A 72,089-nucleotide genomic window follows, 5' to 3' on the forward strand; every position below is an offset into this window, starting at 1 on the left:
TCCCGCGCTGGGCTGCAATTTCCAGTCGGCAGAGTACACCGACTGCTCCGCAAAGGAAACTACGCGCAGCGTGTTGGAGCAGGGGCACCCGTGTACCTCGCTGCAGTTCTGGAATATTTGAGCGCTGAAGTTCTCGAGTTGGCAGGCAATGCTGCCCGTGACAACAAGAAAAGCAGGATCATTCCTCGCCATCTGCAATTGGCTATTAGGAACGACGAAGAACTGAACAAGCTACTGGGCGGAGTCACAATCGCCCAAGGTGGTGTGTTACCCAACATCCAGGCCGTGCTTTTGCCAAAAAAGACGTCGAAGAGTTCTTAAGTCGGATCGCCACATTAAATCACATAAACGGCACTTTTCAGTGCCACCAACTCAAACACTGTCGAGTTTAATGTTTTGTCACAGCCGAGTCGAACATATTAGGTTGGTTCGCGCATCTATCCATCTGCCTTTGTATGTGACGGTCGGCAGTTGGTTCGTGAACCGTATGCGAACTTATCACTTTTATATTTCACGATAGTATTATGTAGAGAATTATGAAATTAACAGAAGAGTACACGTCCATTCAATTCTGCGAGTCGGATCATTCAGGCTTTACAAGAATTTGAAAGCCGGGTCGACAAAATTCTACTTGGAGGCGTAACAGCTCTCATGTTCATGGTATCGCAAAGCACGCAAACTCAAGAGATATTATTTTGAAGTCTTAGATATTTGATTGGTGGGCTGCCAAAAATATTATTCATCAGCAAACTTGAACCCATTTCTGCCATCGGGATGGTCAAAGTCGAGTTATTTATCTACTTTCCTTCAGATCCTCAACGTGTTTTCGGCCCGAACCCCGTTTCTAGTGTAAAGCAATGACGTGGCAAATTGTACCTCGGCTTTTTGTAAAACTCTTCGCCGATGATACATATAAAAAAACTCAATACCTTCTGATGTACTTACTCAACTTTTCCAGCAAAGATATACGTAATTTCCAAAATACCAGAGAAAGAATGAAATCCTACAAATTACCGACAAATCCAGAAAAATTCTCACACTATGATATTTAATTATCACCGTGATAACAAAAACAAATATTCACCCACCATCAATTTAACAATGAATGGCCCCAAATTGAAGAAGATTTATGACTTTGCAAAATATTTTGCGTTATCGATACTAAACTGGAATGTGATAACCGCCTTGAATTACATGTTTTTACTTGTGCACTTTCACTTGTTGCATTCCCAGATATGCAAATTTTTAGAATAATATGTATCTGCATGCTAACCATTTGGTCCCGAACTTTTCTATGATCTGCATAATTGTATGCAATACAAATACAGAAAGTGAATGAATTAGATAGCATAACTCAGAATAGCACCTTTCACCATGAAACAGTAATTTCAAATATCCCAAATTGAAAAAAAAGAAGAAACCAGACAAGATATGATATATATATAATGAACGAACAAGAGTGGATGTGTTGATGGAATTGGTACTGAGCCGGTTTTATATTTTATACCTCATTTGATTGGGTTGGGTGGCAACATACTCCAATGACCCAAAAAGTTCGCATCGTCGCCACTCAGTAATATACCGAAGGTATTTGTGTGTCTTGATTATATATATAAACTTTGTTTTATTGGTTTGGCGAATGAATGGCGAAAATTTTAATTGGAACCTATGTGACTCGCGTGTGTTCCCATTTTTGCTTTCTTGTACGTGGCATCGTGGAAATTCCAGGTATTCGATTGAATTTCTCTGCCGAGCTTTGTGAATGTTGCCATATGATAAAGTGCGGAAAAACTTTCTGCAATGGTTGCGCTTCTGGCAACAAACGCTGCCAAAAATATCATTGTTTTGTTATTTTAGCCTTTCTGATGTCACGAAAAACCATTAGTTTGTTAATCTTCTGGCTTAGTTAAATAACACTCGTACTTGAAATCTTCACGAGCATGCCAAATACTTACAACTGTTCTCTCTCTATATATGTATATATGTAGAGCGGATAAAAAGTCAGGAACCTATAACCGATATTCGATTTGGGGAAAGCTACCGAAGAAATTGTATAAAAAAATGCGTCAGTTTTTTTTCCCGCGAAGTAGATGTCTGATAAAAGCTCTTGCTTTCGTGAATTTGCGTCCATGGAATGCCCCAATAATGTTGTTGTCATGTATCTTTCAGTTGCCAACAATATATTTAATAGTTGAAGCGATATCGCCAGGTAATAGTACAAAATCCGTCTTGTTGTATGTACAATTGCCAAAAACGAGGAAATCGAAGATGTGTCGTAATTCACTTTATTTAGCGGTTATCACGTTTGTGACGCTTTCCGAATTCGAGAAACAAGTGCTGGATAAAGCGTATATATGCGTTCTTTACTCCATCACCATTGTATTGCTGGAAAACATCGAGCTTCGATCTCAAAACTACTTTTGGTGCGAGTAGACAAGCACAAATTTGTTCAAAAGTTACGCTATTCGGTGACGCGACGTTGCATAGCGTTTCGAGCGCGTCCGCTCTTGGACTCGCGAGGTCCTTAAACATAGAGCGTCTGGTGGCGACGAGTTACATTTTAATCGACATAACCTGGTCAGAACAATCGTATCGCAACATGTCTACTGCCGCAAAGAAAACCGTTCAGAAGCGGGCGCCTGCAGCGCATCCATCCTACAAGGAAATGGCAATGGCCGCCGTGAAAGCTACTCACACTAAAAATGGATCCTCGCGAGCCGCCATAAAGAAATACGTCGAAGCAAATTACAGCGTGAAATCAGATCAGGCGAAAATCCACCTTAAGAGGGCCCTCAAAAGTCTGGTCGACGAAGGCGCGCTTAAAACGGATTTGCCAAAAGCACCCAGAAGCTACAGACTTACCAAAAAGGAACCGCCAAAGAAAAATAAGACTGCGTCGGCACAGAAGAAAAAGCCAGCAGCCAAGAAGCCGAAGACTGCACCCGTGAAGAAGGCAGCCGCAAAGAAGCCCAAGGCTAAGAAAACCGCTACGGGAACCAAAAAGGCCACCGTAAAGAAGGTTGCGAAGAAGCCCGCCGCAAAGAAGGCGACAAAAAAGACTCCCAAAAAGTCGGCCCCCAAAAAGAAGACTGTGAAAAAGACCGCCGCCAAAAAGAAGTAGTCAGACATAGGTGGGATCGCCAGAGATATAAAACGGCTCTTTTTAGAGCCACCCGAACATCATACACAAAGAGTTCGTCACTCGAAACCTCTGATCTTTTACGAGATTCAATTGGCTAACTACACGCCCTCGATCCCTTTGCCACGTGCTTTAACAAAATGGCGGGAAATATATTTCGCGCGGACCGATTGACGAACGAACAATAAATGAGTCGAAGGGCGGGAAAAATGTGAGCGGACGCTCTCGAAGCGATAGCAAGGCGAAAAATTGCCCCGGTCCACGATAAAGAAATGTGAGCGGACGCTCTCGAAGCGATAGCAAGCAAGGCGTCAAAATGCCTCTAGTCCACGAGCAAGAAAACGCCTGTTACGAAAGAGCGGGAAATGTGGGGCGGACGCTTTCGAAGCGATAGCAAGCAAGGCGTAAAATTGCCTGAGTCCACGAGCAAGTCGACGATATATATCTAAATATAATGGTCAAGTGTGAAACTTCAAAATTAATGAAACAACCCCAGTTCTGACAATGGCATGGGTGGCTCTAAAAAGAGCCGTTGTTGAAACGTTCGTTGGATGAGCTATCTAACCGCCGAACCCGTAGAGAGTTCGTCCTTGTCTTTTCAGAGCGTACACGACGTCCAAGGCTGTAACAGTCTTTCTTTTGGCATGCTCGGTGTATGTCACGGCGTCACGGATAACATTTTCCAAGAATACTTTGAGAACTCCTCTAGTTTCCTCGTAGATGAGTCCCGATATACGTTTGACACCTCCTCTGCGTGCCAAACGTCTGATTGCGGGCTTTGTGATTCCCTGGATGTTGTCACGCAACACTTTGCGATGACGCTTTGCTCCCCCCTTTCCCAAACCTTTTCCTCCTTTACCTCGTCCAGACATTGTTTACGGGTTTGCGTTTTTTGACAATGATAATTGCCAAACGCGCTATCGAGCTATAACCTCTCGCGGGGCGGCCGTCGTCGAAAAGGAGAGAAAAAATGGCGCGCAAAAGATGTCTAGCCAATTAGAAGACGTTACCCGGTCGGTACATATAGTCGCTTGAGGCTCGAGCTCTAAATCAGTTACGCGAGAGTATCTATCGTTGAACAAAAAAAAAATGGCCAGAACCAAGCAGACCGCACGAAAGAGCACCGGGGGTAAGGCTCCCCGCAAGCAGCTTGCCACAAAGGCTGCGAGAAAGAGCGCACCTGCGACCGGCGGCGTCAAGAAGCCTCACCGATACAGGCCAGGCACAGTCGCTTTGAGAGAAATTCGCCGATACCAGAAATCGACCGAGTTGCTCATACGTAAGCTTCCTTTCCAGAGATTGGTTCGGGAAATTGCTCAGGACTTCAAAACGGACTTGCGCTTCCAAAGCAGCTCCGTAATGGCGCTGCAAGAGGCGAGCGAAGCTTACTTGGTCGGTCTCTTCGAAGACACTAACCTGTGCGCAATCCACGCAAAGCGTGTCACCATCATGCCCAAGGACATTCAACTGGCACGACGCATCAGAGGCGAACGTGCTTAGGCGTCATCGACTAATTACCAAACGGCTCTTTTCAGAGCCACCACATTATTGAACTAATTTGAGTTAAGACGAAGATATGAGTCGTTGCCTCGAAACTGCGACGCATCAGGGGCGTGTTGCTGACAGCGGTTCTTTTTAGAGCCACCACGTTTTTTTGGAAGTTTGAGTTTGTACTCGCGCTAATACCAACAGATAATAATAGTGAGTTTGCGTTTCCAATACTGACTACTTGTTGGTTGGCTACTGTGTCGACTCGAAATTACTTCTTCTTTCCACAAGAAACGCCGCCGTTCGCGACGTCTTTCTCCCGGAAGACTGTGAAACGCGTACCGGTCTCAAAAGTCCCGATGTCTGTCGTATGCGAACATACTTCGTTCGCATTGGGGTGAAAATTTGCGACGCAATATTTATATTATATAACTCTCGTACAATATAGTGTGGGTGGTCCTGATAAGGACCGTTTTTTGTTTCGTTAGCCGCGAAAACGACTTACTTGGAGCTGGTGTATTTGGTGACGGCTTTTGTTCCCTCGGAAACAGCGTGTTTCGCGAGTTCGCCTGGCAGAAGCAAACGGACAGCAGTCTGGATTTCCCTACTGCTGATGGTTGAGCGTTTGTTGTAGTGTGCCAATCGAGACGATTCGCTGGCAATTCTTTCGAATACATCGTTGACGAACGAGTTCATGATGCTCATTGCCTTGCTGGAAATTCCAGTGTCGGGGTGTACCTGCTTCAGTACTTTGTAAATGTAGATGCTGAAGCTTTCTTTTCTCTTCGCTCTGCGCTTCTTTTTGTCGCCCTTCGGCGTCTGTTTCTTGCTTGACATTTTCTTGCTACCTTTAGTGGCCGGCATGTTGCTTTTTTGTCGGAATGAGGTGATCGAGTCTCACAAAATTATATATACAAGCGCGTATGTAAATGAGGCTGCGAGAGAGTCGCGTTTCGAGAAGAAGATCGATGTTAGTTTGTTTTTTGTTCACCGCTGAACCGTTGTCGAGGTATAAATATCGCTTGGAGCGCGATCTCTCGTCATTCAATACCGTACGCACAAAAAACGAAAGACATGTCTGGAAGAGGTAAAGGCGGCAAATCGAAGGCGAAGTCTAAGACCCGGTCGTCCCGCGCTGGGCTGCAATTTCCAGTCGGCAGAGTACACCGACTGCTCCGCAAAGGAAACTACGCGCAGCGTGTTGGAGCAGGGGCACCCGTGTACCTCGCTGCAGTTCTGGAATATTTGAGCGCTGAAGTTCTCGAGTTGGCAGGCAATGCTGCCCGTGACAACAAGAAAAGCAGGATCATTCCTCGCCATCTGCAATTGGCTATTAGGAACGACGAAGAACTGAACAAGCTACTGGGCGGAGTCACAATCGCCCAAGGTGGTGTGTTACCCAACATCCAGGCCGTGCTTTTGCCAAAAAAGACGTCGAAGAGTTCTTAAGTCGGATCGCCACATTAAATCACATAAACGGCACTTTTCAGTGCCACCAACTCAAACACTGTCGAGTTTAATGTTTTGTCACAGCCGAGTCGAACATATTAGGTTGGTTCGCGCATCTATCCATCTGCCTTTGTATGTGACGGTCGGCAGTTGGTTCGTGAACCGTATGCGAACTTATCACTTTTATATTTCACGATAGTATTATGTAGAGAATTATGAAATTAACAGAAGAGTACACGTCCATTCAATTCTGCGAGTCGGATCATTCAGGCTTTACAAGAATTTGAAAGCCGGGTCGACAAAATTCTACTTGGAGGCGTAACAGCTCTCATGTTCATGGTATCGCAAAGCACGCAAACTCAAGAGATATTATTTTGAAGTCTTAGATATTTGATTGGTGGGCTGCCAAAAATATTATTCATCAGCAAACTTGAACCCATTTCTGCCATCGGGATGGTCAAAGTCGAGTTATTTATCTACTTTCCTTCAGATCCTCAACGTGTTTTCGGCCCGAACCCCGTTTCTAGTGTAAAGCAATGACGTGGCAAATTGTACCTCGGCTTTTTGTAAAACTCTTCGCCGATGATACATATAAAAAAACTCAATACCTTCTGATGTACTTACTCAACTTTTCCAGCAAAGATATACGTAATTTCCAAAATACCAGAGAAAGAATGAAATCCTACAAATTACCGACAAATCCAGAAAAATTCTCACACTATGATATTTAATTATCACCGTGATAACAAAAACAAATATTCACCCACCATCAATTTAACAATGAATGGCCCCAAATTGAAGAAGATTTATGACTTTGCAAAATATTTTGCGTTATCGATACTAAACTGGAATGTGATAACCGCCTTGAATTACATGTTTTTACTTGTGCACTTTCACTTGTTGCATTCCCAGATATGCAAATTTTTAGAATAATATGTATCTGCATGCTAACCATTTGGTCCCGAACTTTTCTATGATCTGCATAATTGTATGCAATACAAATACAGAAAGTGAATGAATTAGATAGCATAACTCAGAATAGCACCTTTCACCATGAAACAGTAATTTCAAATATCCCAAATTGAAAAAAAAGAAGAAACCAGACAAGATATGATATATATATAATGAACGAACAAGAGTGGATGTGTTGATGGAATTGGTACTGAGCCGGTTTTATATTTTATACCTCATTTGATTGGGTTGGGTGGCAACATACTCCAATGACCCAAAAAGTTCGCATCGTCGCCACTCAGTAATATACCGAAGGTATTTGTGTGTCTTGATTATATATATAAACTTTGTTTTATTGGTTTGGCGAATGAATGGCGAAAATTTTAATTGGAACCTATGTGACTCGCGTGTGTTCCCATTTTTGCTTTCTTGTACGTGGCATCGTGGAAATTCCAGGTATTCGATTGAATTTCTCTGCCGAGCTTTGTGAATGTTGCCATATGATAAAGTGCGGAAAAACTTTCTGCAATGGTTGCGCTTCTGGCAACAAACGCTGCCAAAAATATCATTGTTTTGTTATTTTAGCCTTTCTGATGTCACGAAAAACCATTAGTTTGTTAATCTTCTGGCTTAGTTAAATAACACTCGTACTTGAAATCTTCACGAGCATGCCAAATACTTACAACTGTTCTCTCTCTATATATGTATATATGTAGAGCGGATAAAAAGTCAGGAACCTATAACCGATATTCGATTTGGGGAAAGCTACCGAAGAAATTGTATAAAAAAATGCGTCAGTTTTTTTTCCCGCGAAGTAGATGTCTGTTAAAAGCTCTTGCTTTCGTGAATTTGCGTCCATGGAATGCCCCAATAATGTTGTTGTCATGTATCTTTCAGTTGCCAACAATATATTTAATAGTTGAAGCGATATCGCCAGGTAATAGTACAAAATCCGTCTTGTTGTATGTACAATTGCCAAAAACGAGGAAATCGAAGATGTGTCGTAATTCACTTTATTTAGCGGTTATCACGTTTGTGACGCTTTCCGAATTCGAGAAACAAGTGCTGGATAAAGCGTATATATGCGTTCTTTACTCCATCACCATTGTATTGCTGGAAAACATCGAGCTTCGATCTCAAAACTACTTTTGGTGCGAGTAGACAAGCACAAATTTGTTCAAAAGTTACGCTATTCGGTGACGCGACGTTGCATAGCGTTTCGAGCGCGTCCGCTCTTGGACTCGCGAGGTCCTTAAACATAGAGCGTCTGGTGGCGACGAGTTACATTTTAATCGACATAACCTGGTCAGAACAATCGTATCGCAACATGTCTACTGCCGCAAAGAAAACCGTTCAGAAGCGGGCGCCTGCAGCGCATCCATCCTACAAGGAAATGGCAATGGCCGCCGTGAAAGCTACTCACACTAAAAATGGATCCTCGCGAGCCGCCATAAAGAAATACGTCGAAGCAAATTACAGCGTGAAATCAGATCAGGCGAAAATCCACCTTAAGAGGGCCCTCAAAAGTCTGGTCGACGAAGGCGCGCTTAAAACGGATTTGCCAAAAGCACCCAGAAGCTACAGACTTACCAAAAAGGAACCGCCAAAGAAAAATAAGACTGCGTCGGCACAGAAGAAAAAGCCAGCAGCCAAGAAGCCGAAGACTGCACCCGTGAAGAAGGCAGCCGCAAAGAAGCCCAAGGCTAAGAAAACCGCTACGGGAACCAAAAAGGCCACCGTAAAGAAGGTTGCGAAGAAGCCCGCCGCAAAGAAGGCGACAAAAAAGACTCCCAAAAAGTCGGCCCCCAAAAAGAAGACTGTGAAAAAGACCGCCGCCAAAAAGAAGTAGTCAGACATAGGTGGGATCGCCAGAGATATAAAACGGCTCTTTTTAGAGCCACCCGAACATCATACACAAAGAGTTCGTCACTCGAAACCTCTGATCTTTTACGAGATTCAATTGGCTAACTACACGCCCTCGATCCCTTTGCCACGTGCTTTAACAAAATGGCGGGAAATATATTTCGCGCGGACCGATTGACGAACGAACAATAAATGAGTCGAAGGGCGGGAAAAATGTGAGCGGACGCTCTCGAAGCGATAGCAAGGCGAAAAATTGCCCCGGTCCACGATAAAGAAATGTGAGCGGACGCTCTCGAAGCGATAGCAAGCAAGGCGTCAAAATGCCTCTAGTCCACGAGCAAGAAAACGCCTGTTACGAAAGAGCGGGAAATGTGGGGCGGACGCTTTCGAAGCGATAGCAAGCAAGGCGTAAAATTGCCTGAGTCCACGAGCAAGTCGACGATATATATCTAAATATAATGGTCAAGTGTGAAACTTCAAAATTAATGAAACAACCCCAGTTCTGACAATGGCATGGGTGGCTCTAAAAAGAGCCGTTGTTGAAACGTTCGTTGGATGAGCTATCTAACCGCCGAACCCGTAGAGAGTTCGTCCTTGTCTTTTCAGAGCGTACACGACGTCCAAGGCTGTAACAGTCTTTCTTTTGGCATGCTCGGTGTATGTCACGGCGTCACGGATAACATTTTCCAAGAATACTTTGAGAACTCCTCTAGTTTCCTCGTAGATGAGTCCCGATATACGTTTGACACCTCCTCTGCGTGCCAAACGTCTGATTGCGGGCTTTGTGATTCCCCCTGGATGTTGTCACGCAACACTTTGCGATGACGCTTTGCTCCCCCCTTTCCCAAACCTTTTCCTCCTTTACCTCGTCCAGACATTGTTTACGGGTTTGCGTTTTTTGACAATGATAATTGCCAAACGCGCTATCGAGCTATAACCTCTCGCGGGGCGGCCGTCGTCGAAAAGGAGAGAAAAAATGGCGCGCAAAAGATGTCTAGCCAATTAGAAGACGTTACCCGGTCGGTACATATAGTCGCTTGAGGCTCGAGCTCTAAATCAGTTACGCGAGAGTATCTATCGTTGAACAAAAAAAAAATGGCCAGAACCAAGCAGACCGGTCGGCTTGGTTCTGGCCATTTTTTTTTTGTTCAACGATAGATACTCTCGCGTAACTGATTTAGAGCTCGAGCCTCAAGCGACTATATGTACCGACCGGGTAACGTCTTCTAATTGGCTAGACATCTTTTGCGCGCCATTTTTTCTCTCCTTTTCGACGACGGCCGCCCCGCGAGAGGTTATAGCTCGATAGCGCGTTTGGCAATTATCATTGTCAAAAAACGCAAACCCGTAAACAATGTCTGGACGAGGTAAAGGAGGAAAAGGTTTGGGAAAGGGGGGAGCAAAGCGTCATCGCAAAGTGTTGCGTGACAACATCCAGGGAATCACAAAGCCCGCAATCAGACGTTTGGCACGCAGAGGAGGTGTCAAACGTATATCGGGACTCATCTACGAGGAAACTAGAGGAGTTCTCAAAGTATTCTTGGAAAATGTTATCCGTGACGCCGTGACATACACCGAGCATGCCAAAAGAAAGACTGTTACAGCCTTGGACGTCGTGTACGCTCTGAAAAGACAAGGACGAACTCTCTACGGGTTCGGCGGTTAGATAGCTCATCCAACGAACGTTTCAACAACGGCTCTTTTTAGAGCCACCCATGCCATTGTCAGAACTGGGGTTGTTTCATTAATTTTGAAGTTTCACACTTGACCATTATATTTAGATATATATCGTCGACTTGCTCGTGGACTCAGGCAATTTTACGCCTTGCTTGCTATCGCTTCGAAAGCGTCCGCCCCACATTTCCCGCTCTTTCGTAACAGGCGTTTTCTTGCTCGTGGACTAGAGGCATTTTGACGCCTTGCTTGCTATCGCTTCGAGAGCGTCCGCTCACATTTCTTTATCGTGGACCGGGGCAATTTTTCGCCTTGCTATCGCTTCGAGAGCGTCCGCTCACATTTTTCCCGCCCTTCGACTCATTTATTGTTCGTTCGTCAATCGGTCCGCGCGAAATATATTTCCCGCCATTTTGTTAAAGCACGTGGCAAAGGGATCGAGGGCGTGTAGTTAGCCAATTGAATCTCGTAAAAGATCAGAGGTTTCGAGTGACGAACTCTTTGTGTATGATGTTCGGGTGGCTCTAAAAAGAGCCGTTTTATATCTCTGGCGATCCCACCTATGTCTGACTACTTCTTTTTGGCGGCGGTCTTTTTCACAGTCTTCTTTTTGGGGGCCGACTTTTTGGGAGTCTTTTTTGTCGCCTTCTTTGCGGCGGGCTTCTTCGCAACCTTCTTTACGGTGGCCTTTTTGGTTCCCGTAGCGGTTTTCTTAGCCTTGGGCTTCTTTGCGGCTGCCTTCTTCACGGGTGCAGTCTTCGGCTTCTTGGCTGCTGGCTTTTTCTTCTGTGCCGACGCAGTCTTATTTTTCTTTGGCGGTTCCTTTTTGGTAAGTCTGTAGCTTCTGGGTGCTTTTGGCAAATCCGTTTTAAGCGCGCCTTCGTCGACCAGACTTTTGAGGGCCCTCTTAAGGTGGATTTTCGCCTGATCTGATTTCACGCTGTAATTTGCTTCGACGTATTTCTTTATGGCGGCTCGCGAGGATCCATTTTTAGTGTGAGTAGCTTTCACGGCGGCCATTGCCATTTCCTTGTAGGATGGATGCGCTGCAGGCGCCCGCTTCTGAACGGTTTTCTTTGCGGCAGTAGACATGTTGCGATACGATTGTTCTGACCAGGTTATGTCGATTAAAATGTAACTCGTCGCCACCAGACGCTCTATGTTTAAGGACCTCGCGAGTCCAAGAGCGGACGCGCTCGAAACGCTATGCAACGTCGCGTCACCGAATAGCGTAACTTTTGAACAAATTTGTGCTTGTCTACTCGCACCAAAAGTAGTTTTGAGATCGAAGCTCGATGTTTTCCAGCAATACAATGGTGATGGAGTAAAGAACGCATATATACGCTTTATCCAGCACTTGTTTCTCGAATTCGGAAAGCGTCACAAACGTGATAACCGCTAAATAAAGTGAATTACGACACATCTTCGATTTCCTCGTTTTTGGCAATTGTACATACAACAAGACGGATTTTGTACTATTACCTGGCGATATCGCTTCAACTATTAAATATATTGTTGGCAACTGAAAGATACATGACAACAACATTATTGGGGCATTCCATGGACGCAAATTCACGAAAGCAAGAGCTTTTATCAGACATCTACTTCGCGGGAAAAAAAACTGACGCATTTTTTTATACAATTTCTTCGGTAGCTTTCCCCAAATCGAATATCGGTTATAGGTTCCTGACTTTTTATCCGCTCTACATATATACATATATAGAGAGAGAACAGTTGTAAGTATTTGGCATGCTCGTGAAGATTTCAAGTACGAGTGTTATTTAACTAAGCCAGAAGATTAACAAACTAATGGTTTTTCGTGACATCAGAAAGGCTAAAATAACAAAACAATGATATTTTTGGCAGCGTTTGTTGCCAGAAGCGCAACCATTGCAGAAAGTTTTTCCGCACTTTATCATATGGCAACATTCACAAAGCTCGGCAGAGAAATTCAATCGAATACCTGGAATTTCCACGATGCCACGTACAAGAAAGCAAAAATGGGAACACACGCGAGTCACATAGGTTCCAATTAAAATTTTCGCCATTCATTCGCCAAACCAATAAAACAAAGTTTATATATATAATCAAGACACACAAATACCTTCGGTATATTACTGAGTGGCGACGATGCGAACTTTTTGGGTCATTGGAGTATGTTGCCACCCAACCCAATCAAATGAGGTATAAAATATAAAACCGGCTCAGTACCAATTCCATCAACACATCCACTCTTGTTCGTTCATTATATATATATCATATCTTGTCTGGTTTCTTCTTTTTTTTCAATTTGGGATATTTGAAATTACTGTTTCATGGTGAAAGGTGCTATTCTGAGTTATGCTATCTAATTCATTCACTTTCTGTATTTGTATTGCATACAATTATGCAGATCATAGAAAAGTTCGGGACCAAATGGTTAGCATGCAGATACATATTATTCTAAAAATTTGCATATCTGGGAATGCAACAAGTGAAAGTGCACAAGTAAAAACATGTAATTCAAGGCGGTTATCACATTCCAGTTTAGTATCGATAACGCAAAATATTTTGCAAAGTCATAAATCTTCTTCAATTTGGGGCCATTCATTGTTAAATTGATGGTGGGTGAATATTTGTTTTTGTTATCACGGTGATAATTAAATATCATAGTGTGAGAATTTTTCTGGATTTGTCGGTAATTTGTAGGATTTCATTCTTTCTCTGGTATTTTGGAAATTACGTATATCTTTGCTGGAAAAGTTGAGTAAGTACATCAGAAGGTATTGAGTTTTTTTATATGTATCATCGGCGAAGAGTTTTACAAAAAGCCGAGGTACAATTTGCCACGTCATTGCTTTACACTAGAAACGGGGTTCGGGCCGAAAACACGTTGAGGATCTGAAGGAAAGTAGATAAATAACTCGACTTTGACCATCCCGATGGCAGAAATGGGTTCAAGTTTGCTGATGAATAATATTTTTGGCAGCCCACCAATCAAATATCTAAGACTTCAAAATAATATCTCTTGAGTTTGCGTGCTTTGCGATACCATGAACATGAGAGCTGTTACGCCTCCAAGTAGAATTTTGTCGACCCGGCTTTCAAATTCTTGTAAAGCCTGAATGATCCGACTCGCAGAATTGAATGGACGTGTACTCTTCTGTTAATTTCATAATTCTCTACATAATACTATCGTGAAATATAAAAGTGATAAGTTCGCATACGGTTCACGAACCAACTGCCGACCGTCACATACAAAGGCAGATGGATAGATGCGCGAACCAACCTAATATGTTCGACTCGGCTGTGACAAAACATTAAACTCGACAGTGTTTGAGTTGGTGGCACTGAAAAGTGCCGTTTATGTGATTTAATGTGGCGATCCGACTTAAGAACTCTTCGACGTCTTTTTTGGCAAAAGCACGGCCTGGATGTTGGGTAACACACCACCTTGGGCGATTGTGACTCCGCCCAGTAGCTTGTTCAGTTCTTCGTCGTTCCTAATAGCCAATTGCAGATGGCGAGGAATGATCCTGCTTTTCTTGTTGTCACGGGCAGCATTGCCTGCCAACTCGAGAACTTCAGCGCTCAAATATTCCAGAACTGCAGCGAGGTACACGGGTGCCCCTGCTCCAACACGCTGCGCGTAGTTTCCTTTGCGGAGCAGTCGGTGTACTCTGCCGACTGGAAATTGCAGCCCAGCGCGGGACGACCGGGTCTTAGACTTCGCCTTCGATTTGCCGCCTTTACCTCTTCCAGACATGTCTTTCGTTTTTTGTGCGTACGGTATTGAATGACGAGAGATCGCGCTCCAAGCGATATTTATACCTCGACAACGGTTCAGCGGTGAACAAAAAACAAACTAACATCGATCTTCTTCTCGAAACGCGACTCTCTCGCAGCCTCATTTACATACGCGCTTGTATATATAATTTTGTGAGACTCGATCACCTCATTCCGACAAAAAAGCAACATGCCGGCCACTAAAGGTAGCAAGAAAATGTCAAGCAAGAAACAGACGCCGAAGGGCGACAAAAAGAAGCGCAGAGCGAAGAGAAAAGAAAGCTTCAGCATCTACATTTACAAAGTACTGAAGCAGGTACACCCCGACACTGGAATTTCCAGCAAGGCAATGAGCATCATGAACTCGTTCGTCAACGATGTATTCGAAAGAATTGCCAGCGAATCGTCTCGATTGGCACACTACAACAAACGCTCAACCATCAGCAGTAGGGAAATCCAGACTGCTGTCCGTTTGCTTCTGCCAGGCGAACTCGCGAAACACGCTGTTTCCGAGGGAACAAAAGCCGTCACCAAATACACCAGCTCCAAGTAAGTCGTTTTCGCGGCTAACGAAACAAAAAACGGTCCTTATCAGGACCACCCACACTATATTGTACGAGAGTTATATAATATAAATATTGCGTCGCAAATTTTCACCCCAATGCGAACGAAGTATGTTCGCATACGACAGACATCGGGACTTTTGAGACCGGTACGCGTTTCACAGTCTTCCGGGAGAAAGACGTCGCGAACGGCGGCGTTTCTTGTGGAAAGAAGAAGTAATTTCGAGTCGACACAGTAGCCAACCAACAAGTAGTCAGTATTGGAAACGCAAACTCACTATTATTATCTGTTGGTATTAGCGCGAGTACAAACTCAAACTTCCAAAAAAACGTGGTGGCTCTAAAAAGAACCGCTGTCAGCAACACGCCCCTGATGCGTCGCAGTTTCGAGGCAACGACTCATATCTTCGTCTTAACTCAAATTAGTTCAATAATGTGGTGGCTCTGAAAAGAGCCGTTTGGTAATTAGTCGATGACGCCTAAGCACGTTCGCCTCTGATGCGTCGTGCCAGTTGAATGTCCTTGGGCATGATGGTGACACGCTTTGCGTGGATTGCGCACAGGTTAGTGTCTTCGAAGAGACCGACCAAGTAAGCTTCGCTCGCCTCTTGCAGCGCCATTACGGAGCTGCTTTGGAAGCGCAAGTCCGTTTTGAAGTCCTGAGCAATTTCCCGAACCAATCTCTGGAAAGGAAGCTTACGTATGAGCAACTCGGTCGATTTCTGGTATCGGCGAATTTCTCTCAAAGCGACTGTGCCTGGCCTGTATCGGTGAGGCTTCTTGACGCCGCCGGTCGCAGGTGCGCTCTTTCTCGCAGCCTTTGTGGCAAGCTGCTTGCGGGGAGCCTTACCCCCGGTGCTCTTTCGTGCGGTCTGCTTGGTTCTGGCCATTTTTTTTTTGTTCAACGATAGATACTCTCGCGTAACTGATTTAGAGCTCGAGCCTCAAGCGACTATATGTACCGACCGGGTAACGTCTTCTAATTGGCTAGACATCTTTTGCGCGCCATTTTTTCTCTCCTTTTCGACGACGGCCGCCCCGCGAGAGGTTATAGCTCGATAGCGCGTTTGGCAATTATCATTGTCAAAAAACGCAAACCCGTAAACAATGTCTGGACGAGGTAAAGGAGGAAAAGGTTTGGGAAAGGGGGGAGCAAAGCGTCATCGCAAAGTGTTGCGTGACAACATCCAGGGAATCACAAAGCCCGCAATCAGACGTTTGGCACGCAGAGGAGGTGTCAAACGTATATCGGGACTCATCTACGAGGAAACTAGAGGAGTTCTCAAAGTATTCTTGGAAAATGTTATCCGTGACGCCGTGACATACACCGAGCATGCCAAAAGAAAGACTGTTACAGCCTTGGACGTCGTGTACGCTCTGAAAAGACAAGGACGAACTCTCTACGGGTTCGGCGGTTAGATAGCTCATCCAACGAACGTTTCAACAACGGCTCTTTTTAGAGCCACCCATGCCATTGTCAGAACTGGGGTTGTTTCATTAATTTTGAAGTTTCACACTTGACCATTATATTTAGATATATATCGTCGACTTGCTCGTGGACTCAGGCAATTTTACGCCTTGCTTGCTATCGCTTCGAAAGCGTCCGCCCCACATTTCCCGCTCTTTCGTAACAGGCGTTTTCTTGCTCGTGGACTAGAGGCATTTTGACGCCTTGCTTGCTATCGCTTCGAGAGCGTCCGCTCACATTTCTTTATCGTGGACCGGGGCAATTTTTCGCCTTGCTATCGCTTCGAGAGCGTCCGCTCACATTTTTCCCGCCCTTCGACTCATTTATTGTTCGTTCGTCAATCGGTCCGCGCGAAATATATTTCCCGCCATTTTGTTAAAGCACGTGGCAAAGGGATCGAGGGCGTGTAGTTAGCCAATTGAATCTCGTAAAAGATCAGAGGTTTCGAGTGACGAACTCTTTGTGTATGATGTTCGGGTGGCTCTAAAAAGAGCCGTTTTATATCTCTGGCGATCCCACCTATGTCTGACTACTTCTTTTTGGCGGCGGTCTTTTTCACAGTCTTCTTTTTGGGGGCCGACTTTTTGGGAGTCTTTTTTGTCGCCTTCTTTGCGGCGGGCTTCTTCGCAACCTTCTTTACGGTGGCCTTTTTGGTTCCCGTAGCGGTTTTCTTAGCCTTGGGCTTCTTTGCGGCTGCCTTCTTCACGGGTGCAGTCTTCGGCTTCTTGGCTGCTGGCTTTTTCTTCTGTGCCGACGCAGTCTTATTTTTCTTTGGCGGTTCCTTTTTGGTAAGTCTGTAGCTTCTGGGTGCTTTTGGCAAATCCGTTTTAAGCGCGCCTTCGTCGACCAGACTTTTGAGGGCCCTCTTAAGGTGGATTTTCGCCTGATCTGATTTCACGCTGTAATTTGCTTCGACGTATTTCTTTATGGCGGCTCGCGAGGATCCATTTTTAGTGTGAGTAGCTTTCACGGCGGCCATTGCCATTTCCTTGTAGGATGGATGCGCTGCAGGCGCCCGCTTCTGAACGGTTTTCTTTGCGGCAGTAGACATGTTGCGATACGATTGTTCTGACCAGGTTATGTCGATTAAAATGTAACTCGTCGCCACCAGACGCTCTATGTTTAAGGACCTCGCGAGTCCAAGAGCGGACGCGCTCGAAACGCTATGCAACGTCGCGTCACCGAATAGCGTAACTTTTGAACAAATTTGTGCTTGTCTACTCGCACCAAAAGTAGTTTTGAGATCGAAGCTCGATGTTTTCCAGCAATACAATGGTGATGGAGTAAAGAACGCATATATACGCTTTATCCAGCACTTGTTTCTCGAATTCGGAAAGCGTCACAAACGTGATAACCGCTAAATAAAGTGAATTACGACACATCTTCGATTTCCTCGTTTTTGGCAATTGTACATACAACAAGACGGATTTTGTACTATTACCTGGCGATATCGCTTCAACTATTAAATATATTGTTGGCAACTGAAAGATACATGACAACAACATTATTGGGGCATTCCATGGACGCAAATTCACGAAAGCAAGAGCTTTTATCAGACATCTACTTCGCGGGAAAAAAAACTGACGCATTTTTTTATACAATTTCTTCGGTAGCTTTCCCCAAATCGAATATCGGTTATAGGTTCCTGACTTTTTATCCGCTCTACATATATACATATATAGAGAGAGAACAGTTGTAAGTATTTGGCATGCTCGTGAAGATTTCAAGTACGAGTGTTATTTAACTAAGCCAGAAGATTAACAAACTAATGGTTTTTCGTGACATCAGAAAGGCTAAAATAACAAAACAATGATATTTTTGGCAGCGTTTGTTGCCAGAAGCGCAACCATTGCAGAAAGTTTTTCCGCACTTTATCATATGGCAACATTCACAAAGCTCGGCAGAGAAATTCAATCGAATACCTGGAATTTCCACGATGCCACGTACAAGAAAGCAAAAATGGGAACACACGCGAGTCACATAGGTTCCAATTAAAATTTTCGCCATTCATTCGCCAAACCAATAAAACAAAGTTTATATATATAATCAAGACACACAAATACCTTCGGTATATTACTGAGTGGCGACGATGCGAACTTTTTGGGTCATTGGAGTATGTTGCCACCCAACCCAATCAAATGAGGTATAAAATATAAAACCGGCTCAGTACCAATTCCATCAACACATCCACTCTTGTTCGTTCATTATATATATATCATATCTTGTCTGGTTTCTTCTTTTTTTTCAATTTGGGATATTTGAAATTACTGTTTCATGGTGAAAGGTGCTATTCTGAGTTATGCTATCTAATTCATTCACTTTCTGTATTTGTATTGCATACAATTATGCAGATCATAGAAAAGTTCGGGACCAAATGGTTAGCATGCAGATACATATTATTCTAAAAATTTGCATATCTGGGAATGCAACAAGTGAAAGTGCACAAGTAAAAACATGTAATTCAAGGCGGTTATCACATTCCAGTTTAGTATCGATAACGCAAAATATTTTGCAAAGTCATAAATCTTCTTCAATTTGGGGCCATTCATTGTTAAATTGATGGTGGGTGAATATTTGTTTTTGTTATCACGGTGATAATTAAATATCATAGTGTGAGAATTTTTCTGGATTTGTCGGTAATTTGTAGGATTTCATTCTTTCTCTGGTATTTTGGAAATTACGTATATCTTTGCTGGAAAAGTTGAGTAAGTACATCAGAAGGTATTGAGTTTTTTTATATGTATCATCGGCGAAGAGTTTTACAAAAAGCCGAGGTACAATTTGCCACGTCATTGCTTTACACTAGAAACGGGGTTCGGGCCGAAAACACGTTGAGGATCTGAAGGAAAGTAGATAAATAACTCGACTTTGACCATCCCGATGGCAGAAATGGGTTCAAGTTTGCTGATGAATAATATTTTTGGCAGCCCACCAATCAAATATCTAAGACTTCAAAATAATATCTCTTGAGTTTGCGTGCTTTGCGATACCATGAACATGAGAGCTGTTACGCCTCCAAGTAGAATTTTGTCGACCCGGCTTTCAAATTCTTGTAAAGCCTGAATGATCCGACTCGCAGAATTGAATGGACGTGTACTCTTCTGTTAATTTCATAATTCTCTACATAATACTATCGTGAAATATAAAAGTGATAAGTTCGCATACGGTTCACGAACCAACTGCCGACCGTCACATACAAAGGCAGATGGATAGATGCGCGAACCAACCTAATATGTTCGACTCGGCTGTGACAAAACATTAAACTCGACAGTGTTTGAGTTGGTGGCACTGAAAAGTGCCGTTTATGTGATTTAATGTGGCGATCCGACTTAAGAACTCTTCGACGTCTTTTTTGGCAAAAGCACGGCCTGGATGTTGGGTAACACACCACCTTGGGCGATTGTGACTCCGCCCAGTAGCTTGTTCAGTTCTTCGTCGTTCCTAATAGCCAATTGCAGATGGCGAGGAATGATCCTGCTTTTCTTGTTGTCACGGGCAGCATTGCCTGCCAACTCGAGAACTTCAGCGCTCAAATATTCCAGAACTGCAGCGAGGTACACGGGTGCCCCTGCTCCAACACGCTGCGCGTAGTTTCCTTTGCGGAGCAGTCGGTGTACTCTGCCGACTGGAAATTGCAGCCCAGCGCGGGACGACCGGGTCTTAGACTTCGCCTTCGATTTGCCGCCTTTACCTCTTCCAGACATGTCTTTCGTTTTTTGTGCGTACGGTATTGAATGACGAGAGATCGCGCTCCAAGCGATATTTATACCTCGACAACGGTTCAGCGGTGAACAAAAAACAAACTAACATCGATCTTCTTCTCGAAACGCGACTCTCTCGCAGCCTCATTTACATACGCGCTTGTATATATAATTTTGTGAGACTCGATCACCTCATTCCGACAAAAAAGCAACATGCCGGCCACTAAAGGTAGCAAGAAAATGTCAAGCAAGACGTTTGCTGCGTAGTGGTCTGTAGCTGCTGTGTGTACAATGGCTGGAGAGGGATTGCGATATGCCGATGTTGCGGCACAAAACGTCCCACAGGATATATCATGGATTGATAGGTCTTGTGACCTCAGCTTTAAAATGCAAAGGCAAATCAAGAGGGATGAGTTTTGGAAGTTTTTAGAGGACCTGGGAATAAAGATAGAGGAAGTAGATGGCATAGTTCAGTACCCAAATGGGACAACTGAGGTAAGTTTTACGAACAGGCTTAAAGCGCTCCAAATGGACCGCATGCTGTGGAAACTGAAGCAAGAGGGCAAGCGCCTACCGGCTCATAGGCTCATTGTACCAGACAAATTACCACTGTACGTGAATTGGGTGCCAACTAAAATGAATGATAACTTAATAATGAACTACATAACAGAAAACCATGGAAAACCAGACTCGATTGCACAACTAAAAGACAATAAAGGAGTTAAAAACGGATCAAGGCGAATAATCATTAATAGGGAACATTTGGTTTCTAATCCGATTAAAAGTTATATAAACATAAGCGGGTTTAAATTATTTGTGAAACATCCTGGTCAATTGGAAACATGCAGTTATTGCAACGAGCCGGGGCACATGAGGTTTCAATGCCCTGAAAAACAAAAACGAAATCCAGAAATAATCTTGCGAAAACAAATTGAAAACCAAAAATTAGATCCAAAACAAACCAGCAACACGGAAAATCCGTTACCAGAAAAAGAATTATCTAGCCAAACCAGTTGGGCGGAAAGCGTAGAAATAGAGGAAATAAGCAACAAGGGATTATCATTGGAGTCGGAGAGAACAAGAGTGACACTGGAGAATACAATGAAAAGTAACGAGAATGAAATTTGCCATGCGGATAATATAATAACAGGCAAAGAGGCAATTCACGACAAAATAGAATCTGGAAACCCCACGGGAGAAATTGATAGACCAGAACGGGCGACGCCCGATGAAACAATATCACGTCATCACGACGACAACAAAAAGCATGACCATATAAGGAAATCGTCGTGTGAAGACGAAGAGACCTCGTGCGCATCAGACAGGAACGATCAAAACAAGGTGGGGTCCAGGTCGACGGAGTTATGCGACAGTACTACGGATCATGAAGTCTTTTCTGACAGCTTGAACCTTACAGAAGAAGAAGGAAGGAACATCAAAAGGAAATGGGAAAGCTACAGTAGCGGTGAGTACCAATTTCGTAAAGCTATAAGTTTATCATCCCCGGAGGCCACGACTAGGTGCCCAAATTGTAAAAAACACTTGGGATTGATAAGCGACCAAAAACAGGCCTGTTGCTTCAACTGTAAGCATGAATTCGAAGTCTTCCGCACATGTTGCAGAGATGATAGGATCATGATAGCCCCAAAAAGCTCGATCGATTTTCACCAGCCAACTGTTTGCCTAAATTGCGAAGAAATAGCAATTCCAGTGGATTGCTGTCATACGCTCATACCGTTAAACAGATACCAAAATAAGGGAAAGTGCCCAAGATGCCGAGAGGAATATAAAATTTCATAGTAATGGACAGAATAAAGGCAATAACACTGAATGTGAACGGCTTAAGAGGACATATCAAGAGGTCTGCCCTTTTTGAATATTTTAAGTCACAACAATATGACATAATGTTTTTACAAGAAACACATAGCCAAGTTAAGGACGAAACGAAGTGGTCTGAAGAATTGGAATGGGGTCACGCTATTTGGAATTCTTACAATAGTCAATCGGCAGGGGTGGGAATCATAATAAATACGTCCAAAAACAATGTAAAATTCCTAGGGACAAAGTATGACAATAAAGGCAGAATCCTAGCGGTTAATTTGGAAATTATGGAAACTAGATTTACCCTGGTTAATATATATGCCTATACCTCCTCCCCGAGAGTTAAGAATAGCCAAAGAGTCAATTTTTTTGTTGAAATGTGTAAATATTTGGTAACATCATACAACTTAATTTTAGCAGGAGATTTCAACATAACCATAGATCCGAATAATGATAAGCGGCCTTCCAATTCCAAGCACCCTTTCCTGCAAAACACACTCAAGAAGATAGTCCAAAATTTTCATTTAGAGGACACCTTTCGAGCCACCAATCCAAAAGTCAAAGAATTCACCTTTCACCACGCTCTTGGAGCGGCACGGCTAGACAGGATATATATCAGTAACTTAACAATAGTAGATAAAGCCTACCACCTTTCAATTTCGTGGGCAGACCACGACGCAGCTGTATTGGAAATAAATTTAAAGAGTATAGAAAAAAGAGGCCCAGGTATGTGGAGAAATAACACAGGTCATTATAATGATAAAATATTTTTGCAGGAATTTGAAGACCACTGGAGAAAATGGATCACCTTAAAAGAATATATGAATTGCAATTGGATCGAATGGTGGATTAACATCAAGACAAGAATCAAAAAGCTCCTCATTAAATTTGGAGCAAGAGTCAGAAGGAGAAAGAAAGAAGAAAAAGAAAGGCTGGAAATACAACTAGATGAAACAAGGATAAGATTGAACAGAGGAGAAAAGGTACTGTCTCAAATAATACAAATAAAATCAAAGATAATTAAAGAACAATCAATCAATTTTGAAAGTATCAGAATGAAATCTAAAATAGACAATCTCACCCCCTCCTCAAAAAACCTACAATTCTTCTTTTCCAAAATCAAAAAGAGACATAAATTAACAGAAATCAAGTCCCTAAGAGACAGTAAAAGCATTGTTCAATCAAAAATTAAGGAAAAATTGGATATAGTAGAACGTTTTTATAGCTCTCTATACAAGAGAAAGGATACATGCCCAAAAACTCAGGAATTCTTTATATCATATATCAAACGAGTCTTGACAGAACAACAGAAAGACCAATTGAAAGAAGACCTCTCCATACCAGAAATAAAAAAGGTGATATCGGAAATAAAACCCAACAAGTCTCCTGGACCCGATGGTATAAGTATTGAATTCTATAAATCTTGTTATCATATCATTGAAAAGCAGCTACAAATGATTCTAAACGAAATGTATTCAACACCTGACCAGACAGAAACTGCTAACGGAGTCATCCACCTCATTTTTAAAAGGGGCGATAATACTGATACTAACAATTATAGACCTATAACACTTCTAAATTATGACCTAAAAATTCTGAATAAAATCCTTTCTAACAGGACAAAGAACATTCTCCCGGATATAACGCACCCCCACCAATTTTCAAAACTTCCGAACAAAATCATCGACTTGAACCTTCTTCTGAGAGAAATAACTGCAGACACCAGAAACCAGAAACTAGGATCATTAATTTCCCTGGATTTCCAGAAGGCCTTCGATTCCATAGATCATGGTTTTATGTTCGCTACTCTACACAAGTATGGTATGCCAATCAAATTTATTAGCTATATTAAAGCCATCTACTCCGGACCAAAATCTAAAATACTAGTAAACGGACATCTTTCTAAAAACATTACACTCCGAAGAGGCGTAAGGCAAGGGGATCCCTTATCAAATGTACTCTTTACACTAACAACGGACTCACTATTACAGGCTATTAACGAAGACCGAAATATCCACGGAATTAGACTCCAAGGTATAAAAGAGGAAATCAAAACTCCAGCATTTGCGGATGACACCGCTATCACCACCCGAGACGAATTGTCCGCAAAACGAGCCATTGATATGGTAAAGCTCTATGGGAACGCATCTGGTATGGTTTTAAACTTATCCAAAAGCAAAGGTCTGTGTTTTGCACGTAACCAATATGACCTACAAATAAACTGGGTCAACTCAGTGCAGATCGTCGGAATTCGGTATGGGAATGTAGTGAATGGGAAAGCATGGAATGACAAAATTAATGAATGTAAGGAAATCTTACATAATATTGGACATAGATCGTATAACTTAGAGGAACGGAAAACAATAATTAAATCTATCATACTCCCCAAAATGCTGTATCTAGCTCAAACTGAACCACTCGGACCAAAACACAAATATCAAATTCGCAAAATAACCCAGAATTTCCTATTGCCAAACAGAGAAGACATCGATTTCAACATACTAACCCTGGCAAAAAGTGAAGGAGGCATCGACCTACCCAATATACCCTTGATTTTAGACCTTCAACTTGGTAAAATTATTTTACAGCATCTACAGAAACTCCATGGCGACATCGAACAAGACAAATCTATCTACTCCAGAATCGACCAGCAAATTGGACTATCAATGAGAAACTACATCGGCGACAAATTCAATAATTCAAAACCGCACACCATAACCCCGCTTATGCATTGGAAAAAAACCCTCGACATAATAAAGAAATATGAGATCGATATAAATGAAATCCGCACAACTCCTATACGAGCAATTTACGATCGTATTATCCATGACCAGAAGCCGAAATACGCCGGGAAACTAATGACGACGAAATGGGAAAACGTGACAAACAAACTACTAAGTCAACAAGAGATGATCCTTAATTGGAAATGCGCGCACTCCATTTTGCCTACTCGAGCAAAATATCGAGTCAGGATGGCTTCCGGGACAGACCTCTGCCCATGGTGCCACAATAGAACTGAAACCGAAAGACACCTGTTCAATGAATGCAAAGAACCAGCCAAACTAATGGCAACTGCGATCTGGATCTGGGCAGAATCAAACGAGACGACTGCACCACCAGTCACCACCAAAATAACAATAGAATACAATTTTGGAGATCTTATTGAAAATAAGAAACGAAACAACCTGTGTATTCTTCTATCGAAAATGAAACAATGCATTTGGAATGAAAGAAACCTGATAACCTTTAACAAAATGATACCAAACTCGAGAAGAGTGTTCAACAAGTTTAAGAAAGAAATAATATGGCGCCACAAAATAGAAAAAGCTAAAGAAAAGAGTTTCGATATCAATCTACAAGAAGAAATAAAGACCATCGAACTGCTGAACGAGAGAGTTCTGAGAGATCTCGGCATCACTTGAGCACAAGGACATCAACGAAGGCGACAGCCATTGTCCCTGACAACAGCCAAGATACAATATTATATAGAAACTGAACTGCATCAACAGTTCTGAAAACACCACAGCTGAAACGCCTCTCTAAATCGAAATGACCTGTGAGTCAAATGCCTTAACAATCAATAGAGATAAAGATTTTTCATCACCCGACGATCGTGGAAAAACTCAATGAGCGTTTCTAACAGTAAATTCGCAATGGGGTAATATTATCGTGTTGCAGATATGCACGAGCGTGTATGTGTGTGCATACAGATACCCTGATTTGCAGACTGTTATATGGCACCCCTACTCAAGGACATCCGACACCGACAAGCCCAACCCAGATTCAGTAACACGTATACTCGAACATCCATTCTGGGTCAGTGTTTTGTATTGCATAACACTTCCACGTTAGCCTTTATAATATTTGCATCTTTACCCTTTTTTCATCTTTGTTTTAGTGCGTGATTAACATATATATGTATGAAACCTGGACCCGAAAACTTAGCCCCCCCCCGTGCCTCAGACATGTAGATTCCAAAACTAAAACTACCAAGAGAACTTCATCCTAAATTGCAGACGAACCAAACTACTGAAATTACGTGATTCACCACAAACGGTAGAATACTATAACTAGCTGGTATATAAGTCAAAAAGGAACAGATCACTTTCGAGTAGCTCATGAGAATAATTCGGCTCATATACACAATAGAAAAAGTTAGGAAATGTAATAAACAATCTATACTCAAACATAACCTCTGATATGAGGAGTGAATGAATAATAACCGTGTACGACCTCTATACAATAAATATTTATCTGTCCCTAGCCTAAAATTATCCCATGAATCCTCATACAGTAAATACTTACCTGACCCTGGTCTAAAATTATCCCTTGCATACAATAGCCAGGCGTGTATACTCAAACATAACCTCTGATATGAGGAGTGAATAAATAATACCCGTGTACGACCTCATACAGTAAATACTTACCTGTTCCTAGTCCAATCCTCATACAGTAAATACTTACCTGACCCTGGTCTAGAATTATCCCCGGCATAAAATAGCCAGGTGTGAACCCATATAGTAAAATACTTAACTTACCCCATAAAGTAAGTATATGTCCGAACAGCATATAACTTACCTGACCCTGGTTTCAAATTATCCCGTGCATATATAATACTTTCGTTAACCTTACCTGTGCAGTGATACTATTTAGTGTATATACTCATGCTAGTGCTTATTTTTTACTTGTGTGCGTTGTGCTCTTCATATTTTCTGCATATGTTTCGAAACGTGAGTGCAGGGAAGGGTTGGGTAGCAGCCTATAAGCCGTGAACCCAGAGATGTAATGCCCTGGAGCTGAAGGATAGTGGCGCTATAGATGTAATATATGTAACTCAATAGTTGTAGGGCAATTGGGGTTAAGTTAAAATTGATACTCAATTAAGCCAACTTCATGGAATCCGCCTTGATCCCAAACGCATATGCCGGAATCGATAGACTTTGAAAATTACCACAAGCGTTAGAATGCAACAATTCCGCTAGTATATAAGCGGAAAACCTATAAACAATTATCGAGAAGACCCAAGTTAATTCATGGACGAGACGTTTACCTCTCTTTCAGACCGTGATCCTTCAAGCCTCACTCCTGTAAAACACCGTCTTTAAAGCCCCCTAGTCGTATTTCAAAACCGTGAAAGACTCTAAATACGAACGGCGACCGTGTATGTAAGGAAATCCTACCCCTGATATAAATTTGCCAATGTACTTATAGGGAGACTTGCACCCTGTATGACAAAACCGTAAGCCGACTATACCCACCGACGCCCAACGTGCAAACACAAAACCCCGTATGTGCCAAACTCTAATGTAGAGTGAATTGTACATAAACCTGTTTTAAAATGCTTATATATATTTTTTTCTTTGTGTACGTACATTTTTTTCTGGTCAAATAAATTAAATATTAAGAAAATGTCAAGCAAGAAACAGACGCCGAAGGGCGACAAAAAGAAGCGCAGAGCGAAGAGAAAAGAAAGCTTCAGCATCTACATTTACAAAGTACTGAAGCAGGTACACCCCGACACTGGAATTTCCAGCAAGGCAATGAGCATCATGAACTCGTTCGTCAACGATGTATTCGAAAGAATTGCCAGCGAATCGTCTCGATTGGCACACTACAACAAACGCTCAACCATCAGCAGTAGGGAAATCCAGACTGCTGTCCGTTTGCTTCTGCCAGGCGAACTCGCGAAACACGCTGTTTCCGAGGGAACAAAAGCCGTCACCAAATACACCAGCTCCAAGTAAGTCGTTTTCGCGGCTAACGAAACAAAAAACGGTCCTTATCAGGACCACCCACACTATATTGTACGAGAGTTATATAATATAAATATTGCGTCGCAAATTTTCACCCCAATGCGAACGAAGTATGTTCGCATACGACAGACATCGGGACTTTTGAGACCGGTACGCGTTTCACAGTCTTCCGGGAGAAAGACGTCGCGAACGGCGGCGTTTCTTGTGGAAAGAAGAAGTAATTTCGAGTCGACACAGTAGCCAACCAACAAGTAGTCAGTATTGGAAACGCAAACTCACTATTATTATCTGTTGGTATTAGCGCGAGTACAAACTCAAACTTCCAAAAAAACGTGGTGGCTCTAAAAAGAACCGCTGTCAGCAACACGCCCCTGATGCGTCGCAGTTTCGAGGCAACGACTCATATCTTCGTCTTAACTCAAATTAGTTCAATAATGTGGTGGCTCTGAAAAGAGCCGTTTGGTAATTAGTCGATGACGCCTAAGCACGTTCGCCTCTGATGCGTCGTGCCAGTTGAATGTCCTTGGGCATGATGGTGACACGCTTTGCGTGGATTGCGCACAGGTTAGTGTCTTCGAAGAGACCGACCAAGTAAGCTTCGCTCGCCTCTTGCAGCGCCATTACGGAGCTGCTTTGGAAGCGCAAGTCCGTTTTGAAGTCCTGAGCAATTTCCCGAACCAATCTCTGGAAAGGAAGCTTACGTATGAGCAACTCGGTCGATTTCTGGTATCGGCGAATTTCTCTCAAAGCGACTGTGCCTGGCCTGTATCGGTGAGGCTTCTTGACGCCGCCGGTCGCAGGTGCGCTCTTTCTCGCAGCCTTTGTGGCAAGCTGCTTGCGGGGAGCCTTACCCCCGGTGCTCTTTCGTGCGGTCTGCTTGGTTCTGGCCATTTTTTTTTTGTTCAACGATAGATACTCTCGCGTAACTGATTTAGAGCTCGAGCCTCAAGCGACTATATGTACCGACCGGGTAACGTCTTCTAATTGGCTAGACATCTTTTGCGCGCCATTTTTTCTCTCCTTTTCGACGACGGCCGCCCCGCGAGAGGTTATAGCTCGATAGCGCGTTTGGCAATTATCATTGTCAAAAAACGCAAACCCGTAAACAATGTCTGGACGAGGTAAAGGAGGAAAAGGTTTGGGAAAGGGGGGAGCAAAGCGTCATCGCAAAGTGTTGCGTGACAACATCCAGGGAATCACAAAGCCCGCAATCAGACGTTTGGCACGCAGAGGAGGTGTCAAACGTATATCGGGACTCATCTACGAGGAAACTAGAGGAGTTCTCAAAGTATTCTTGGAAAATGTTATCCGTGACGCCGTGACATACACCGAGCATGCCAAAAGAAAGACTGTTACAGCCTTGGACGTCGTGTACGCTCTGAAAAGACAAGGACGAACTCTCTACGGGTTCGGCGGTTAGATAGCTCATCCAACGAACGTTTCAACAACGGCTCTTTTTAGAGCCACCCATGCCATTGTCAGAACTGGGGTTGTTTCATTAATTTTGAAGTTTCACACTTGACCATTATATTTAGATATATATCGTCGACTTGCTCGTGGACTCAGGCAATTTTACGCCTTGCTTGCTATCGCTTCGAAAGCGTCCGCCCCACATTTCCCGCTCTTTCGTAACAGGCGTTTTCTTGCTCGTGGACTAGAGGCATTTTGACGCCTTGCTTGCTATCGCTTCGAGAGCGTCCGCTCACATTTCTTTATCGTGGACCGGGGCAATTTTTCGCCTTGCTATCGCTTCGAGAGCGTCCGCTCACATTTTTCCCGCCCTTCGACTCATTTATTGTTCGTTCGTCAATCGGTCCGCGCGAAATATATTTCCCGCCATTTTGTTAAAGCACGTGGCAAAGGGATCGAGGGCGTGTAGTTAGCCAATTGAATCTCGTAAAAGATCAGAGGTTTCGAGTGACGAACTCTTTGTGTATGATGTTCGGGTGGCTCTAAAAAGAGCCGTTTTATATCTCTGGCGATCCCACCTATGTCTGACTACTTCTTTTTGGCGGCGGTCTTTTTCACAGTCTTCTTTTTGGGGGCCGACTTTTTGGGAGTCTTTTTTGTCGCCTTCTTTGCGGCGGGCTTCTTCGCAACCTTCTTTACGGTGGCCTTTTTGGTTCCCGTAGCGGTTTTCTTAGCCTTGGGCTTCTTTGCGGCTGCCTTCTTCACGGGTGCAGTCTTCGGCTTCTTGGCTGCTGGCTTTTTCTTCTGTGCCGACGCAGTCTTATTTTTCTTTGGCGGTTCCTTTTTGGTAAGTCTGTAGCTTCTGGGTGCTTTTGGCAAATCCGTTTTAAGCGCGCCTTCGTCGACCAGACTTTTGAGGGCCCTCTTAAGGTGGATTTTCGCCTGATCTGATTTCACGCTGTAATTTGCTTCGACGTATTTCTTTATGGCGGCTCGCGAGGATCCATTTTTAGTGTGAGTAGCTTTCACGGCGGCCATTGCCATTTCCTTGTAGGATGGATGCGCTGCAGGCGCCCGCTTCTGAACGGTTTTCTTTGCGGCAGTAGACATGTTGCGATACGATTGTTCTGACCAGGTTATGTCGATTAAAATGTAACTCGTCGCCACCAGACGCTCTATGTTTAAGGACCTCGCGAGTCCAAGAGCGGACGCGCTCGAAACGCTATGCAACGTCGCGTCACCGAATAGCGTAACTTTTGAACAAATTTGTGCTTGTCTACTCGCACCAAAAGTAGTTTTGAGATCGAAGCTCGATGTTTTCCAGCAATACAATGGTGATGGAGTAAAGAACGCATATATACGCTTTATCCAGCACTTGTTTCTCGAATTCGGAAAGCGTCACAAACGTGATAACCGCTAAATAAAGTGAATTACGACACATCTTCGATTTCCTCGTTTTTGGCAATTGTACATACAACAAGACGGATTTTGTACTATTACCTGGCGATATCGCTTCAACTATTAAATATATTGTTGGCAACTGAAAGATACATGACAACAACATTATTGGGGCATTCCATGGACGCAAATTCACGAAAGCAAGAGCTTTTATCAGACATCTACTTCGCGGGAAAAAAAACTGACGCATTTTTTTATACAATTTCTTCGGTAGCTTTCCCCAAATCGAATATCGGTTATAGGTTCCTGACTTTTTATCCGCTCTACATATATACATATATAGAGAGAGAACAGTTGTAAGTATTTGGCATGCTCGTGAAGATTTCAAGTACGAGTGTTATTTAACTAAGCCAGAAGATTAACAAACTAATGGTTTTTCGTGACATCAGAAAGGCTAAAATAACAAAACAATGATATTTTTGGCAGCGTTTGTTGCCAGAAGCGCAACCATTGCAGAAAGTTTTTCCGCACTTTATCATATGGCAACATTCACAAAGCTCGGCAGAGAAATTCAATCGAATACCTGGAATTTCCACGATGCCACGTACAAGAAAGCAAAAATGGGAACACACGCGAGTCACATAGGTTCCAATTAAAATTTTCGCCATTCATTCGCCAAACCAATAAAACAAAGTTTATATATATAATCAAGACACACAAATACCTTCGGTATATTACTGAGTGGCGACGATGCGAACTTTTTGGGTCATTGGAGTATGTTGCCACCCAACCCAATCAAATGAGGTATAAAATATAAAACCGGCTCAGTACCAATTCCATCAACACATCCACTCTTGTTCGTTCATTATATATATATCATATCTTGTCTGGTTTCTTCTTTTTTTTCAATTTGGGATATTTGAAATTACTGTTTCATGGTGAAAGGTGCTATTCTGAGTTATGCTATCTAATTCATTCACTTTCTGTATTTGTATTGCATACAATTATGCAGATCATAGAAAAGTTCGGGACCAAATGGTTAGCATGCAGATACATATTATTCTAAAAATTTGCATATCTGGGAATGCAACAAGTGAAAGTGCACAAGTAAAAACATGTAATTCAAGGCGGTTATCACATTCCAGTTTAGTATCGATAACGCAAAATATTTTGCAAAGTCATAAATCTTCTTCAATTTGGGGCCATTCATTGTTAAATTGATGGTGGGTGAATATTTGTTTTTGTTATCACGGTGATAATTAAATATCATAGTGTGAGAATTTTTCTGGATTTGTCGGTAATTTGTAGGATTTCATTCTTTCTCTGGTATTTTGGAAATTACGTATATCTTTGCTGGAAAAGTTGAGTAAGTACATCAGAAGGTATTGAGTTTTTTTATATGTATCATCGGCGAAGAGTTTTACAAAAAGCCGAGGTACAATTTGCCACGTCATTGCTTTACACTAGAAACGGGGTTCGGGCCGAAAACACGTTGAGGATCTGAAGGAAAGTAGATAAATAACTCGACTTTGACCATCCCGATGGCAGAAATGGGTTCAAGTTTGCTGATGAATAATATTTTTGGCAGCCCACCAATCAAATATCTAAGACTTCAAAATAATATCTCTTGAGTTTGCGTGCTTTGCGATACCATGAACATGAGAGCTGTTACGCCTCCAAGTAGAATTTTGTCGACCCGGCTTTCAAATTCTTGTAAAGCCTGAATGATCCGACTCGCAGAATTGAATGGACGTGTACTCTTCTGTTAATTTCATAATTCTCTACATAATACTATCGTGAAATATAAAAGTGATAAGTTCGCATACGGTTCACGAACCAACTGCCGACCGTCACATACAAAGGCAGATGGATAGATGCGCGAACCAACCTAATATGTTCGACTCGGCTGTGACAAAACATTAAACTCGACAGTGTTTGAGTTGGTGGCACTGAAAAGTGCCGTTTATGTGATTTAATGTGGCGATCCGACTTAAGAACTCTTCGACGTCTTTTTTGGCAAAAGCACGGCCTGGATGTTGGGTAACACACCACCTTGGGCGATTGTGACTCCGCCCAGTAGCTTGTTCAGTTCTTCGTCGTTCCTAATAGCCAATTGCAGATGGCGAGGAATGATCCTGCTTTTCTTGTTGTCACGGGCAGCATTGCCTGCCAACTCGAGAACTTCAGCGCTCAAATATTCCAGAACTGCAGCGAGGTACACGGGTGCCCCTGCTCCAACACGCTGCGCGTAGTTTCCTTTGCGGAGCAGTCGGTGTACTCTGCCGACTGGAAATTGCAGCCCAGCGCGGGACGACCGGGTCTTAGACTTCGCCTTCGATTTGCCGCCTTTACCTCTTCCAGACATGTCTTTCGTTTTTTGTGCGTACGGTATTGAATGACGAGAGATCGCGCTCCAAGCGATATTTATACCTCGACAACGGTTCAGCGGTGAACAAAAAACAAACTAACATCGATCTTCTTCTCGAAACGCGACTCTCTCGCAGCCTCATTTACATACGCGCTTGTATATATAATTTTGTGAGACTCGATCACCTCATTCCGACAAAAAAGCAACATGCCGGCCACTAAAGGTAGCAAGAAAATGTCAAGCAAGAAACAGACGCCGAAGGGCGACAAAAAGAAGCGCAGAGCGAAGAGAAAAGAAAGCTTCAGCATCTACATTTACAAAGTACTGAAGCAGGTACACCCCGACACTGGAATTTCCAGCAAGGCAATGAGCATCATGAACTCGTTCGTCAACGATGTATTCGAAAGAATTGCCAGCGAATCGTCTCGATTGGCACACTACAACAAACGCTCAACCATCAGCAGTAGGGAAATCCAGACTGCTGTCCGTTTGCTTCTGCCAGGCGAACTCGCGAAACACGCTGTTTCCGAGGGAACAAAAGCCGTCACCAAATACACCAGCTCCAAGTAAGTCGTTTTCGCGGCTAACGAAACAAAAAACGGTCCTTATCAGGACCACCCACACTATATTGTACGAGAGTTATATAATATAAATATTGCGTCGCAAATTTTCACCCCAATGCGAACGAAGTATGTTCGCATACGACAGACATCGGGACTTTTGAGACCGGTACGCGTTTCACAGTCTTCCGGGAGAAAGACGTCGCGAACGGCGGCGTTTCTTGTGGAAAGAAGAAGTAATTTCGAGTCGACACAGTAGCCAACCAACAAGTAGTCAGTATTGGAAACGCAAACTCACTATTATTATCTGTTGGTATTAGCGCGAGTACAAACTCAAACTTCCAAAAAAACGTGGTGGCTCTAAAAAGAACCGCTGTCAGCAACACGCCCCTGATGCGTCGCAGTTTCGAGGCAACGACTCATATCTTCGTCTTAACTCAAATTAGTTCAATAATGTGGTGGCTCTGAAAAGAGCCGTTTGGTAATTAGTCGATGACGCCTAAGCACGTTCGCCTCTGATGCGTCGTGCCAGTTGAATGTCCTTGGGCATGATGGTGACACGCTTTGCGTGGATTGCGCACAGGTTAGTGTCTTCGAAGAGACCGACCAAGTAAGCTTCGCTCGCCTCTTGCAGCGCCATTACGGAGCTGCTTTGGAAGCGCAAGTCCGTTTTGAAGTCCTGAGCAATTTCCCGAACCAATCTCTGGAAAGGAAGCTTACGTATGAGCAACTCGGTCGATTTCTGGTATCGGCGAATTTCTCTCAAAGCGACTGTGCCTGGCCTGTATCGGTGAGGCTTCTTGACGCCGCCGGTCGCAGGTGCGCTCTTTCTCGCAGCCTTTGTGGCAAGCTGCTTGCGGGGAGCCTTACCCCCGGTGCTCTTTCGTGCGGTCTGCTTGGTTCTGGCCATTTTTTTTTTGTTCAACGATAGATACTCTCGCGTAACTGATTTAGAGCTCGAGCCTCAAGCGACTATATGTACCGACCGGGTAACGTCTTCTAATTGGCTAGACATCTTTTGCGCGCCATTTTTTCTCTCCTTTTCGACGACGGCCGCCCCGCGAGAGGTTATAGCTCGATAGCGCGTTTGGCAATTATCATTGTCAAAAAACGCAAACCCGTAAACAATGTCTGGACGAGGTAAAGGAGGAAAAGGTTTGGGAAAGGGGGGAGCAAAGCGTCATCGCAAAGTGTTGCGTGACAACATCCAGGGAATCACAAAGCCCGCAATCAGACGTTTGGCACGCAGAGGAGGTGTCAAACGTATATCGGGACTCATCTACGAGGAAACTAGAGGAGTTCTCAAAGTATTCTTGGAAAATGTTATCCGTGACGCCGTGACATACACCGAGCATGCCAAAAGAAAGACTGTTACAGCCTTGGACGTCGTGTACGCTCTGAAAAGACAAGGACGAACTCTCTACGGGTTCGGCGGTTAGATAGCTCATCCAACGAACGTTTCAACAACGGCTCTTTTTAGAGCCACCCATGCCATTGTCAGAACTGGGGTTGTTTCATTAATTTTGAAGTTTCACACTTGACCATTATATTTAGATATATATCGTCGACTTGCTCGTGGACTCAGGCAATTTTACGCCTTGCTTGCTATCGCTTCGAAAGCGTCCGCCCCACATTTCCCGCTCTTTCGTAACAGGCGTTTTCTTGCTCGTGGACTAGAGGCATTTTGACGCCTTGCTTGCTATCGCTTCGAGAGCGTCCGCTCACATTTCTTTATCGTGGACCGGGGCAATTTTTCGCCTTGCTATCGCTTCGAGAGCGTCCGCTCACATTTTTCCCGCCCTTCGACTCATTTATTGTTCGTTCGTCAATCGGTCCGCGCGAAATATATTTCCCGCCATTTTGTTAAAGCACGTGGCAAAGGGATCGAGGGCGTGTAGTTAGCCAATTGAATCTCGTAAAAGATCAGAGGTTTCGAGTGACGAACTCTTTGTGTATGATGTTCGGGTGGCTCTAAAAAGAGCCGTTTTATATCTCTGGCGATCCCACCTATGTCTGACTACTTCTTTTTGGCGGCGGTCTTTTTCACAGTCTTCTTTTTGGGGGCCGACTTTTTGGGAGTCTTTTTTGTCGCCTTCTTTGCGGCGGGCTTCTTCGCAACCTTCTTTACGGTGGCCTTTTTGGTTCCCGTAGCGGTTTTCTTAGCCTTGGGCTTCTTTGCGGCTGCCTTCTTCACGGGTGCAGTCTTCGGCTTCTTGGCTGCTGGCTTTTTCTTCTGTGCCGACGCAGTCTTATTTTTCTTTGGCGGTTCCTTTTTGGTAAGTCTGTAGCTTCTGGGTGCTTTTGGCAAATCCGTTTTAAGCGCGCCTTCGTCGACCAGACTTTTGAGGGCCCTCTTAAGGTGGATTTTCGCCTGATCTGATTTCACGCTGTAATTTGCTTCGACGTATTTCTTTATGGCGGCTCGCGAGGATCCATTTTTAGTGTGAGTAGCTTTCACGGCGGCCATTGCCATTTCCTTGTAGGATGGATGCGCTGCAGGCGCCCGCTTCTGAACGGTTTTCTTTGCGGCAGTAGACATGTTGCGATACGATTGTTCTGACCAGGTTATGTCGATTAAAATGTAACTCGTCGCCACCAGACGCTCTATGTTTAAGGACCTCGCGAGTCCAAGAGCGGACGCGCTCGAAACGCTATGCAACGTCGCGTCACCGAATAGCGTAACTTTTGAACAAATTTGTGCTTGTCTACTCGCACCAAAAGTAGTTTTGAGATCGAAGCTCGATGTTTTCCAGCAATACAATGGTGATGGAGTAAAGAACGCATATATACGCTTTATCCAGCACTTGTTTCTCGAATTCGGAAAGCGTCACAAACGTGATAACCGCTAAATAAAGTGAATTACGACACATCTTCGATTTCCTCGTTTTTGGCAATTGTACATACAACAAGACGGATTTTGTACTATTACCTGGCGATATCGCTTCAACTATTAAATATATTGTTGGCAACTGAAAGATACATGACAACAACATTATTGGGGCATTCCATGGACGCAAATTCACGAAAGCAAGAGCTTTTATCAGACATCTACTTCGCGGGAAAAAAAACTGACGCATTTTTTTATACAATTTCTTCGGTAGCTTTCCCCAAATCGAATATCGGTTATAGGTTCCTGACTTTTTATCCGCTCTACATATATACATATATAGAGAGAGAACAGTTGTAAGTATTTGGCATGCTCGTGAAGATTTCAAGTACGAGTGTTATTTAACTAAGCCAGAAGATTAACAAACTAATGGTTTTTCGTGACATCAGAAAGGCTAAAATAACAAAACAATGATATTTTTGGCAGCGTTTGTTGCCAGAAGCGCAACCATTGCAGAAAGTTTTTCCGCACTTTATCATATGGCAACATTCACAAAGCTCGGCAGAGAAATTCAATCGAATACCTGGAATTTCCACGATGCCACGTACAAGAAAGCAAAAATGGGAACACACGCGAGTCACATAGGTTCCAATTAAAATTTTCGCCATTCATTCGCCAAACCAATAAAACAAAGTTTATATATATAATCAAGACACACAAATACCTTCGGTATATTACTGAGTGGCGACGATGCGAACTTTTTGGGTCATTGGAGTATGTTGCCACCCAACCCAATCAAATGAGGTATAAAATATAAAACCGGCTCAGTACCAATTCCATCAACACATCCACTCTTGTTCGTTCATTATATATATATCATATCTTGTCTGGTTTCTTCTTTTTTTTCAATTTGGGATATTTGAAATTACTGTTTCATGGTGAAAGGTGCTATTCTGAGTTATGCTATCTAATTCATTCACTTTCTGTATTTGTATTGCATACAATTATGCAGATCATAGAAAAGTTCGGGACCAAATGGTTAGCATGCAGATACATATTATTCTAAAAATTTGCATATCTGGGAATGCAACAAGTGAAAGTGCACAAGTAAAAACATGTAATTCAAGGCGGTTATCACATTCCAGTTTAGTATCGATAACGCAAAATATTTTGCAAAGTCATAAATCTTCTTCAATTTGGGGCCATTCATTGTTAAATTGATGGTGGGTGAATATTTGTTTTTGTTATCACGGTGATAATTAAATATCATAGTGTGAGAATTTTTCTGGATTTGTCGGTAATTTGTAGGATTTCATTCTTTCTCTGGTATTTTGGAAATTACGTATATCTTTGCTGGAAAAGTTGAGTAAGTACATCAGAAGGTATTGAGTTTTTTTATATGTATCATCGGCGAAGAGTTTTACAAAAAGCCGAGGTACAATTTGCCACGTCATTGCTTTACACTAGAAACGGGGTTCGGGCCGAAAACACGTTGAGGATCTGAAGGAAAGTAGATAAATAACTCGACTTTGACCATCCCGATGGCAGAAATGGGTTCAAGTTTGCTGATGAATAATATTTTTGGCAGCCCACCAATCAAATATCTAAGACTTCAAAATAATATCTCTTGAGTTTGCGTGCTTTGCGATACCATGAACATGAGAGCTGTTACGCCTCCAAGTAGAATTTTGTCGACCCGGCTTTCAAATTCTTGTAAAGCCTGAATGATCCGACTCGCAGAATTGAATGGACGTGTACTCTTCTGTTAATTTCATAATTCTCTACATAATACTATCGTGAAATATAAAAGTGATAAGTTCGCATACGGTTCACGAACCAACTGCCGACCGTCACATACAAAGGCAGATGGATAGATGCGCGAACCAACCTAATATGTTCGACTCGGCTGTGACAAAACATTAAACTCGACAGTGTTTGAGTTGGTGGCACTGAAAAGTGCCGTTTATGTGATTTAATGTGGCGATCCGACTTAAGAACTCTTCGACGTCTTTTTTGGCAAAAGCACGGCCTGGATGTTGGGTAACACACCACCTTGGGCGATTGTGACTCCGCCCAGTAGCTTGTTCAGTTCTTCGTCGTTCCTAATAGCCAATTGCAGATGGCGAGGAATGATCCTGCTTTTCTTGTTGTCACGGGCAGCATTGCCTGCCAACTCGAGAACTTCAGCGCTCAAATATTCCAGAACTGCAGCGAGGTACACGGGTGCCCCTGCTCCAACACGCTGCGCGTAGTTTCCTTTGCGGAGCAGTCGGTGTACTCTGCCGACTGGAAATTGCAGCCCAGCGCGGGACGACCGGGTCTTAGACTTCGCCTTCGATTTGCCGCCTTTACCTCTTCCAGACATGTCTTTCGTTTTTTGTGCGTACGGTATTGAATGACGAGAGATCGCGCTCCAAGCGATATTTATACCTCGACAACGGTTCAGCGGTGAACAAAAAACAAACTAACATCGATCTTCTTCTCGAAACGCGACTCTCTCGCAGCCTCATTTACATACGCGCTTGTATATATAATTTTGTGAGACTCGATCACCTCATTCCGACAAAAAAGCAACATGCCGGCCACTAAAGGTAGCAAGAAAATGTCAAGCAAGAAACAGACGCCGAAGGGCGACAAAAAGAAGCGCAGAGCGAAGAGAAAAGAAAGCTTCAGCATCTACATTTACAAAGTACTGAAGCAGGTACACCCCGACACTGGAATTTCCAGCAAGGCAATGAGCATCATGAACTCGTTCGTCAACGATGTATTCGAAAGAATTGCCAGCGAATCGTCTCGATTGGCACACTACAACAAACGCTCAACCATCAGCAGTAGGGAAATCCAGACTGCTGTCCGTTTGCTTCTGCCAGGCGAACTCGCGAAACACGCTGTTTCCGAGGGAACAAAAGCCGTCACCAAATACACCAGCTCCAAGTAAGTCGTTTTCGCGGCTAACGAAACAAAAAACGGTCCTTATCAGGACCACCCACACTATATTGTACGAGAGTTATATAATATAAATATTGCGTCGCAAATTTTCACCCCAATGCGAACGAAGTATGTTCGCATACGACAGACATCGGGACTTTTGAGACCGGTACGCGTTTCACAGTCTTCCGGGAGAAAGACGTCGCGAACGGCGGCGTTTCTTGTGGAAAGAAGAAGTAATTTCGAGTCGACACAGTAGCCAACCAACAAGTAGTCAGTATTGGAAACGCAAACTCACTATTATTATCTGTTGGTATTAGCGCGAGTACAAACTCAAACTTCCAAAAAAACGTGGTGGCTCTAAAAAGAACCGCTGTCAGCAACACGCCCCTGATGCGTCGCAGTTTCGAGGCAACGACTCATATCTTCGTCTTAACTCAAATTAGTTCAATAATGTGGTGGCTCTGAAAAGAGCCGTTTGGTAATTAGTCGATGACGCCTAAGCACGTTCGCCTCTGATGCGTCGTGCCAGTTGAATGTCCTTGGGCATGATGGTGACACGCTTTGCGTGGATTGCGCACAGGTTAGTGTCTTCGAAGAGACCGACCAAGTAAGCTTCGCTCGCCTCTTGCAGCGCCATTACGGAGCTGCTTTGGAAGCGCAAGTCCGTTTTGAAGTCCTGAGCAATTTCCCGAACCAATCTCTGGAAAGGAAGCTTACGTATGAGCAACTCGGTCGATTTCTGGTATCGGCGAATTTCTCTCAAAGCGACTGTGCCTGGCCTGTATCGGTGAGGCTTCTTGACGCCGCCGGTCGCAGGTGCGCTCTTTCTCGCAGCCTTTGTGGCAAGCTGCTTGCGGGGAGCCTTACCCCCGGTGCTCTTTCGTGCGGTCTGCTTGGTTCTGGCCATTTTTTTTTTGTTCAACGATAGATACTCTCGCGTAACTGATTTAGAGCTCGAGCCTCAAGCGACTATATGTACCGACCGGGTAACGTCTTCTAATTGGCTAGACATCTTTTGCGCGCCATTTTTTCTCTCCTTTTCGACGACGGCCGCCCCGCGAGAGGTTATAGCTCGATAGCGCGTTTGGCAATTATCATTGTCAAAAAACGCAAACCCGTAAACAATGTCTGGACGAGGTAAAGGAGGAAAAGGTTTGGGAAAGGGGGGAGCAAAGCGTCATCGCAAAGTGTTGCGTGACAACATCCAGGGAATCACAAAGCCCGCAATCAGACGTTTGGCACGCAGAGGAGGTGTCAAACGTATATCGGGACTCATCTACGAGGAAACTAGAGGAGTTCTCAAAGTATTCTTGGAAAATGTTATCCGTGACGCCGTGACATACACCGAGCATGCCAAAAGAAAGACTGTTACAGCCTTGGACGTCGTGTACGCTCTGAAAAGACAAGGACGAACTCTCTACGGGTTCGGCGGTTAGATAGCTCATCCAACGAACGTTTCAACAACGGCTCTTTTTAGAGCCACCCATGCCATTGTCAGAACTGGGGTTGTTTCATTAATTTTGAAGTTTCACACTTGACCATTATATTTAGATATATATCGTCGACTTGCTCGTGGACTCAGGCAATTTTACGCCTTGCTTGCTATCGCTTCGAAAGCGTCCGCCCCACATTTCCCGCTCTTTCGTAACAGGCGTTTTCTTGCTCGTGGACTAGAGGCATTTTGACGCCTTGCTTGCTATCGCTTCGAGAGCGTCCGCTCACATTTCTTTATCGTGGACCGGGGCAATTTTTCGCCTTGCTATCGCTTCGAGAGCGTCCGCTCACATTTTTCCCGCCCTTCGACTCATTTATTGTTCGTTCGTCAATCGGTCCGCGCGAAATATATTTCCCGCCATTTTGTTAAAGCACGTGGCAAAGGGATCGAGGGCGTGTAGTTAGCCAATTGAATCTCGTAAAAGATCAGAGGTTTCGAGTGACGAACTCTTTGTGTATGATGTTCGGGTGGCTCTAAAAAGAGCCGTTTTATATCTCTGGCGATCCCACCTATGTCTGACTACTTCTTTTTGGCGGCGGTCTTTTTCACAGTCTTCTTTTTGGGGGCCGACTTTTTGGGAGTCTTTTTTGTCGCCTTCTTTGCGGCGGGCTTCTTCGCAACCTTCTTTACGGTGGCCTTTTTGGTTCCCGTAGCGGTTTTCTTAGCCTTGGGCTTCTTTGCGGCTGCCTTCTTCACGGGTGCAGTCTTCGGCTTCTTGGCTGCTGGCTTTTTCTTCTGTGCCGACGCAGTCTTATTTTTCTTTGGCGGTTCCTTTTTGGTAAGTCTGTAGCTTCTGGGTGCTTTTGGCAAATCCGTTTTAAGCGCGCCTTCGTCGACCAGACTTTTGAGGGCCCTCTTAAGGTGGATTTTCGCCTGATCTGATTTCACGCTGTAATTTGCTTCGACGTATTTCTTTATGGCGGCTCGCGAGGATCCATTTTTAGTGTGAGTAGCTTTCACGGCGGCCATTGCCATTTCCTTGTAGGATGGATGCGCTGCAGGCGCCCGCTTCTGAACGGTTTTCTTTGCGGCAGTAGACATGTTGCGATACGATTGTTCTGACCAGGTTATGTCGATTAAAATGTAACTCGTCGCCACCAGACGCTCTATGTTTAAGGACCTCGCGAGTCCAAGAGCGGACGCGCTCGAAACGCTATGCAACGTCGCGTCACCGAATAGCGTAACTTTTGAACAAATTTGTGCTTGTCTACTCGCACCAAAAGTAGTTTTGAGATCGAAGCTCGATGTTTTCCAGCAATACAATGGTGATGGAGTAAAGAACGCATATATACGCTTTATCCAGCACTTGTTTCTCGAATTCGGAAAGCGTCACAAACGTGATAACCGCTAAATAAAGTGAATTACGACACATCTTCGATTTCCTCGTTTTTGGCAATTGTACATACAACAAGACGGATTTTGTACTATTACCTGGCGATATCGCTTCAACTATTAAATATATTGTTGGCAACTGAAAGATACATGACAACAACATTATTGGGGCATTCCATGGACGCAAATTCACGAAAGCAAGAGCTTTTATCAGACATCTACTTCGCGGGAAAAAAAACTGACGCATTTTTTTATACAATTTCTTCGGTAGCTTTCCCCAAATCGAATATCGGTTATAGGTTCCTGACTTTTTATCCGCTCTACATATATACATATATAGAGAGAGAACAGTTGTAAGTATTTGGCATGCTCGTGAAGATTTCAAGTACGAGTGTTATTTAACTAAGCCAGAAGATTAACAAACTAATGGTTTTTCGTGACATCAGAAAGGCTAAAATAACAAAACAATGATATTTTTGGCAGCGTTTGTTGCCAGAAGCGCAACCATTGCAGAAAGTTTTTCCGCACTTTATCATATGGCAACATTCACAAAGCTCGGCAGAGAAATTCAATCGAATACCTGGAATTTCCACGATGCCACGTACAAGAAAGCAAAAATGGGAACACACGCGAGTCACATAGGTTCCAATTAAAATTTTCGCCATTCATTCGCCAAACCAATAAAACAAAGTTTATATATATAATCAAGACACACAAATACCTTCGGTATATTACTGAGTGGCGACGATGCGAACTTTTTGGGTCATTGGAGTATGTTGCCACCCAACCCAATCAAATGAGGTATAAAATATAAAACCGGCTCAGTACCAATTCCATCAACACATCCACTCTTGTTCGTTCATTATATATATATCATATCTTGTCTGGTTTCTTCTTTTTTTTCAATTTGGGATATTTGAAATTACTGTTTCATGGTGAAAGGTGCTATTCTGAGTTATGCTATCTAATTCATTCACTTTCTGTATTTGTATTGCATACAATTATGCAGATCATAGAAAAGTTCGGGACCAAATGGTTAGCATGCAGATACATATTATTCTAAAAATTTGCATATCTGGGAATGCAACAAGTGAAAGTGCACAAGTAAAAACATGTAATTCAAGGCGGTTATCACATTCCAGTTTAGTATCGATAACGCAAAATATTTTGCAAAGTCATAAATCTTCTTCAATTTGGGGCCATTCATTGTTAAATTGATGGTGGGTGAATATTTGTTTTTGTTATCACGGTGATAATTAAATATCATAGTGTGAGAATTTTTCTGGATTTGTCGGTAATTTGTAGGATTTCATTCTTTCTCTGGTATTTTGGAAATTACGTATATCTTTGCTGGAAAAGTTGAGTAAGTACATCAGAAGGTATTGAGTTTTTTTATATGTATCATCGGCGAAGAGTTTTACAAAAAGCCGAGGTACAATTTGCCACGTCATTGCTTTACACTAGAAACGGGGTTCGGGCCGAAAACACGTTGAGGATCTGAAGGAAAGTAGATAAATAACTCGACTTTGACCATCCCGATGGCAGAAATGGGTTCAAGTTTGCTGATGAATAATATTTTTGGCAGCCCACCAATCAAATATCTAAGACTTCAAAATAATATCTCTTGAGTTTGCGTGCTTTGCGATACCATGAACATGAGAGCTGTTACGCCTCCAAGTAGAATTTTGTCGACCCGGCTTTCAAATTCTTGTAAAGCCTGAATGATCCGACTCGCAGAATTGAATGGACGTGTACTCTTCTGTTAATTTCATAATTCTCTACATAATACTATCGTGAAATATAAAAGTGATAAGTTCGCATACGGTTCACGAACCAACTGCCGACCGTCACATACAAAGGCAGATGGATAGATGCGCGAACCAACCTAATATGTTCGACTCGGCTGTGACAAAACATTAAACTCGACAGTGTTTGAGTTGGTGGCACTGAAAAGTGCCGTTTATGTGATTTAATGTGGCGATCCGACTTAAGAACTCTTCGACGTCTTTTTTGGCAAAAGCACGGCCTGGATGTTGGGTAACACACCACCTTGGGCGATTGTGACTCCGCCCAGTAGCTTGTTCAGTTCTTCGTCGTTCCTAATAGCCAATTGCAGATGGCGAGGAATGATCCTGCTTTTCTTGTTGTCACGGGCAGCATTGCCTGCCAACTCGAGAACTTCAGCGCTCAAATATTCCAGAACTGCAGCGAGGTACACGGGTGCCCCTGCTCCAACACGCTGCGCGTAGTTTCCTTTGCGGAGCAGTCGGTGTACTCTGCCGACTGGAAATTGCAGCCCAGCGCGGGACGACCGGGTCTTAGACTTCGCCTTCGATTTGCCGCCTTTACCTCTTCCAGACATGTCTTTCGTTTTTTGTGCGTACGGTATTGAATGACGAGAGATCGCGCTCCAAGCGATATTTATACCTCGACAACGGTTCAGCGGTGAACAAAAAACAAACTAACATCGATCTTCTTCTCGAAACGCGACTCTCTCGCAGCCTCATTTACATACGCGCTTGTATATATAATTTTGTGAGACTCGATCACCTCATTCCGACAAAAAAGCAACATGCCGGCCACTAAAGGTAGCAAGAAAATGTCAAGCAAGAAACAGACGCCGAAGGGCGACAAAAAGAAGCGCAGAGCGAAGAGAAAAGAAAGCTTCAGCATCTACATTTACAAAGTACTGAAGCAGGTACACCCCGACACTGGAATTTCCAGCAAGGCAATGAGCATCATGAACTCGTTCGTCAACGATGTATTCGAAAGAATTGCCAGCGAATCGTCTCGATTGGCACACTACAACAAACGCTCAACCATCAGCAGTAGGGAAATCCAGACTGCTGTCCGTTTGCTTCTGCCAGGCGAACTCGCGAAACACGCTGTTTCCGAGGGAACAAAAGCCGTCACCAAATACACCAGCTCCAAGTAAGTCGTTTTCGCGGCTAACGAAACAAAAAACGGTCCTTATCAGGACCACCCACACTATATTGTACGAGAGTTATATAATATAAATATTGCGTCGCAAATTTTCACCCCAATGCGAACGAAGTATGTTCGCATACGACAGACATCGGGACTTTTGAGACCGGTACGCGTTTCACAGTCTTCCGGGAGAAAGACGTCGCGAACGGCGGCGTTTCTTGTGGAAAGAAGAAGTAATTTCGAGTCGACACAGTAGCCAACCAACAAGTAGTCAGTATTGGAAACGCAAACTCACTATTATTATCTGTTGGTATTAGCGCGAGTACAAACTCAAACTTCCAAAAAAACGTGGTGGCTCTAAAAAGAACCGCTGTCAGCAACACGCCCCTGATGCGTCGCAGTTTCGAGGCAACGACTCATATCTTCGTCTTAACTCAAATTAGTTCAATAATGTGGTGGCTCTGAAAAGAGCCGTTTGGTAATTAGTCGATGACGCCTAAGCACGTTCGCCTCTGATGCGTCGTGCCAGTTGAATGTCCTTGGGCATGATGGTGACACGCTTTGCGTGGATTGCGCACAGGTTAGTGTCTTCGAAGAGACCGACCAAGTAAGCTTCGCTCGCCTCTTGCAGCGCCATTACGGAGCTGCTTTGGAAGCGCAAGTCCGTTTTGAAGTCCTGAGCAATTTCCCGAACCAATCTCTGGAAAGGAAGCTTACGTATGAGCAACTCGGTCGATTTCTGGTATCGGCGAATTTCTCTCAAAGCGACTGTGCCTGGCCTGTATCGGTGAGGCTTCTTGACGCCGCCGGTCGCAGGTGCGCTCTTTCTCGCAGCCTTTGTGGCAAGCTGCTTGCGGGGAGCCTTACCCCCGGTGCTCTTTCGTGCGGTCTGCTTGGTTCTGGATATTTATTGGTTTTACAAACAGAGTATATACATGAAAAAAAGCAAAGAAAAAGAACATATACTTTTAAATGATTTACACAGAGTATTACTCTACGTTAGAGTGTGTTTCTTAACTGGGTTCGTCGAACATCTCAGAGGTCGTATTTGTCTTGGGTGTATATTCTGGAGCCTGGTTGCAAGTCATATAACCAGATGTTATGGTAACAACTGTAGGCCTTCGCTTTTTGTGTATCAGTGGTGTATTCGTGTTAACAGTAATACGCAGTAACTATCTGCTCTTTTAGACAGTCTGAGATTCTGGTTACATAGTACATTTCAGCATTTTTAGGCATTTATGGTTAATTCGGGACAGTTTTCAGCATTTAAGCTTCAGGGATTAATATGTATGAATCGATTACGGGTTGCAATACTTCGGGGCGGGGTTGATGTTTATAATATTCATCAATGGTTATGTCAGGGTTGAGGATAGCTTTTACTATTTCTACTACATGATTCTTTGGTTACTTATATGAGCCGAATTATATCCACGATCTATTCGAGGTAGTATTATGTCATTTGGACTTATATACCAGCGCGTTTTTCTATTCTACCGTTTGTGGTATATTTCGAAATCTCATGTGATTTTCGCACATGTATAAGGAAGGACATGGGATTCTCTTTTGGTTCTGGGGTTTGATTCATGCACTCATATATCCATACAATATACAATATATACGTATCTACACGGGAGGCCTACATAGAGAAAGGAGAAAAAAAACATATATAAAATACTAGACCAAAAACAGTTGGGATTTCGGTTGTCGACATTGCATGGGGCATCATTTTCAAATTACAGTTTAGATCCACTCACACATGTCTCTATGCTAACCACAATGTATACGTATCTATACTCCGAGCCTAGTTATAGCTCGGTAATACTACGGTATGGGAAAAATTATTATATACGATATCGGTGTGCAGACTACGTTATGTTGTTTGAATGGGGTGCTTGCGAGTTTGTTTACAGTACGTGAAAACGTTTAAATACAATTCTACAAGTTACATCGTCGTCTGCTATGACTAGCAAAGTTTCTGCAATTCTACAGTATGAGAAAAGTATCGATTCATGGGGAATACGTCACGTTGATTAACAGTAACATATTTTAGTTCACTTTGGTAACTTTTACGTTTTTTTTTACATTTTTGACATACGTATTTTCAAATCGAATTCGGGCTTTTAATACATCTTGTGCGGTATCGTCTCCGTTACGTTATTCCCAAGTCTCGTAGTTGTTTTTCCCCGAGTAGTTCAATTGTCCTCATTATTCTTTCGAGCTTGAGGTCATTACCCCCCTTTCGCCTCTGTTGTTCAACTTTATATCGCCATATTATCTGTCTTTTAAAGCTGTTGAATGTTTGCTTGGAGCTTAATTTGTGGTTGCCGAATATTTTCCTGTTTCTTGCTTGCCATATAGCTTGTTTCATTGTTGTCAATGAAAAGATTAATATGTTCGCTTCGTCCTTTTCTATACTTTGTCCAAATCTATAATTTATTGTTATATCTTTTGTAGCAGGTAGTGTTTTATTTGGGCTTTTGTGTGACCATGTCCAGATTGCTGTTGCCATTAATTTATTTGTTATATCGCATTCAGCAAATAGGTGTACCTCGGTCTCAGGCTTGTTGAGGCACCACGGACAAGCATCGTCTCGTGCTGCATTATTTACTCGATGTTTTGATTTTGTTGGAAGAATCTGGTGGGCGCACCTCCAATTAAATATTTGGTCGCGTGGGTGTAGGATGTTTCGTGTTAAATTCCCCCAATCTCTTGATAGTAGTATCTTTGCTTGTCGTGGTTTCCGTGCTCCAATCACTTTTGTGTAAAGTTCTTGTAGCGTATTTGTTCTGATTTTGGTTTGGTCGAAATTATATTCCTTTATAATATCCATCGCGTTTTTCCAGTGTTTGAGAGGATCTGTTGTGTGAGGTCGGCTGTTATTTATCGGTGTTCCCATAAGGTCTTTCATCTGTAGGCTCAATTGTTGGTCGATTCTTGGGAATATGATGTTGTCTTGGTCCGAATCACCGTGGTGCTTCCGTAGAAACTGCAAAATTATTTTACAGAATTGTAAGTTTAAGACTACCGGGATATTAATTAATCCAATTCCCCCCTCGTCCCTTGGTTGGGTTAGAATGTCAAAGTCTATGTCCTCCGTTTTATAAAGTATAAATTTTTTGCACATTTTTCGAATTAATTTATTTTGATCATCGTTTATAGGTTGTGTTTGGGCCAGATACAGCATTTTAGGTAATATGACTGTCTTGACTATTTTTGCTCTTTCCAGTATATTGTAGCGTGTAGGGCCAATTTCCTCTAATTTTTCTCTGCATTGTTTTACTTTGTTATTCCATAGTCTTCTATTGTCTGTCTTTCCATACGTATTCCCAATTACCACTAATGCTTCAACCCAGGTTATATCCAAGTTATATTTTTGTTTATCGAAACATATCCCTTTAGTTTTAGAATAATTTAAAGTCATACCGGATGCCTTGCCAAAGAAATTTACTGTTTCGATTGCTACTTTTGCTGAAATTTCGTTTTTCGCTATTATTGTGATGTCGTCCGCGTAGGCTGGGGTCTTTATTTCTTGCTTGATGCCTTGGATCTTTATTCCAGATATGTTTGATTCTCTTTTGATGGTTCGTAGGAGTGGGTCCGTTACTAAAACAAAAATTATGCCTGATAACGGGTCGCCTTGTCTAACTCCTCTTCGGAGCGTTATCGTTTCGGATAAATGGCCATTTATGAGGACCTTAGATTTGGGTTCGTCATACATTTTTTCTAAATACCTGGTTAGTGTGTTTGGCATACCATATTCCTTTAGCACCGCAAACATAAAGCTGTGGTCGATGGAATCAAACGCCTTCAGAAAATCCAATGATATCAGTGCACCTTGGTTCCGTATTTGACATTCCGTAACGACTTCTCTGATTAAAAAATTTAGGTCCATTATTTTGTTCGGCGGTTTAGCAAATTGGTGGTTATCTGTAATGTCCGGCAAAATCAATTTGATTCGGTTAGCTAGTATTTTGTTGAGAATTTTCACATCATTATTCAGTAATGTTATTGGCCTATAATTATGTAACTCTTCTTTATCTCCTTTCTTATGTATCAGGTGGATTATGCCAACATTATTTTCATTTTTCTCTATTGCCCCTATGTACATTTCGTTCATGATTTCCAATAGCTCATATTTTATTAAATAGAAGAATTTTTTATAGAATTCACCAGTCAGTCCATCTTCCCCGGGAGATTTTTTTATCTTTATTTCTTTTATTGCCTTTTCTAATTCACTCATCGTAATTTTGGTTTCCAGACTATCATTTTGGCTTGCAGTGGTCTTGTGCCCAATTTTGGATAAAAATAAATTCTGTGCAGCCTGGCTAGTCTGCCGTTTACTATATAGATTAGTGAAAAAATTTTCTACTATTTTTAATTTATCTTTCAATTTGTAGCTACGTTCTCCTTTTGGATTCTTTACCGGGCCGATTTCAGTTTTCTGGTGCTGTCTTTTAATTTTATTAAAAAACAAATGGAGGTTGTGACTATTTGGTGAAATTTCCTCAATTTTGGATCGTAGGATTAGGCTTTCAAATTCAATTTTTTGTTGGACAAATAGTGCCTTTTTTGCTTGTTTAAAGTACGATAGCACATTTTTTCCTTTATTAAGTTCGGATCTATAAAATTCTACTTGCGTTTGGAGTTTTTCCGTTTCTTCTTTCTTAATTCTCCTTTCTTTGGCTCCGAAGGTGATCAGAAGTTGTTTTATTCTTGTTTTTGTCGTTTTCCACCACTGTATCCAGTTGTGGTTGTTATAGTCTTTCAAGGTTTTCCACTTTTTCCATTTGTCTTCCAGTATTTGCTTAAATTGAATTCTGTCATAGTGAGAGGCGTTATTTCTCCAGAGTCCCGGTCCTCTTTGTTCCTGTAGGTTTATCTGAATTTGGATTACGGCTGCGTCGTGATCTGTTCCTGGAATCGAAATGTGATATAAAGAATGGATTATTTTGCTATCATTTGTATAAATTCTGTCGAGTCTTGAGTTTCCATTTTGGTGGTGATATGTAAATTCCCTTTTGTTCGGGGCATAGTGCCGAAACGCATCAATTAAATGGAAGTTGTTTAATAGTTTTTTAAGGTGCTTTTGTAGAACCGCTTGAGAATAGTGATTGTCGGATGGCTGTTTGTCATTCATCGGATCTACTACTACATTAAAGTCGCCTCCCAATACCACTTTAGTTGTTGTACATAAATGTTCGCTGACGTCACTGAAAAATTTCATCCTTTTATCCAAATTAGTCCCGTGTGTTTGGGCATATGCATAAATATTAACTAGCTTAATTTTTATTTTTTGGATAACAATATTTAGCACTAAAATTCGGCCCTTATTATCAAAATTTTGATCTAAAAAAATAGGACTTATCGTTTTCTTGAATAAAATTCCAACTCCTGATGATTTTGTATTGTTCGAGTTCCAAAATGCTCCTTTTTCTCCCCATTCCTGAGTCCATTTGTTTTCTTCTTTGGCTCTTGAGTGTGTTTCCTGTAGGTAGACTATATCCCATGGTTGGGTTCTTAGAAAATTAAAAATTGTTTGTCTTTTACTTTTATTTTGCAGTCCATTTACATTAATAGTCGCTACTTTTAGTTTAAAATCCATTATTCGTGTGGTATGTTCTTTACGTCTGATCTGAATTTCGTTTACACAATTGATTATTGCGTAAGTAAGTTAGGGTATCTCTCCCTGCATCTAGGGCACTTGTCGTGCTCTCTGTATGCGTGCAAAGGTACTAAGGTGTGGCAACATTGGAGGGGCACAGCTAGCTCAAGACAGTTTATACAAGTAGTGGGATATTCAAACTGGTGATCCTCTTGGGGAGTTATCATTAATAGATTTACGTCACAACATGTCCGGAATATGTTATATTCTTCCGTGCAGTTAAAGCAACACACACTCTTTTGGTCGCTTAAAAGCGATATTATCTTACTACAGTTAGGACATTCTACAGCCGTTTCTGGGGCTGATAGACTAATGGCTTTTCTATTACGGTACTCACCGCTACTGCCAGATGTGTCGTATTTCCTTTTGTTATTTCCCATTTCTTCCAATGTGTGTAAGCTGTCTTCCTCTATATCCTCTGACTCGCTGTCCTCGGCGCTCCCTATTGTGCGTCGATCGCCATCTTTGTTTTGACGGTCGTGCTTGGGTGCGCTTTGGGTTGTTCTTTCCGATGGATTTTCATTCCTTATATGGTCACGCGCATTTACTTCTTGTTCTAGTCTGGTGATTGTCTTGGGCGTTCCCCGTTCTGCTTGGCTTAATTTGACCTCAATTTGTTTTGAATTTACGTTTTTATCCTCAATGGTTTTGCCAATATTTTTGATTTCCGTTATGTTATTTGTGTTTACCTTATTTTCCAGATTTTGTATTTCTGTTATGTTAACGCTGTCATCCGAGGTAATATTGCTCTCATTCTCCTTCTCCTCTTTTTCAACACTCTCGGCCCAGCTGGAATGTTGCGCTTGGTCTTCTTCCAAAATCGGGACATCCCGATTTGGTTCGTTAAGCTCATTTGTTTGGTCCTCGGTCCTACTGCCTATATTCGCCTTGTTCATTGTCTTTTTGTTTGCTCTTTCTTGTTTTGCGGGGCACTCGAATCTCATGTGTCCCGCTTCGTTGCAGTAACTGCACGTCCCAATTTGGCCCGGGTATTTAACAAAAAGTTTGCATCCTCGAATAAATATGTAGCTTTTTATCGGTTTGTTTGCCAAATCCTCTCTCTTCATTATAATTCGCCTGGCGCCATTTCTAATTCCTCTCCTGTCTTTCAGGTGTGCAATCGATTCCGGTTTTCCATGGTTTTTCTCAATATAATCCAAAATTATGTTATCCGTCATCCTGATGGGTGTCCAATTGATGTATAATGGAATTTTGTCCGGTATCATTAATTTGTGCGCTGGGAGATGTTTTCCTTCTTGTTTCATTTGCCATATCTTTCGATCCATTTGTAATGCTACTAGTCTATTACTAAAGCTAATTTCAGTTACGCCATTAGGGTATTGCACCACACCATCTATTTTATCAAAATTTGCTCCAATTTCCTCCAAAAATTTCCACATTTCCTCTCTTTTTATCTGCCTTTGGAATTTAAACCTAATATCGCATGACCTATCCAGCCAAGGTGCCTCATTTTCAGGGACATTCTGTGCCGCTGCGCTAGCGTAGCTCCGCGTATCAGCAATCATTATCCTATATTATGACCACGGGGTGGCGTAACAGCTGACGACACTTAAAGGATCTTTCGTGCGGTCTGCTTGGTTCTGGCCATTTTTTTTTTGTTCAACGATAGATACTCTCGCGTAACTGATTTAGAGCTCGAGCCTCAAGCGACTATATGTACCGACCGGGTAACGTCTTCTAATTGGCTAGACATCTTTTGCGCGCCATTTTTTCTCTCCTTTTCGACGACGGCCGCCCCGCGAGAGGTTATAGCTCGATAGCGCGTTTGGCAATTATCATTGTCAAAAAACGCAAACCCGTAAACAATGTCTGGACGAGGTAAAGGAGGAAAAGGTTTGGGAAAGGGGGGAGCAAAGCGTCATCGCAAAGTGTTGCGTGACAACATCCAGGGAATCACAAAGCCCGCAATCAGACGTTTGGCACGCAGAGGAGGTGTCAAACGTATATCGGGACTCATCTACGAGGAAACTAGAGGAGTTCTCAAAGTATTCTTGGAAAATGTTATCCGTGACGCCGTGACATACACCGAGCATGCCAAAAGAAAGACTGTTACAGCCTTGGACGTCGTGTACGCTCTGAAAAGACAAGGACGAACTCTCTACGGGTTCGGCGGTTAGATAGCTCATCCAACGAACGTTTCAACAACGGCTCTTTTTAGAGCCACCCATGCCATTGTCAGAACTGGGGTTGTTTCATTAATTTTGAAGTTTCACACTTGACCATTATATTTAGATATATATCGTCGACTTGCTCGTGGACTCAGGCAATTTTACGCCTTGCTTGCTATCGCTTCGAAAGCGTCCGCCCCACATTTCCCGCTCTTTCGTAACAGGCGTTTTCTTGCTCGTGGACTAGAGGCATTTTGACGCCTTGCTTGCTATCGCTTCGAGAGCGTCCGCTCACATTTCTTTATCGTGGACCGGGGCAATTTTTCGCCTTGCTATCGCTTCGAGAGCGTCCGCTCACATTTTTCCCGCCCTTCGACTCATTTATTGTTCGTTCGTCAATCGGTCCGCGCGAAATATATTTCCCGCCATTTTGTTAAAGCACGTGGCAAAGGGATCGAGGGCGTGTAGTTAGCCAATTGAATCTCGTAAAAGATCAGAGGTTTCGAGTGACGAACTCTTTGTGTATGATGTTCGGGTGGCTCTAAAAAGAGCCGTTTTATATCTCTGGCGATCCCACCTATGTCTGACTACTTCTTTTTGGCGGCGGTCTTTTTCACAGTCTTCTTTTTGGGGGCCGACTTTTTGGGAGTCTTTTTTGTCGCCTTCTTTGCGGCGGGCTTCTTCGCAACCTTCTTTACGGTGGCCTTTTTGGTTCCCGTAGCGGTTTTCTTAGCCTTGGGCTTCTTTGCGGCTGCCTTCTTCACGGGTGCAGTCTTCGGCTTCTTGGCTGCTGGCTTTTTCTTCTGTGCCGACGCAGTCTTATTTTTCTTTGGCGGTTCCTTTTTGGTAAGTCTGTAGCTTCTGGGTGCTTTTGGCAAATCCGTTTTAAGCGCGCCTTCGTCGACCAGACTTTTGAGGGCCCTCTTAAGGTGGATTTTCGCCTGATCTGATTTCACGCTGTAATTTGCTTCGACGTATTTCTTTATGGCGGCTCGCGAGGATCCATTTTTAGTGTGAGTAGCTTTCACGGCGGCCATTGCCATTTCCTTGTAGGATGGATGCGCTGCAGGCGCCCGCTTCTGAACGGTTTTCTTTGCGGCAGTAGACATGTTGCGATACGATTGTTCTGACCAGGTTATGTCGATTAAAATGTAACTCGTCGCCACCAGACGCTCTATGTTTAAGGACCTCGCGAGTCCAAGAGCGGACGCGCTCGAAACGCTATGCAACGTCGCGTCACCGAATAGCGTAACTTTTGAACAAATTTGTGCTTGTCTACTCGCACCAAAAGTAGTTTTGAGATCGAAGCTCGATGTTTTCCAGCAATACAATGGTGATGGAGTAAAGAACGCATATATACGCTTTATCCAGCACTTGTTTCTCGAATTCGGAAAGCGTCACAAACGTGATAACCGCTAAATAAAGTGAATTACGACACATCTTCGATTTCCTCGTTTTTGGCAATTGTACATACAACAAGACGGATTTTGTACTATTACCTGGCGATATCGCTTCAACTATTAAATATATTGTTGGCAACTGAAAGATACATGACAACAACATTATTGGGGCATTCCATGGACGCAAATTCACGAAAGCAAGAGCTTTTATCAGACATCTACTTCGCGGGAAAAAAAACTGACGCATTTTTTTATACAATTTCTTCGGTAGCTTTCCCCAAATCGAATATCGGTTATAGGTTCCTGACTTTTTATCCGCTCTACATATATACATATATAGAGAGAGAACAGTTGTAAGTATTTGGCATGCTCGTGAAGATTTCAAGTACGAGTGTTATTTAACTAAGCCAGAAGATTAACAAACTAATGGTTTTTCGTGACATCAGAAAGGCTAAAATAACAAAACAATGATATTTTTGGCAGCGTTTGTTGCCAGAAGCGCAACCATTGCAGAAAGTTTTTCCGCACTTTATCATATGGCAACATTCACAAAGCTCGGCAGAGAAATTCAATCGAATACCTGGAATTTCCACGATGCCACGTACAAGAAAGCAAAAATGGGAACACACGCGAGTCACATAGGTTCCAATTAAAATTTTCGCCATTCATTCGCCAAACCAATAAAACAAAGTTTATATATATAATCAAGACACACAAATACCTTCGGTATATTACTGAGTGGCGACGATGCGAACTTTTTGGGTCATTGGAGTATGTTGCCACCCAACCCAATCAAATGAGGTATAAAATATAAAACCGGCTCAGTACCAATTCCATCAACACATCCACTCTTGTTCGTTCATTATATATATATCATATCTTGTCTGGTTTCTTCTTTTTTTTCAATTTGGGATATTTGAAATTACTGTTTCATGGTGAAAGGTGCTATTCTGAGTTATGCTATCTAATTCATTCACTTTCTGTATTTGTATTGCATACAATTATGCAGATCATAGAAAAGTTCGGGACCAAATGGTTAGCATGCAGATACATATTATTCTAAAAATTTGCATATCTGGGAATGCAACAAGTGAAAGTGCACAAGTAAAAACATGTAATTCAAGGCGGTTATCACATTCCAGTTTAGTATCGATAACGCAAAATATTTTGCAAAGTCATAAATCTTCTTCAATTTGGGGCCATTCATTGTTAAATTGATGGTGGGTGAATATTTGTTTTTGTTATCACGGTGATAATTAAATATCATAGTGTGAGAATTTTTCTGGATTTGTCGGTAATTTGTAGGATTTCATTCTTTCTCTGGTATTTTGGAAATTACGTATATCTTTGCTGGAAAAGTTGAGTAAGTACATCAGAAGGTATTGAGTTTTTTTATATGTATCATCGGCGAAGAGTTTTACAAAAAGCCGAGGTACAATTTGCCACGTCATTGCTTTACACTAGAAACGGGGTTCGGGCCGAAAACACGTTGAGGATCTGAAGGAAAGTAGATAAATAACTCGACTTTGACCATCCCGATGGCAGAAATGGGTTCAAGTTTGCTGATGAATAATATTTTTGGCAGCCCACCAATCAAATATCTAAGACTTCAAAATAATATCTCTTGAGTTTGCGTGCTTTGCGATACCATGAACATGAGAGCTGTTACGCCTCCAAGTAGAATTTTGTCGACCCGGCTTTCAAATTCTTGTAAAGCCTGAATGATCCGACTCGCAGAATTGAATGGACGTGTACTCTTCTGTTAATTTCATAATTCTCTACATAATACTATCGTGAAATATAAAAGTGATAAGTTCGCATACGGTTCACGAACCAACTGCCGACCGTCACATACAAAGGCAGATGGATAGATGCGCGAACCAACCTAATATGTTCGACTCGGCTGTGACAAAACATTAAACTCGACAGTGTTTGAGTTGGTGGCACTGAAAAGTGCCGTTTATGTGATTTAATGTGGCGATCCGACTTAAGAACTCTTCGACGTCTTTTTTGGCAAAAGCACGGCCTGGATGTTGGGTAACACACCACCTTGGGCGATTGTGACTCCGCCCAGTAGCTTGTTCAGTTCTTCGTCGTTCCTAATAGCCAATTGCAGATGGCGAGGAATGATCCTGCTTTTCTTGTTGTCACGGGCAGCATTGCCTGCCAACTCGAGAACTTCAGCGCTCAAATATTCCAGAACTGCAGCGAGGTACACGGGTGCCCCTGCTCCAACACGCTGCGCGTAGTTTCCTTTGCGGAGCAGTCGGTGTACTCTGCCGACTGGAAATTGCAGCCCAGCGCGGGACGACCGGGTCTTAGACTTCGCCTTCGATTTGCCGCCTTTACCTCTTCCAGACATGTCTTTCGTTTTTTGTGCGTACGGTATTGAATGACGAGAGATCGCGCTCCAAGCGATATTTATACCTCGACAACGGTTCAGCGGTGAACAAAAAACAAACTAACATCGATCTTCTTCTCGAAACGCGACTCTCTCGCAGCCTCATTTACATACGCGCTTGTATATATAATTTTGTGAGACTCGATCACCTCATTCCGACAAAAAAGCAACATGCCGGCCACTAAAGGTAGCAAGAAAATGTCAAGCAAGAAACAGACGCCGAAGGGCGACAAAAAGAAGCGCAGAGCGAAGAGAAAAGAAAGCTTCAGCATCTACATTTACAAAGTACTGAAGCAGGTACACCCCGACACTGGAATTTCCAGCAAGGCAATGAGCATCATGAACTCGTTCGTCAACGATGTATTCGAAAGAATTGCCAGCGAATCGTCTCGATTGGCACACTACAACAAACGCTCAACCATCAGCAGTAGGGAAATCCAGACTGCTGTCCGTTTGCTTCTGCCAGGCGAACTCGCGAAACACGCTGTTTCCGAGGGAACAAAAGCCGTCACCAAATACACCAGCTCCAAGTAAGTCGTTTTCGCGGCTAACGAAACAAAAAACGGTCCTTATCAGGACCACCCACACTATATTGTACGAGAGTTATATAATATAAATATTGCGTCGCAAATTTTCACCCCAATGCGAACGAAGTATGTTCGCATACGACAGACATCGGGACTTTTGAGACCGGTACGCGTTTCACAGTCTTCCGGGAGAAAGACGTCGCGAACGGCGGCGTTTCTTGTGGAAAGAAGAAGTAATTTCGAGTCGACACAGTAGCCAACCAACAAGTAGTCAGTATTGGAAACGCAAACTCACTATTATTATCTGTTGGTATTAGCGCGAGTACAAACTCAAACTTCCAAAAAAACGTGGTGGCTCTAAAAAGAACCGCTGTCAGCAACACGCCCCTGATGCGTCGCAGTTTCGAGGCAACGACTCATATCTTCGTCTTAACTCAAATTAGTTCAATAATGTGGTGGCTCTGAAAAGAGCCGTTTGGTAATTAGTCGATGACGCCTAAGCACGTTCGCCTCTGATGCGTCGTGCCAGTTGAATGTCCTTGGGCATGATGGTGACACGCTTTGCGTGGATTGCGCACAGGTTAGTGTCTTCGAAGAGACCGACCAAGTAAGCTTCGCTCGCCTCTTGCAGCGCCATTACGGAGCTGCTTTGGAAGCGCAAGTCCGTTTTGAAGTCCTGAGCAATTTCCCGAACCAATCTCTGGAAAGGAAGCTTACGTATGAGCAACTCGGTCGATTTCTGGTATCGGCGAATTTCTCTCAAAGCGACTGTGCCTGGCCTGTATCGGTGAGGCTTCTTGACGCCGCCGGTCGCAGGTGCGCTCTTTCTCGCAGCCTTTGTGGCAAGCTGCTTGCGGGGAGCCTTACCCCCGGTGCTCTTTCGTGCGGTCTGCTTGGTTCTGGCCATTTTTTTTTTGTTCAACGATAGATACTCTCGCGTAACTGATTTAGAGCTCGAGCCTCAAGCGACTATATGTACCGACCGGGTAACGTCTTCTAATTGGCTAGACATCTTTTGCGCGCCATTTTTTCTCTCCTTTTCGACGACGGCCGCCCCGCGAGAGGTTATAGCTCGATAGCGCGTTTGGCAATTATCATTGTCAAAAAACGCAAACCCGTAAACAATGTCTGGACGAGGTAAAGGAGGAAAAGGTTTGGGAAAGGGGGGAGCAAAGCGTCATCGCAAAGTGTTGCGTGACAACATCCAGGGAATCACAAAGCCCGCAATCAGACGTTTGGCACGCAGAGGAGGTGTCAAACGTATATCGGGACTCATCTACGAGGAAACTAGAGGAGTTCTCAAAGTATTCTTGGAAAATGTTATCCGTGACGCCGTGACATACACCGAGCATGCCAAAAGAAAGACTGTTACAGCCTTGGACGTCGTGTACGCTCTGAAAAGACAAGGACGAACTCTCTACGGGTTCGGCGGTTAGATAGCTCATCCAACGAACGTTTCAACAACGGCTCTTTTTAGAGCCACCCATGCCATTGTCAGAACTGGGGTTGTTTCATTAATTTTGAAGTTTCACACTTGACCATTATATTTAGATATATATCGTCGACTTGCTCGTGGACTCAGGCAATTTTACGCCTTGCTTGCTATCGCTTCGAAAGCGTCCGCCCCACATTTCCCGCTCTTTCGTAACAGGCGTTTTCTTGCTCGTGGACTAGAGGCATTTTGACGCCTTGCTTGCTATCGCTTCGAGAGCGTCCGCTCACATTTCTTTATCGTGGACCGGGGCAATTTTTCGCCTTGCTATCGCTTCGAGAGCGTCCGCTCACATTTTTCCCGCCCTTCGACTCATTTATTGTTCGTTCGTCAATCGGTCCGCGCGAAATATATTTCCCGCCATTTTGTTAAAGCACGTGGCAAAGGGATCGAGGGCGTGTAGTTAGCCAATTGAATCTCGTAAAAGATCAGAGGTTTCGAGTGACGAACTCTTTGTGTATGATGTTCGGGTGGCTCTAAAAAGAGCCGTTTTATATCTCTGGCGATCCCACCTATGTCTGACTACTTCTTTTTGGCGGCGGTCTTTTTCACAGTCTTCTTTTTGGGGGCCGACTTTTTGGGAGTCTTTTTTGTCGCCTTCTTTGCGGCGGGCTTCTTCGCAACCTTCTTTACGGTGGCCTTTTTGGTTCCCGTAGCGGTTTTCTTAGCCTTGGGCTTCTTTGCGGCTGCCTTCTTCACGGGTGCAGTCTTCGGCTTCTTGGCTGCTGGCTTTTTCTTCTGTGCCGACGCAGTCTTATTTTTCTTTGGCGGTTCCTTTTTGGTAAGTCTGTAGCTTCTGGGTGCTTTTGGCAAATCCGTTTTAAGCGCGCCTTCGTCGACCAGACTTTTGAGGGCCCTCTTAAGGTGGATTTTCGCCTGATCTGATTTCACGCTGTAATTTGCTTCGACGTATTTCTTTATGGCGGCTCGCGAGGATCCATTTTTAGTGTGAGTAGCTTTCACGGCGGCCATTGCCATTTCCTTGTAGGATGGATGCGCTGCAGGCGCCCGCTTCTGAACGGTTTTCTTTGCGGCAGTAGACATGTTGCGATACGATTGTTCTGACCAGGTTATGTCGATTAAAATGTAACTCGTCGCCACCAGACGCTCTATGTTTAAGGACCTCGCGAGTCCAAGAGCGGACGCGCTCGAAACGCTATGCAACGTCGCGTCACCGAATAGCGTAACTTTTGAACAAATTTGTGCTTGTCTACTCGCACCAAAAGTAGTTTTGAGATCGAAGCTCGATGTTTTCCAGCAATACAATGGTGATGGAGTAAAGAACGCATATATACGCTTTATCCAGCACTTGTTTCTCGAATTCGGAAAGCGTCACAAACGTGATAACCGCTAAATAAAGTGAATTACGACACATCTTCGATTTCCTCGTTTTTGGCAATTGTACATACAACAAGACGGATTTTGTACTATTACCTGGCGATATCGCTTCAACTATTAAATATATTGTTGGCAACTGAAAGATACATGACAACAACATTATTGGGGCATTCCATGGACGCAAATTCACGAAAGCAAGAGCTTTTATCAGACATCTACTTCGCGGGAAAAAAAACTGACGCATTTTTTTATACAATTTCTTCGGTAGCTTTCCCCAAATCGAATATCGGTTATAGGTTCCTGACTTTTTATCCGCTCTACATATATACATATATAGAGAGAGAACAGTTGTAAGTATTTGGCATGCTCGTGAAGATTTCAAGTACGAGTGTTATTTAACTAAGCCAGAAGATTAACAAACTAATGGTTTTTCGTGACATCAGAAAGGCTAAAATAACAAAACAATGATATTTTTGGCAGCGTTTGTTGCCAGAAGCGCAACCATTGCAGAAAGTTTTTCCGCACTTTATCATATGGCAACATTCACAAAGCTCGGCAGAGAAATTCAATCGAATACCTGGAATTTCCACGATGCCACGTACAAGAAAGCAAAAATGGGAACACACGCGAGTCACATAGGTTCCAATTAAAATTTTCGCCATTCATTCGCCAAACCAATAAAACAAAGTTTATATATATAATCAAGACACACAAATACCTTCGGTATATTACTGAGTGGCGACGATGCGAACTTTTTGGGTCATTGGAGTATGTTGCCACCCAACCCAATCAAATGAGGTATAAAATATAAAACCGGCTCAGTACCAATTCCATCAACACATCCACTCTTGTTCGTTCATTATATATATATCATATCTTGTCTGGTTTCTTCTTTTTTTTCAATTTGGGATATTTGAAATTACTGTTTCATGGTGAAAGGTGCTATTCTGAGTTATGCTATCTAATTCATTCACTTTCTGTATTTGTATTGCATACAATTATGCAGATCATAGAAAAGTTCGGGACCAAATGGTTAGCATGCAGATACATATTATTCTAAAAATTTGCATATCTGGGAATGCAACAAGTGAAAGTGCACAAGTAAAAACATGTAATTCAAGGCGGTTATCACATTCCAGTTTAGTATCGATAACGCAAAATATTTTGCAAAGTCATAAATCTTCTTCAATTTGGGGCCATTCATTGTTAAATTGATGGTGGGTGAATATTTGTTTTTGTTATCACGGTGATAATTAAATATCATAGTGTGAGAATTTTTCTGGATTTGTCGGTAATTTGTAGGATTTCATTCTTTCTCTGGTATTTTGGAAATTACGTATATCTTTGCTGGAAAAGTTGAGTAAGTACATCAGAAGGTATTGAGTTTTTTTATATGTATCATCGGCGAAGAGTTTTACAAAAAGCCGAGGTACAATTTGCCACGTCATTGCTTTACACTAGAAACGGGGTTCGGGCCGAAAACACGTTGAGGATCTGAAGGAAAGTAGATAAATAACTCGACTTTGACCATCCCGATGGCAGAAATGGGTTCAAGTTTGCTGATGAATAATATTTTTGGCAGCCCACCAATCAAATATCTAAGACTTCAAAATAATATCTCTTGAGTTTGCGTGCTTTGCGATACCATGAACATGAGAGCTGTTACGCCTCCAAGTAGAATTTTGTCGACCCGGCTTTCAAATTCTTGTAAAGCCTGAATGATCCGACTCGCAGAATTGAATGGACGTGTACTCTTCTGTTAATTTCATAATTCTCTACATAATACTATCGTGAAATATAAAAGTGATAAGTTCGCATACGGTTCACGAACCAACTGCCGACCGTCACATACAAAGGCAGATGGATAGATGCGCGAACCAACCTAATATGTTCGACTCGGCTGTGACAAAACATTAAACTCGACAGTGTTTGAGTTGGTGGCACTGAAAAGTGCCGTTTATGTGATTTAATGTGGCGATCCGACTTAAGAACTCTTCGACGTCTTTTTTGGCAAAAGCACGGCCTGGATGTTGGGTAACACACCACCTTGGGCGATTGTGACTCCGCCCAGTAGCTTGTTCAGTTCTTCGTCGTTCCTAATAGCCAATTGCAGATGGCGAGGAATGATCCTGCTTTTCTTGTTGTCACGGGCAGCATTGCCTGCCAACTCGAGAACTTCAGCGCTCAAATATTCCAGAACTGCAGCGAGGTACACGGGTGCCCCTGCTCCAACACGCTGCGCGTAGTTTCCTTTGCGGAGCAGTCGGTGTACTCTGCCGACTGGAAATTGCAGCCCAGCGCGGGACGACCGGGTCTTAGACTTCGCCTTCGATTTGCCGCCTTTACCTCTTCCAGACATGTCTTTCGTTTTTTGTGCGTACGGTATTGAATGACGAGAGATCGCGCTCCAAGCGATATTTATACCTCGACAACGGTTCAGCGGTGAACAAAAAACAAACTAACATCGATCTTCTTCTCGAAACGCGACTCTCTCGCAGCCTCATTTACATACGCGCTTGTATATATAATTTTGTGAGACTCGATCACCTCATTCCGACAAAAAAGCAACATGCCGGCCACTAAAGGTAGCAAGAAAATGTCAAGCAAGAAACAGACGCCGAAGGGCGACAAAAAGAAGCGCAGAGCGAAGAGAAAAGAAAGCTTCAGCATCTACATTTACAAAGTACTGAAGCAGGTACACCCCGACACTGGAATTTCCAGCAAGGCAATGAGCATCATGAACTCGTTCGTCAACGATGTATTCGAAAGAATTGCCAGCGAATCGTCTCGATTGGCACACTACAACAAACGCTCAACCATCAGCAGTAGGGAAATCCAGACTGCTGTCCGTTTGCTTCTGCCAGGCGAACTCGCGAAACACGCTGTTTCCGAGGGAACAAAAGCCGTCACCAAATACACCAGCTCCAAGTAAGTCGTTTTCGCGGCTAACGAAACAAAAAACGGTCCTTATCAGGACCACCCACACTATATTGTACGAGAGTTATATAATATAAATATTGCGTCGCAAATTTTCACCCCAATGCGAACGAAGTATGTTCGCATACGACAGACATCGGGACTTTTGAGACCGGTACGCGTTTCACAGTCTTCCGGGAGAAAGACGTCGCGAACGGCGGCGTTTCTTGTGGAAAGAAGAAGTAATTTCGAGTCGACACAGTAGCCAACCAACAAGTAGTCAGTATTGGAAACGCAAACTCACTATTATTATCTGTTGGTATTAGCGCGAGTACAAACTCAAACTTCCAAAAAAACGTGGTGGCTCTAAAAAGAACCGCTGTCAGCAACACGCCCCTGATGCGTCGCAGTTTCGAGGCAACGACTCATATCTTCGTCTTAACTCAAATTAGTTCAATAATGTGGTGGCTCTGAAAAGAGCCGTTTGGTAATTAGTCGATGACGCCTAAGCACGTTCGCCTCTGATGCGTCGTGCCAGTTGAATGTCCTTGGGCATGATGGTGACACGCTTTGCGTGGATTGCGCACAGGTTAGTGTCTTCGAAGAGACCGACCAAGTAAGCTTCGCTCGCCTCTTGCAGCGCCATTACGGAGCTGCTTTGGAAGCGCAAGTCCGTTTTGAAGTCCTGAGCAATTTCCCGAACCAATCTCTGGAAAGGAAGCTTACGTATGAGCAACTCGGTCGATTTCTGGTATCGGCGAATTTCTCTCAAAGCGACTGTGCCTGGCCTGTATCGGTGAGGCTTCTTGACGCCGCCGGTCGCAGGTGCGCTCTTTCTCGCAGCCTTTGTGGCAAGCTGCTTGCGGGGAGCCTTACCCCCGGTGCTCTTTCGTGCGGTCTGCTTGGTTCTGGCCATTTTTTTTTTGTTCAATTTTTTTTTTTTTTTTTTTTTTTTTTTTTTTTTTTTTTTTTTTTTTTTTTACGGATCAGAGTTTTTCCAGTCTCGGATCGGTGTCTTAAAGACACGTCATATCCGAGTTATATCAGTATTGCGCTTCATAAGCATTCTGCTGCGTAAGCCGCAGTTATATGCACAAGGAGGCTTTCGTATCGCCATGCATTGCAAAGATTTCGACCCCGAGCTTCCGTTCATGCTATGTGCCAAATAGCGTGACATCTGCTCAGGGCTTCCGTCGATGCCATGCGTAGCACAGCTTAACTTCCGCCGCCCCGGTTTCAGTACATACTGTGTGACGACCTTTAGACGCGCACACCCAGCATAACATCCACCGTGAAGCTTCCGATTCATCATTTCCGTGAAATTGCTCGATGGTCTTACTTAAAGGTATGCTACCATTTGTGGTAGCGGGGCATGTTTAGTTGTTAAGCTATGTCTATGTTATGTATCCGCTTAGAATTTCTTTCCAGTTTGGCTTTATGTTGAGGTGTTCCACGTGACCGTAGTTGTTGCTCTCCATCATTAGGAAACTAAGGAGATTTCTAAGGGTTTTTTGTAGTATCAAAGGTAGTTCTGACTTTTGGATTAGTTTGTTTTTGATGTCAAGACAGGTTTTTAGGGCCACTATCTGACTTTTCAGAATGGCAAAAGCTTTTGTGTAGAGGATTTGGTATTTTCCTGTGTGGGAGTTGTAGTATATCTCCTCTTCTGATACTTTACTTTTTTGTCCACATAGATCTTCTAAAGTGGCTTGCAACCTCTTATAATTTTCCTTTATGAGTGGACATTGCATAAATATATGTTTGGCGTTTTCGACCATTGAATAGCAAAATTTGCAGTTTGTAATTAAATTTTCGCCGTGTTTATTTGTGGTAAATCCTTTGTACTTTAGTGTGAGGCCCCACATATAGCCATTTTGCAGTATTCGGAGGGAGACGACTCTTTCTTTATTTGTTATTTTGTCTTTTAGGAATTTTGTTTTCATTTGGCCAGCTACCCAGTCTATGTTTTCAAAATTGTTTTGTTTAGGAGATCTAATTTCTTTTAATCTGTTATATATGTCACGGTGCTTTGCGAGTTCCCATTTGTCTTTGGTCCAGTTTATTTCTTTGTAAATTTTTATGAGGTTTTTCCAGTTTTGGGGTGTAAGAAGTGAGTGTGGCATATTATTTGTAAAGAGTTTCGAATTGATTGTTCTTATGGTGGGTCCAAGGGAGTAGAGGGCTTCTTGATGCCAAAATTGGGTTGGAGATTCCAGAAAAAGCAGGACTTTTATTTTTTCAACCATTACAGCGTCGATTTTTGCTTTTAGGTCGATCATATTGATCCCACCACATTCCGTTGTCTTCTTTAAGGTGTCGCGTTTTATGGCTTCAATTTTCTCTGGGTGCCAGAGAAACTTGAAGAGACTGCTCTCTATGTTTTTGAGGATTGATGTCGGAGGCGGTCCATTTCCTCTGGCGGGATATAGCAGGAGCGAGACGGCTAGTGAGCTTATAATGATCTGTTTGCCGTACCATGTTAGTTGTCTGTTTTTACTCATATTTATTACTTGGTTTATTTTAGTTGTGTTTCGTTCCCAGGTTTTCTGGTTGGCGCATTCTCCGTAAAAGATTCCCAGAATTTTTAGGGTGTCTTTGAAATAAGACGCGAGTAAAGAGTGCTTCAATTTGACTTTCGATAGTTCATTTATTCGCCAAATAGCGGTCTTTTCCACATTTATTTTCTGTCCGGTGGCTCTTCTGAAACGTTGAAGTTCATTAAAGATCTGGGTTGTTGATCTTTCGTCCATTACCAGAAAAGTGAGATCATCAGCAAATTGATCTAGTTTGTGCTCTAGTTTACCGAGTTTGAGGCCTTTGATTTGGTCGGTTCGAATTACGACTCTAGCCAGGGGCTCAACGTTTATCACATATAGCAGCATGCTGAGTGGGCATCCCTGCCTGATGCCTCTTTTAATCGTGATGGGTCTTAGTAGCTTGCCATTGATTTCCAACTGACTTACTATATTATCGTACATGTTTCTGATTACATTTATAATTTTTTGATTTAAGCCAATTGTTTTTAGAATTTCGAAGAGGAAATTATGATGAACCATATCAAAAGCTTTATAGTTATCTATGGTTATAATTATTCCGGGTTGGTTGTTGTTGTTGCAGTAGTTTTTTATAGCTTCTAGGTTGTAGTGAATGTCATGGATTGATCTTTCTGGCATTGTGCATTTTTGTGATGGGCTGATTATGTTTCTTAATATTTCTTTTAGGCGGTCGCTAATTATTTTTGCTATTATTTTGTAATCCACATTTAGATTTGATATAGGTCTCCAATTTTTTAGGTCTAATTTATCTCCTTTTTTGTGAATTAGGATTACTCTTGCCAATTTTGAACTTTTAGGAAAGACTCCAAACTCTAGTATGATGTTAGCTAGTTGAAGAAATTCGTTTTTAATTAGTTCCCAAAAAGTGAGATAAAACTCAATGGAGAGCCCATCCATCCCGGGAGACCTGTTTTTAGGCATTGTTCTGATTACATTTCGGACTTCTTCTTCTGTTATGGGACTACTGGCTAATGTGTTATTTTCTGTAGAGATTTGGGGCATCACCATTTGGTCTAGGAAATAAAACATATCTTTTTTTTCTGTATTTTCATCGGTCCCCCATAATTCTTCGTAGAAACCTTTTATTGCTTCGGTGACTTTGTCTACATCCTCGACTATTTGGCCATTGTTAGTTCTTATTTTCTGTATCTGGGATTGTTTTGCTCGTGATTGGATTCTTTCATAGAATGTTCGGGATGGGGTTTCGCCTTCTTCTGTATTTGACATGCATGCCCTAATTTTGTCGAATTCTTGCTTTTCTTTCATTTCTTTTATCAAATACTTTTTTACATCTTCGATTTGGACAAGATTTGTGGGGTCGCCTTCTTTTATCAGGTTTTCTAATTTTTGTTTATGTTGAGCAATTTTGTCTCTTTTGTTTTCCGCCTTGTGATACGAGTAGGATTTAGTTGCTTTTTTTATCCTGTCCTTTACCTGGTCCCACCATTCTTGAAGGGAGTGGGAGTATTGCAGATCGAACTTTGCTTGTTTGTATATAATTTTTATTACCTCACTATAATTTGGATCTTTATACAAATTTATGTTGTTTCTCCACACCCCTTTACCCCATCTGATCTTATCTGAGCCTTTTATTTTGACATAGGGCAAAAGCGTGTGGTCAGAGAGTAGGTTGATCTTATAGCCACATTCATCTATAAATGCGTCCAACATTTTGCTATGGTATACTCTATCTATCCTGCTTCCGTAGTTTTTTCTAACGTATGAGTATGTCTTGTTATTGGGATATTTTGTTCTGAAAGAGTCCGAAATATTTTTGTCTTTTAAAAAGGTTGCTAGACATTTTTCTGCGGCGTTTGGAGCATATATTGATTTAGACCATACATCCTTATTGCTAAGAACGCAGTTAAAGTCGCCAATGATGATATATTTGTTATTGTAATCGTGTTGATTGATTATGTCTGCCATTTTTTGGATGAAGGAAGTTTGGCCGTATCCCCTTATTGCGGGTGCATATATATTAAATATCTTTATAGAATCTTCATCAAACTTTATGTCCAGGCTTTCTAGGCGATAAGGTATATGTATCTTGTGACTGTTTGAGACGAGAGTTGCTTTTACGAGGATAGCTGTGCCCTGCCGGAATCGTTTTCGCGCTAGCCCCCTTATGCTATTGCTCATTGTGTTTATAAAAATTTCATATCCTTGTTTACCCGCCCAATTTTTGATGTTTAACTCATTTAGGAGGTGTACTTCTTGTAAGCAAAGTACATCCGGGGTTTGTTGTCGTATCCATTTTTCTAGGTCTTCAAGTTTTGAGTTCATTCCGTTTATGTTTATGCTGTATACATCTAGGCTCATTTATGATTTTGCAGGTTTGTTTGCGTTTAGTTGGGGGTTACTTTGCGTGGCGTAAATTTTTTTTGCAGGTGTGTTCTCCGAAGATGTGGTCGACGAGGATGTAGTGTTCCTTCCCCTTTTTTGGGGGGTGTTGTTTTGCGTGTATGGCTGGTTGAGTGGAGGAAACTCATGGTCGGCGTTCTCGAGGTATGCTGGTGCGGAACTTGTTCTGGGCGATTCGTCAAACACCGAAGAGGAGGTGGAGTCTCGCAGCTCGATGTCGTGTACCAGTACTTGTACGTATGAGGTACCCGGTACATTTGGCCGTATGGGAGTATTCCCTATTGTAGATGTGGCTTTCAACTTCGGTTTTCGAGTTCTTTTTGGCGATGGAGTTTTAGGAAGTGAAAGATCACTGTTATCCCTAGATAGTGACCAGTCTTTAGTTTCATCTTCGACAACCTCAATTTCCACCGATTCCGAGGGGGACTCTGAGGAGCGCGGAGATTCAATTTTCCTATGATTATCTGGTGATTCGGCCGAGTTATGCTGTTTTTGTGTTTCTGTGATTACCGAGGGTTTGTTTTGCACTGAGTTTGTTAAATTTGGTTTTGTTTTCATTGTTCGATTGAGCCAGGTTTTTAGGTTATCAGTTGTGTTTTTATTTTGTTTTAGTGGGCAGTTAGCTTGAAGATGACCTTCCTCTTTACACTGGCGACATCTAACTTGGTTTGTGCAGTTCCTAGTAGTGTGCCCCTGGAGGAGGCAGTTCAGACATGTTGGATTATACAAATCCGATGGAAGAAATGTCTTGCAACTGGCCCCGTCGATGGTAATGTAAGATGGGAATTTAGATATGTCGAAGTTTTCAATGAAAGCTGCAACATACCCATTGAAAAAGGTAGTTCCTCGATAGTATAGCTTTGCTATATGTTTGATTTTTCCACATTTTGTGCTGCTCAGGGCATTCCAAACAGACTGGTGTTTTGTTTCGTCTGGTATGCCCCTTATACTGATCCTAGTCGGAGGTTTGGTCGGTAGGTTGAAGCAGATTTTTACATTATGCGAAACGATGCCGTTGTTATTATCGTTCAAGAACGCGTCTCTCATAGAGTGGTCTTCCGAAGTTTGTTCAATTTGTTTGAAAGAGATTATCCAAGTCTTAGGCCTAATTTCGTATATCCCCGAAATACTTTCTACATACTTTTCGGTGGAGTTGACAGATCTTAGAATGTCTAGAAAGGTGTTTATAGTAAGGTTATCACTCACTTGTGCTACCACTGAGCGTGGCCTCTTCCCTGTGACTTCGGCTTGACCGGCAACTGCAGCAGAATAATCCATTGTATATCCAATTGTATGATAAGTCCGTATAGTATCCTTTAAGACTTGCTGCTCTGTCCAAACTTAATCGAATAGCGAATAGCAAACATTGTTCAACGATAGATACTCTCGCGTAACTGATTTAGAGCTCGAGCCTCAAGCGACTATATGTACCGACCGGGTAACGTCTTCTAATTGGCTAGACATCTTTTGCGCGCCATTTTTTCTCTCCTTTTCGACGACGGCCGCCCCGCGAGAGGTTATAGCTCGATAGCGCGTTTGGCAATTATCATTGTCAAAAAACGCAAACCCGTAAACAATGTCTGGACGAGGTAAAGGAGGAAAAGGTTTGGGAAAGGGGGGAGCAAAGCGTCATCGCAAAGTGTTGCGTGACAACATCCAGGGAATCACAAAGCCCGCAATCAGACGTTTGGCACGCAGAGGAGGTGTCAAACGTATATCGGGACTCATCTACGAGGAAACTAGAGGAGTTCTCAAAGTATTCTTGGAAAATGTTATCCGTGACGCCGTGACATACACCGAGCATGCCAAAAGAAAGACTGTTACAGCCTTGGACGTCGTGTACGCTCTGAAAAGACAAGGACGAACTCTCTACGGGTTCGGCGGTTAGATAGCTCATCCAACGAACGTTTCAACAACGGCTCTTTTTAGAGCCACCCATGCCATTGTCAGAACTGGGGTTGTTTCATTAATTTTGAAGTTTCACACTTGACCATTATATTTAGATATATATCGTCGACTTGCTCGTGGACTCAGGCAATTTTACGCCTTGCTTGCTATCGCTTCGAAAGCGTCCGCCCCACATTTCCCGCTCTTTCGTAACAGGCGTTTTCTTGCTCGTGGACTAGAGGCATTTTGACGCCTTGCTTGCTATCGCTTCGAGAGCGTCCGCTCACATTTCTTTATCGTGGACCGGGGCAATTTTTCGCCTTGCTATCGCTTCGAGAGCGTCCGCTCACATTTTTCCCGCCCTTCGACTCATTTATTGTTCGTTCGTCAATCGGTCCGCGCGAAATATATTTCCCGCCATTTTGTTAAAGCACGTGGCAAAGGGATCGAGGGCGTGTAGTTAGCCAATTGAATCTCGTAAAAGATCAGAGGTTTCGAGTGACGAACTCTTTGTGTATGATGTTCGGGTGGCTCTAAAAAGAGCCGTTTTATATCTCTGGCGATCCCACCTATGTCTGACTACTTCTTTTTGGCGGCGGTCTTTTTCACAGTCTTCTTTTTGGGGGCCGACTTTTTGGGAGTCTTTTTTGTCGCCTTCTTTGCGGCGGGCTTCTTCGCAACCTTCTTTACGGTGGCCTTTTTGGTTCCCGTAGCGGTTTTCTTAGCCTTGGGCTTCTTTGCGGCTGCCTTCTTCACGGGTGCAGTCTTCGGCTTCTTGGCTGCTGGCTTTTTCTTCTGTGCCGACGCAGTCTTATTTTTCTTTGGCGGTTCCTTTTTGGTAAGTCTGTAGCTTCTGGGTGCTTTTGGCAAATCCGTTTTAAGCGCGCCTTCGTCGACCAGACTTTTGAGGGCCCTCTTAAGGTGGATTTTCGCCTGATCTGATTTCACGCTGTAATTTGCTTCGACGTATTTCTTTATGGCGGCTCGCGAGGATCCATTTTTAGTGTGAGTAGCTTTCACGGCGGCCATTGCCATTTCCTTGTAGGATGGATGCGCTGCAGGCGCCCGCTTCTGAACGGTTTTCTTTGCGGCAGTAGACATGTTGCGATACGATTGTTCTGACCAGGTTATGTCGATTAAAATGTAACTCGTCGCCACCAGACGCTCTATGTTTAAGGACCTCGCGAGTCCAAGAGCGGACGCGCTCGAAACGCTATGCAACGTCGCGTCACCGAATAGCGTAACTTTTGAACAAATTTGTGCTTGTCTACTCGCACCAAAAGTAGTTTTGAGATCGAAGCTCGATGTTTTCCAGCAATACAATGGTGATGGAGTAAAGAACGCATATATACGCTTTATCCAGCACTTGTTTCTCGAATTCGGAAAGCGTCACAAACGTGATAACCGCTAAATAAAGTGAATTACGACACATCTTCGATTTCCTCGTTTTTGGCAATTGTACATACAACAAGACGGATTTTGTACTATTACCTGGCGATATCGCTTCAACTATTAAATATATTGTTGGCAACTGAAAGATACATGACAACAACATTATTGGGGCATTCCATGGACGCAAATTCACGAAAGCAAGAGCTTTTATCAGACATCTACTTCGCGGGAAAAAAAACTGACGCATTTTTTTATACAATTTCTTCGGTAGCTTTCCCCAAATCGAATATCGGTTATAGGTTCCTGACTTTTTATCCGCTCTACATATATACATATATAGAGAGAGAACAGTTGTAAGTATTTGGCATGCTCGTGAAGATTTCAAGTACGAGTGTTATTTAACTAAGCCAGAAGATTAACAAACTAATGGTTTTTCGTGACATCAGAAAGGCTAAAATAACAAAACAATGATATTTTTGGCAGCGTTTGTTGCCAGAAGCGCAACCATTGCAGAAAGTTTTTCCGCACTTTATCATATGGCAACATTCACAAAGCTCGGCAGAGAAATTCAATCGAATACCTGGAATTTCCACGATGCCACGTACAAGAAAGCAAAAATGGGAACACACGCGAGTCACATAGGTTCCAATTAAAATTTTCGCCATTCATTCGCCAAACCAATAAAACAAAGTTTATATATATAATCAAGACACACAAATACCTTCGGTATATTACTGAGTGGCGACGATGCGAACTTTTTGGGTCATTGGAGTATGTTGCCACCCAACCCAATCAAATGAGGTATAAAATATAAAACCGGCTCAGTACCAATTCCATCAACACATCCACTCTTGTTCGTTCATTATATATATATCATATCTTGTCTGGTTTCTTCTTTTTTTTCAATTTGGGATATTTGAAATTACTGTTTCATGGTGAAAGGTGCTATTCTGAGTTATGCTATCTAATTCATTCACTTTCTGTATTTGTATTGCATACAATTATGCAGATCATAGAAAAGTTCGGGACCAAATGGTTAGCATGCAGATACATATTATTCTAAAAATTTGCATATCTGGGAATGCAACAAGTGAAAGTGCACAAGTAAAAACATGTAATTCAAGGCGGTTATCACATTCCAGTTT

The 72,089-nt window shown here is 42.8% G+C and overlaps 1 protein-coding gene across 5 annotated transcripts; it reads left to right on the forward strand.

The window, feature by feature from the left end:
* The first annotated feature begins 20,171 nt into the window (after positions 1 to 20,171).
* LOC120326009 (uncharacterized) lies at positions 20,172 to 27,677 on the forward strand. 5 transcript variants are annotated; one of them, XM_078114430.1, is made up of 6 exons: positions 20,422 to 20,556; positions 20,732 to 21,526; positions 22,300 to 22,865; positions 23,501 to 23,698; positions 23,874 to 24,186; positions 24,471 to 27,677. In XM_078114430.1, the coding sequence occupies exons 2-6, from the start codon at positions 20,932 to 20,934 to the stop codon at positions 24,578 to 24,580; spliced, it is 1,782 nt and encodes a 593-aa protein (XP_077970556.1). In that variant the 5' UTR covers positions 20,422 to 20,556; positions 20,732 to 20,931; the 3' UTR covers positions 24,581 to 27,677. The 5 variants fall into 5 exon arrangements, 4 of the variants coding, with proteins under 4 accessions (XP_077970554.1, XP_077970557.1, XP_077970555.1 ...); XM_078114428.1 differs by having other exon boundaries at positions 20,172 to 21,526; XM_078114431.1 differs by lacking the exon at positions 20,732 to 21,526 and having other exon boundaries at positions 20,173 to 20,556; positions 22,659 to 22,865.
* The last annotated feature ends 44,412 nt before the right edge of the window (positions 27,678 to 72,089 follow it).

Source organism: Styela clava, chromosome 7 (assembly GCF_964204865.1).
Source record: "Styela clava chromosome 7, kaStyClav1.hap1.2, whole genome shotgun sequence".
Classification (NCBI taxonomy): Eukaryota; Metazoa; Chordata; class Ascidiacea; order Stolidobranchia; family Styelidae; genus Styela; species Styela clava.

What these genes read in the sequence shown, in the direction of transcription:
- LOC120326009 (XM_078114428.1), top strand. Translation starts at nt 20,353, where the DNA reads ATGGCTGGAGAGGGATTGCGATATGCCGATGTTGCGGCACAAAACGTC. An exon ending in ATGGGAAAGCTACAGTAGCG is followed by an intron (nt 21,527 to 22,299) that starts GTGAGTACCAAT and finishes ACTTAATTTTAG; the next exon opens with CAGGAGATTTCAACATAACC. An exon ending in GATTGAACAGAGGAGAAAAG is followed by an intron (nt 22,866 to 23,500) that starts GTACTGTCTCAA and finishes CCTTTCTAACAG; the next exon opens with GACAAAGAACATTCTCCCGG.